The 72089-nt window shown below is 48.0% G+C and overlaps 3 protein-coding genes across 7 annotated transcripts; 1 reads left to right on the forward strand and 2 right to left on the reverse strand.

Moving 5' to 3' along the window:
• Positions 1 to 1208: 1208 nt before the first annotated feature.
• LOC146073719 (aldo-keto reductase family 1 member C23-like) lies at positions 1209 to 22135 on the reverse strand. Of its 3 annotated transcripts, XM_083181116.1 has the most exons (10): positions 21922 to 22078; positions 12149 to 12283; positions 11516 to 11683; positions 9078 to 9194; positions 8697 to 8774; positions 7003 to 7125; positions 6460 to 6572; positions 3669 to 3834; positions 1868 to 1950; positions 1209 to 1458 (listed from the first exon to the last, which is right to left on the reverse strand). In XM_083181116.1, the coding sequence occupies exons 2-10, from the start codon at positions 12227 to 12229 to the stop codon at positions 1416 to 1418; spliced, it is 972 nt and encodes a 323-aa protein (XP_083037242.1). In that variant the 5' UTR covers positions 12230 to 12283; positions 21922 to 22078; the 3' UTR covers positions 1209 to 1415. The 3 variants fall into 3 exon arrangements, with proteins under 3 accessions (XP_083037242.1, XP_083037243.1, XP_083037241.1); XM_083181117.1 differs by lacking the exon at positions 12149 to 12283 and having other exon boundaries at positions 3742 to 3834; positions 21922 to 22135; XM_083181115.1 differs by lacking the exon at positions 12149 to 12283 and having other exon boundaries at positions 21922 to 22134.
• Positions 22136 to 22218: 83 nt separating this feature from the next.
• LOC146073722 (aldo-keto reductase family 1 member B1-like) lies at positions 22219 to 36264 on the forward strand. The gene is made up of 10 exons (XM_083181119.1): positions 22219 to 22378; positions 30867 to 31034; positions 31323 to 31439; positions 32392 to 32469; positions 32738 to 32860; positions 33018 to 33124; positions 33603 to 33684; positions 33973 to 34056; positions 34201 to 34283; positions 35847 to 36264. Exons 1-10 carry the CDS (start codon positions 22307 to 22309, stop codon positions 35887 to 35889), a joined length of 957 nt encoding a protein of 318 aa, XP_083037245.1. The 5' UTR covers positions 22219 to 22306; the 3' UTR covers positions 35890 to 36264.
• Positions 36265 to 42307: 6043 nt separating this feature from the next.
• PRDM4 (PR/SET domain 4) lies at positions 42308 to 58703 on the reverse strand. Of its 3 annotated transcripts, none has more exons than XM_083181120.1 (12): positions 58397 to 58703; positions 57521 to 57665; positions 56367 to 56500; positions 55994 to 56179; positions 54391 to 55143; positions 53119 to 53268; positions 51602 to 51720; positions 50168 to 50253; positions 49719 to 49846; positions 45119 to 45442; positions 44555 to 44723; positions 42308 to 42833 (listed from the first exon to the last, which is right to left on the reverse strand). In XM_083181120.1, exons 1-12 carry the CDS (start codon positions 58686 to 58688, stop codon positions 42542 to 42544), a joined length of 2778 nt encoding a protein of 925 aa, XP_083037246.1. In that variant the 5' UTR covers positions 58689 to 58703; the 3' UTR covers positions 42308 to 42541. The 3 variants fall into 3 exon arrangements, with proteins under 3 accessions (XP_083037246.1, XP_083037249.1, XP_083037248.1); XM_083181123.1 differs by having other exon boundaries at positions 57541 to 57665; positions 58393 to 58497; XM_083181122.1 differs by having other exon boundaries at positions 58393 to 58497.
• Between the last annotated feature and the right edge of the window lie 13386 nt (positions 58704 to 72089).

Consider the following 72089-nt stretch of genomic DNA (forward strand, 5'->3'; position numbering starts at 1 on the left):
ACACAGGACTTGGAAGTGTATGTAATCTGGATGGTAATAGCAATATGCACTGCAGCTATTGGTTCCCCAGGATGTGACCTTTGATCCCACCCTGATTGCTGGTTTAGAACTTAACTGATATTTTAAATATTAACAATGTCTATAGGGTAAATGCCGCCGACACCTTAGTAAATACATAAGCCTTTACAATAGTAGGAATGTGCCGATGCTATCCTGGGCTACACAGTACATTATATGCATTCTGAGTAATGACAGTTGTTTTCAGAGTTGGTGAACCTGAGCTGCCCCTAGTGGCCAAGGCCGGAACAGCATTAGCTTATTCACCACAGTATATTGAGTATGGGTCATTAGCTCGACCCATATTACAGTACATAGGTCTGCATTGGGTAAACAACTGAAAGTCGACATGGCTAAAGTCAACAGGTTATGGAAGTTTGACACAGTCATTAGGTCAACAATGGCACCGTGGACAGTCAAAAGTTTTGATACATCTCCCCTACGATGCGGTGACATCGGTATATGTGATCATGTAAAAGACTGAATCCGGACTGTTAAATGCCTGACAGTCAAGATCCCGACTGACAGGGGCGATTCTCTACGACCCCCGCGGTGGTAGAATAGAACCTGTGATGAGCGCAGCTTCATAACGCTTCGGCTCCGCCCCCCCAGCAGTCGGGATTCCGGTGTCGGACTAGTGACTGATGTAATCCCGACCGTCTAAGCGTCACAGCACACCCATAAGTCTGATGAAGGACCATGTTGCACACGCTCCCTCTATAAGGCTGACTGTAAAACCTAGCGGATCTATATCAACCCTGCCGTCGCGCTAATGCTGGCGTCTACCTTCCGTTACTGACCATCTAGACGCAGTTGACTATATTTCGGTGTCTAACTAGACGGTTTGACTAAACACGGTCGACCATAATATGGTCAGTCTAGACATCGTAGTTCCGTCGCCCGGATACCCTTTTTTATTCCCTAGGGTAACGGTTGTTGGGGCTTAGGTATCCTCAATATATTAGTGCTCTCCTTTTGTTAGCAACGGGGCAGCATTGCCTTAATTATTAACAAAGAATAATACGCAGTTTTTTTCAGTCAGCTCCACTACTTGGCCATGCACTGAATAGAACATTATACCGATGGCAACATTTAGCAAATATATTGCAATAATATTATAAATGTTTCTATGACAGACAATTATCACATACTAATGGATAATGCAGCTTTATCGTCAAAATATGGACAACGGAGACATTCTCTTGGTTGTTAGCACATCCCTCCATACCATTTAGCCCGACACATACATAAATAATATTACAAGCATGGCTTCTCGTCGGCCATCTTGTTCCCCCCATAACCTCAGGTTATCTCAAGGTGTATAGGGCGCATCGTATACAGAAAGTGCTCGTGTCACATTAGTACTCGTCATGAAAAGGGTACTTCGGATGGTCCTTCCACCTGTGAAAAAAACAAAAGATTAAAAAGTAAAAAAAAGAATCTGTAAAATGTCTGGCCAACAGGAAAAAAAAAAGTCAAATAAATTGAGACTACAGAATATGGATGACACCATTAATTATATCCGTATTTGCAGATATTCTGGCTGCCCCTCCATGAGGAACCAGCCAGCTCGGCATCGCGGGGGACGTATCGGAAGAAAGTGATGCTAGGTAGGGGCGGAGCCATCGTGGACTTGCAGCCCTACATAAAGCAGAGATTACACTGCTCAGAAAGGAGAACCTGTCATTTTTAAGTGAAAGAAAGTAAAAAAGGGATTTAGCGATTTTTGTGGCGAGAGCGCACTGGTGTAATTGCCCTGACCAATAAGTACCATCAGACATGTCAGTGAATTCTGCATCATCCTACTCACATCGGCATGCTGTCATAGCGCAGGTTTCTGTTCCGCCCATGCAGAGACCGCATGTCCTCCGCGGAGAGCTGGAAGTCCAGAGCCTGGAAGGAAGACACGTGCGCAGGAACCCACATTACAGAGGGGTTTGTCTGGGTGATTCCATGTCACTCATAGCTGTTGCCATCTGTCTTAGGCAGTAATGGGGTAGTTATGCTGTGGTAGGGGGTGGTTAGGGTTAGGCTGTGGTGGGGGGCTATAGGTTAGGCATTAGGGAATTGTTAGGCTGTGGGGGGGGGGTGGTTAGGGTTAGGCTGTGGTGGGGGGGTGTTATAGGTTAGGCATTAGGGAATTGTTTACTCTGTGGGGGGGGGCGGTTAGGGTTAGGTTGTGGTGGGGGTGTTATAGGTTAGGAATTAGGTAATTGTTAGGCTGTGGGGGGGGGGCGGTTAGGGTTAGGCTGTGGGGGGGGGGCTATAGGTTAGGCATTAGGGAATTGTTAGGCTGTGGGGGGGGGGTGGTTAGGGTTAGGCTGTGGTGGGGGGGTGTTATAGGTTAGGCATTAGGGAATTGTTAGGCTGTGGGGGGGGCGGTTAGGGTTAGGTTGTGGTGGGGGTGTTATAGGTTAGGAATTAGGTAATTGTTAGGCTGTGGGGGGGGGCGGTTAGGGTTAGGCTGTGGGGGGTTATAGGTTAGGCTGTAGTGGGGGGTGTTATAGGTTAGGCATTAGGGAATTGTTAGGCTGTGGGGGGGGCGGTTAGGGTTAGGCTGTGGGGGGTTATAGGTTAGGCATTAGGGAATTGTTAGGCTGTGGGGGGAGGCGGTTAGGGTTAGGCTGTGGTGGGGGTGTTATAGGTTAGGAATTAGGTAATTGTTAGGCTGTGGGGGGGGCGGTTAGGGTTAGGCTGTGGGGGGGTTATAGGTTAGGCTGTAGTGGGGCGTGTTATAGGTTAGGAATTAGGGAATTGTTAGACTGTGGGGGGGGTTAGGCATTAGGGAATTGTTAGGCTGTGGGGGGGGGGCGGTTAGGGTTAGGCTGTGGGGGGGTTAAAGGTTAGGGAAGGGGTAGTCTGTGGAAGGGGACAGTTACGGTTAGGATGCAGGAGTGGGGGTTTAGGGTAAGACAAGGAGGGTTATGGTTAGGCTGTAGGGGGTTAGAGTTAGCCACTAGGGTGGGTTAGGGTTATGCTGTGGTTACGGTTAGACTGCAGGGGTGGAAGTTAGGGTTGGACTCTAGGAGAAGGGGGGAGGGGGGCGGGCAGCACTAGGCTGCAGGAGGGGAGGTTTAGGGATAGGCACTATAGAGGGTAAGGCTATGGAAGGGGACAGATAGGCTTAATTTGCATAGGGGGGGATGTAGGGTTAGGTTGGGGATTAGGGGTAGGGGGTTCTATAGGGATTTTGTTTTCATCTCTTTTAAACAATTGTAACACATTATAACACATAAATGTAACACAAGGCAGGGAGGAGCTGGGGGTCTTGGAGGGGTGCACACAGCCCTATGGTCACTTGTTGCCCCTCTCTGACATGGTAGGAGCGAGAGCTTGCATCGTTGAAGATGCTCAGTGTACACACTGGACGACATTGTGAACAACATCGTCTGTGGGCCTTTACTGCTGCGAAGGCATTTTTGGCTCCCCATATAATCAGCTGCCTGGTGAGTTGGCAGCTTGGGCCAGCACTGGCGGTCTGTGTGTTAGGAGGTACCCCATTTTAGCCTGAAATTATGGTACCCCAATCCCTAACCAAATCCCCAAATAATGGTCCAACGCGGTTCTCGCATCTCCAGCAGCAATGGGTCAGTTTAGGACCCTATAGTTACCTGTAGGTTCTGTTTAATCCTGGACGGGGTGAAGCTTTTGGCGAGTACCACTACCCCGCGCTGTAATAGATACCTCATTGCCACCTGCGCAGGCGTCCGACCAAGCTTCTCCGCTATGGCATTCAGAACCGGATCCTCCAGGAGTACAGGGAAGTCCTGGCCGATCCTGTATATAGATATATAGGGGACATCTTGTACAATATATGGAGCCGGGGTACTGAAACTATTGCTGAAGCCTAGCACTGTAATTACATTGCTAAGGATTCGCCCAATCGTACTGTCAATAACTCTGTGATTAGAGAGAAATAAAGTAGAGGAAGATAAAGTACTAGCCAATCAGCTTCTAACTGCTATGTTACAACCTGAGTTTTAAAAATGGCAGTTAGGAGCCAACTGGTTGCTACACTATCTCTCTCCAAGGCATAGTACACACGGCTTTGTAAAGGTGCATTACCACATGTTTAGTGCGATCGCAGCACATGTGTAGTCCGCCGATAATCACTTTGTTGCGTGGACATCAGCAAAACGTGCAAGCGTTAAGCCCTAAATAATCTTCTACACATTGTGCTAAATAATCTTCTACACATTGCGCTAAATAATCTTCTACACATTGCGCACGCTTTGCATCCATGCCAGCCCTCCGCTGCCAGCACGGCCACATGTACCCACTGCTGGGCTTTGTGTGCCAAGTGCTGCAGAGCTGTCATTAGCCTCTGGCCTCTAATCCTGTTAAACGAAAGCGTGTAAGTAAAGGATTACCAGTAATATACACGGATAGTAACACAGAGCACATATAAGTCCTATACATTACATTATACTCCCCAGAACACATTATCCCACACAGAGCCCCCAGTACACATTATACTCGGCAGAGCTCATAGTACACATTATACCACACAGAGCCCCCAGTACACATTAAACCACACAGAGCCCCCACTACACATTATACTCGGCAGAGCTCATAGTACACATTATACCATACAGAGCCCCCAGTACACACTATACCACACAGAGGACCCAGTATGCATTATACCGTACAGAGCCCCCAGTATGCATTATACCACACAGAGGACCCAGTATGCATTATACCGTACAGAGCCCCCAGTATGCATTATACCACACAGAGCCCACAGAACACATTATACCACACAGAGCCCCCAGTACACATTATACCGCACAGAGCCCACAAAACACATTATACCACACAGAGCCCCCAGTACACATTATACCGCACAGAGCCCACAAAACACATTATACCACACAGAGCCCCCAGTACACATTATACTTGGCAGAGCTATGACAGTACACATTATACCATACAGAGCCCCCAGTACACACTATACCACACAGAGCACCCAGTATGCATTATACCACACAGAGCCCACAGAACACATTACACCACACAGAGCCCCTTAGTACACATTATACTCGGCAGAGCTCATAGTACACATTATACCATACAGAGCCCCCAGTACACACTATACCACGCAGAGCACCCAGGATGCATTATACCACACAGAGCCCACAGAACACATTATACCACACAGAGCCCACAGAACACATTATACCACACAGAGCCCCCAGTACACATTATACCACACAGAGCCCCCAGAACACATTATACCACACAGCGCCCCCAGAACACATGATACCATGCAGAGCCTCCAGAACACATTATACCACACAGAGCCCCCAGAACACATTATACCACACAGAGCCCCCAGTACACATTATACTATACAGAGCCCCCAGTACACACTATACCACATAGAGCACCCAGTATGCATTATACCGCACAGAGACCCCCGTACACATTATACCGCACAGAGACCCCCGTACACATTATACCGCACAGAGACCCCCGTACACATTATACCACACAGAGCACCCAGAACACATTATACCGCACAGAGAACCCAGTATACATTATACCGCACAGAGCCTCCAGTACAGATTATACCGCACAGCGCCCCAGAAGACATGATACCATGCAGAGCCTCCAGAACACATTATACCACACAGAGCCCCCAGTACACATTATACCATACAGAGCCCCCAGTACACACTATACCACATAGAGCACCCATTATGCATTATACCGCACAGAGACTCCCGTACACATTATACCGCACAGAGACCCCCGTACACATTATACCGCACAGAGACCCCCGTACACATTATACCGCACAGAGACCCCCGTACACATTATACCGCACAGAGCACCCAGAACACATTATACCGCACAGAGCCCCCAGAACACATGATACCATGCAGAGCCTCCAGAACACATTATACCACACAGAGAACCCAGTATACATTATACCGCACAGAGCCTCCAGTACAGATTATACCGCACAGCGCCCCAGAAGACATGATACCATGCAGAGCCCCTAAAACAAATTATACCACACAGCGCCCCCAGAACACATGATACCACGCAGAGGCCCCAGTTTAAAGAACTGGCGCTGTATTGATCAAAACTCTATAGAAGTTTTATAGTAGCCCATCTCAAAAGCATTTGGGCCCACTCCCACCAATCCACGCGGACGAGAAACATTTATAAATGATAAATGCCTCCATACAGTGAATGGCTGTCAGCAGTCTGATTGGTTGATAGCACCAGCCATTCACCAATCAACAAGGCTAACAGACATTAACCGCCAGACAGCAGCCTCCCAAGAAGCTCCGGAGGTACCAGCCTACCCCCTGCTCGAAGGCCCCTAGAATCGTTGATCCTTGGGCAACTGTCCAGGTTGCCTATATGATAAGAAGTCCCTGGTTTTAAATCTACCCGTAAGTCTCATCACGGCTGGATCCCAGGACGCTGTACCCCACCATCACTATGTCGTGTGATTTGCAGAACTCCAGCATCTTGCTCTGGTTCAGGTATATATGGCATTCCACCTATGCAGGAAAGGGGTAAATGACATTAGATGCGTCACAAAATGCAGCATGCAAAACAGCCCCCGCCCCCCCCCCCCCCATGCCCCATCACAACTACACCTCCCCCTCTAATCCCCCTCTTCGCCCACCGCGATTCTGACCTGGGGTCAGGTGGGCTAATCCCAGGCAATAATGCTGCATCACCACAATAAATACCAGGCAGAGAGTTTATAGCGGGTTGTTTCCAAGAGATTACGTGTTCTCTAGCTGAGATACAGACGTATGTAATGAGATTCCATGATCTATTCTACACCATAGCATTGTACAGCCAGGTACATTAGTAATTACGGTCTGGGGTATAAGGTGGTAGGGGCTCATACTGCCCTGGTCTTGTGCGCAGCGTCGGCCAATGTCAGCGGGTGCAGAGTGTGGGGGGCCACCGGCCACCTACCTGATTGCACACCGGCCTGTGCTTCAAGTCCGGCTTATTCAGAATCAGCTCCAGCTGCCGGCGGTTAAAGTTGGAAACGCCAATTGATTTGACAAGACCGGCGTCTTTACACTTCTCCATGGCCTGAAACGATATATAAGTTAAATAAGATATCTGAGTGTACGTATTGTGGGGGTTATTCAGCACGGCTCAGTAAGCAGAGTAAATTTGCTGCTTACCGAGCGAAGAAACGCCGCCCGCCGTGCGACGGGAATGGTTTTGTAGGCGTTCGTAAATAAAAATCAATTTAGACTGTCTTTTTTTTAAATCGTAAATGACCCGCCCCATGCAGGCTTTGATCCACCTATGTTCGTATGGGGACGCCCAGCGTTTTTGTGGGCACACCCAGGAAATGCTTTTTCACCGTTCCCCTCTACTTATAACTTAGGGGACCATTTATAAATGAGTGACAAGACTCACTGTGAATGAATAAACTAGTTGCATATGATAAATGGTGCGCCAGCCAATCAGCCCCCAACTGTAATTTTTCAAGCACATGAGATACATGGTGCTCCAACCAGTCAGCTCCCAAATGCCACATGTTAAGCTCCAAACTGCCACATGTTTGGAAAAATGGCCGTTGGGTGCTGATTGGAGCTCTATTTGTCATAGGCAGGGAAGGTACTTGTGTATTATCTGGGCGCCCGATTTTTTCATTGCATGCCACTACTTAAGGCTCTACAATTAAAAATCGGGTCTTTACAATGAAAAATCACATTGCATGAATTGTATGCCACTATATTGCATGCGATGCGATGAAATACAATGATATTACACAAGCACCGCAGGGAATTTTTATCATTCACAATGAGTTTTATCACTCACTGAAAAATTAACCACTCTGAATTTAATATGGGGGTGATTCTTGTCTCGTGGTTAGCCGAAGTTGTGTGTACTGTGGGGGTGATTCATGTCTGGTGGTTAGCCGAAGTTGTGTGTACTGTGGGGGTGATTCATGTCTGGTGGTTAGCCGAAGTTGTGTGTACTGTGGGGGTGATTCATGTCTGGTGGTTAGCTGAAGTTGTGTGTGTGTGTGTACCGTGGGGGTGATTCATGTCTGGTGGTTAGCGGAATTTGTGTCTGTAACATGGGGGTGATTCATGTCTCGTGGTTCGGACCAATACTGCACATGTGCATCACCGGTCATAGACAGTCTGCATTTTGGTGTGGGGATATGTCGGCTGGGTGTGTCTGTGTTTAGTGGGAGTGGCAAGGCCAGGGTATCCATCTCCTTGTGCAGTGAAGAAGCTGAGGCCTCCGCTTTACATATCCTCGAGGGTTACTCAGCCGGCCAACGGTGTTGCAGGTGATTCGGCACTGCTTTCCTACTGATTCAGTGATTAAGGGGGGTATTCAATGTCTGGCGCTATTTCCAACAGGGGAAATAGGGCCTGCCGCTTATTCAGTGCTGCCGTTTTCGACCGCATTGAAGGCGGATTTTGACAAAACAGATCTGACTTGTGTTGGAAATGGCAGTGGATTGTTGAATTTATGGCCGTTTCTTGACAATCCACGGCCGTTTTCGCCAACACGCCCACTTTTCTACACTCGACAGGTGGAACATTGAATCCCACCGGTCGAGTCTCTGACTGTCGGAATCTAAGATTGAATACCCCCTAATTCTCCAAATGCCAGAAATACATATAGACACTCACTTCCCAGGTATCCCGGATATCTGTGTTGTTGTAGAGATATTTTCCGTTTTCGTCCACCGGAACCAAGTCTTTTCCCGGCTTCAAAATATAATACAAAAGTAAAGATCACAACTGAGGGCCAGGGGCAGCCTCCGTATGGTACACCACTTGTGTGAATGGTATAAGACATCAAACACATACTTTATGAAGCGCAGTGTTAATGTACCCAAAGACTGCGACATACTGGATGTGGGTATTGTTTTTAAGTAGCACAAAACAAAACGGTGGACCAACATCAGATCAAAATATTCTCATTTCTCATTAAGGACTAGTGGAAGATGTATCATGTATGGAGGCTTTAGGCTTCATAAGGACAAAAAGCTTTTTCTTGTCCAGGATTACCTTAAATTCTACAGGAATGTGAATGATGAAAAGGTCCAAATAATCCATCTGAAGGTCTTTCAAGGACTTTTCCAGAGCTGGGCGCACCAATTCCGGGGACTGGAAGGTGGCCCAGAGCTGAAAGACATAAACGTTGTAATGGTTGAGATTGGCATCTGAGGATGTAGCACAATGTTCTTTGTGTTTAATCCCAATGTTTGGCACCAGCCTACCTACCCATGACTATACCAGCCTACTTTTCATGGCTTTATTAACCTATCTTCTCCTGCCTATACCAGCCTGCCTTCTCATGGCAATACCAGCGTGTCTTCTCATGGCAATACCAGCGTGTCTTCTCATGGCAATAACAGCTTATCTTCTCATGGCTACACCAGCCTACCTTCTCATGGCTATACCAGCGTCTCTTCTCATCACTATACCAGCCTACCTTCTCATGCTATACCAGCCTCTCTTCTCCTTGACTAGACCAGCCTACCTTCTCATGACTAGACCAGCCTACCTTCTCATGACAAGACCAGCCTACCTTCTCATGACAAGACCAGTCTATCTTCTCATGACTATACCAGCCTATCTTCTCATGACTAGACCAGCATACCTTCCCATGACTATACCAGCTTATCTCCTCATGACTATACCAGCTTATCTTCCCATGACTAGACCAGCCTACATTCTCATGACAAGACCAGTCTATCTTCTCATGACTATACCAGCCTCTGTTCTCATGACTATACCAGCCTATCTTCTCATGACTATACCAGCCTACCTTCCCATGACTATACCAGCTTATCTTCTCATGACTATACCAGCTTATCTTCCCATGACTAGACCAGCCTACCTTCTCATGACAAGACCAGTCTATCTTCTCATGACTATACCAGCCTCTGTTCTCATGACTAGACCAGCCTACCTTCCCATGACTATACCAGCTTATCTTCTCATGACTATACCAGCTTATCTTCCCATGACTAGACCAGCCTACCTTCTCATGACTATATCAGCCTACCTTCTCATGACAAGACCAGCCTATCTTCTCATGACTATACCAGCCTATCTTCTCATGACTATACCAGCCTCTGTTCTCATGACTATACCAGCCTATCTTCTCATGACTATACCAGCCTACCTTCCCATGATTATATCAGCTTATCTTCTCATGACTAGACCAGCATACCTTCTCATGACTATAGGTGCAGCCAATGAAATGTCAGCTCCTGCTAAGTGTGGGGTCTTGCAAGATGGACTAAATAAGTTTTACCAATAACACTTAAACCTTGGGCCAGGTTGCGAGGACAGATCAAAGACGTATAGTACACCAGACCTGATCTAGTGTTGCGTTTGAAGATAAATGCGTATTGCTGTCTGTATTTGGAGTTGGCCTTATTGCCCCCATCCATCTATCCATCCAACAACATCATTATTAGTGTACATTTGCACCGGCCCCTATCGTTTGTGCAAGAGGTCTGATGACGGTCCTCTGCATTCATTCCCCCCTTGAACAGGGCTGCCACTAGGAATTTTGGGGCCCGGGACTGATTTCCAATCCGGTCCCCCACCCTCATCTCCCTTCACTTACAGCCCGACTCCTGCTCCCTCATCCCATCCGGTGTAAGGTAAGCGTGACGCCATCTGGAACTTTTACCTTACATGTTAACGCTCCCCTTGCCACCCAGTAACATCCACCACTTGTTGATGGGATTGCAATATTCAAGGACAGGGGAGTTCTGTGGGTACAGCTGTCCCGGTTCCCGGCCTCTGAAAGGGCCCGGGCAGTTCATTTTGCCCACCGCAACCCTCCGCTGTGCTGCCTGCACTGCGCTCGGTGCACTGAACAAAGCGCAGGCTTCTTCAATACAGGATGCCGGTGGCCAATTAAAATGCAGCACCGGCTGGTGAGCCAATCAGACCTTGTGTACCGGCAGCCCCTCTGATTGGTTAATGGTACACAAGCTCTGATTGGCTCAAAAGCCGGTGCAGCATTTTAATTTGCCTTCCGGAAGCCTGTGCTTCGTTCAGTGCAGCAAGTGCAGTGCAGGCAGCACAACGGAGGGTTGCGATGGGCAAATTGAGCTGCCGGTACACGGTACAGCTGCCTTCCAGAGGCCGGGGCCCGGGACAGCTGTACCCACAGCACCCCCCTGTCGGCGGCCCTGCCCTTGAATATTGCAATCCCATCAACAAGCGGTGGATGTTACTGGGTGACATGGGGAGCGTTAACATGTAAGGTAAGGGTTTCAGGTGGTGTCACTCTTACCTTACATGTTTATGCCCCTCGCCCCCAGTAACATCCACCTCTATAATGACTGCATAGCAATTAGTTCAGGATTCACATCGGGAACTGCATGGGGCAAAAAATGCAACATGTGTAGGTGAAATGCGTTATTTTTGGTAAAAGAAACGCGTCAGCTCTCTTTTCATGGTGCAGAAGCTATAATTATTACCTTTCCAGTACAGAACAAGTCCTCTCGCCTTATAGTTCCATCTGTAATCTTCTCCTTGATGGCCCGACCCACCTCCACCTCATTACCGTACATGTAGGCACCATCGATGTGGCGGTACCCAACTTCAATGGCCACCTTTGTCCCCTCTTCTGCCAGGCTTTTTGGGAACTGTGAAAATATAAGGACAGCATATGGTTTATACTGTAGGTAAAATAACTTGTTCTTGTAATATTGGGGAGTGGATGTTCTCTATGGTGCCCTGATTATACAACCCTCCTACTGCTGTCCAGGTACCACTTCAACAAGAGTCCGAGGGGGGAGATGTATCAAACATTCCAAAGGGGAAATGTTACCTATAACTGGTTTCGACTGTTTAGACTGTCAACCAAAAACACACATATAAAGTGGGGACCTTTTGTTGTATCGACCATTTCCACGTCAGACTTTTGACAATGATGACTGTTTATACCTGTTGACCTATCCTCTCACTGTTGACCTACCAACCCTGTTGACTTAAGCTGGCCTTACACCGGCGTTATGGCTGGATAGGGTAACCTCCCCGCCAGACAGACACACACACACCTATGTGTGTCGTTGAATGAATAAGGAAAGAGCAGGGAGCGTCGCACTCACCTTTTCAGGTGCATAGGTCCCAAATCCGACAACTGGAATTCTGTGTCCATCGCACAGGACGGCGTAGGGTTCCACGGCCATGATGGTGCCTCTGCGTTAGGCTCAGCGTGGCCTAGTGTTCGGAGCCCTGTCTGCCTGTACACAAAGTGGAGTTTCACCCCTCAGTAATGATGACACAGAGATCAATACTGTAAGATACACTGAGACGGCGCTGACAGGGCTGTGCTTATGGAGATAGCAGCTGAGTACATTATCTCCCCCCTCTTCCGCTACAGAGCCCCAGAGGCTCTGCATTTCGCTGCCAACATTCCAACTCTGGGATGAGGAACGGATGGTAATCAGAACCATTGTTTGTTCATATAGCGCCACCAGTTATGTAATGAATATGTGACGTTCCCATCAGGAGTGTTACTGACTTATACAGGGCCGCAATGCTGTACATTCGTGCAACTGCGCACCCAGGAAAATTCCACAGGGCAGGTGCACACACGAAGGCGCTATTGCGACCGATCGCCTGCACCCTCAGATAACAGAGACCCCACTTCTGCCCTATGTTGATTCTTTATCATTTAGTGTCATATAATCGCCTTCACAGACCCCATATATATTGTATGTGTTTCTTATTTGCAATGTTTATCTCCTGAGCTGGATTTAATGCAGGCCGTGCGGGAGGCTGGCCAAAGTCGGGCATTTTTTAAAGGGGCAATCCCTTATACAGAATGGTTTTGCCTTGTATATGTACTCAGATGTTCACATTGACAGCAAAAAAACGTGAAAAACTCATGTCGACCTTTTCATGTGTCAACCTTTTTCGTGTCGTCCTGGTGCATACCGACCTTTTGTCAATGTTGACCAAATGCATGTTCCACACCCCTAACTCTAGGGGGTGAATTTACTAAGATGGGATTTCTAACGAAGGTCCTAATTCAGAGTTGATCAAAAAACACATTTTTTTTCTCTAATGGACAAAGCATTGCTGCACTGCAGGTGGGGCAGATGTAACAGGTGCAGAGAGAGATTTGGGGGGGGGGGCTGTTCAAACTGAAATCTAAATTGCAGTGTAAAAAAGAAAGCAGCCAGTATTTACCCTGCACAGAAAGAAAAAAAAAACTCCCACAAATCTAACTCATACTTACCTACTTTTCATCTCTCCTCCCCCCCGGAATAAACCTGGAGAGGAGACTCTCAGAGGGACTTCTGAGGGGGCGGAGTTTAATGCCATTAAGCCTCGCCGTACGGGGAGGAACCGGTGGACATGTCCGATAATCGGGTGGGCACTGATGTCGTGATGTTCGCCCCCTTCCCGGGCAGGCTTCGCCACGCCTGCATTTGCATGGAGAACCTGGGGTTTTTCTGGGCGCTCCCATCATTCTTGTGGGCATGGCCAGAAATCACTGGGCATCCCTGTCCTCCCCCTGTCCACCCCGATGTCTGCAAACGCCTCGACGACCGATGTCTGCAAACGCCTCGACGACTGATGTCTGCAAACGCCTCGACGACCGATGTCTGCAAACGCCTCAACGACCGAAGGCATTGCCACAGGGGAGCTACACATTCACATAATACCATCAGAACGGGGCCAAATACGCTTTAATGCGAACGAACGTGAATCACCCCAGAATCTGATTGGTTGCTGTGGGCAACATCCTATCTTCAACAGAACTCTCATCTTAATTTATTTAACCCTAGATGACCACCTTACGGGGGGTCATACAGGCCTGATCATTGGGCTGTGATTCTTCGGCACCCAGCGATCAGGTAAATGCTGCCCGCCACGTTCTCTCCCCATCCCTGTGCACGGCTGCGAACGATGGGAGTGCCAGCGCTTTCTTGGCACTCCGATAAAACGGTGGCGTGCCTCCCCAAATGCCCAGCGCCTGTTGTTCAAGTTGTCATCGCCGGCTGTGATCACATGGAGGTTGTCCGATAAGCGATCAGGCTACGAATTCGAAGCTGAGCGATATGGTCTGAATGACCCCCAATGTTTCTAGTGTTAGAGTAGGTTTGGATTTATTCACCTCTGTACAATACATAGAGCATACTTGTGACCTATACACAATACAGAGAACATGAAAGAATTCAGCTGTTGGGTAATGTTAATACAGCCCAATCTGAGGGATTATGTGGAGCCCAGTTATGTAATGCTTAATACGTCACAAAGTGGAAGGTTTGGAAGTAACGAGCATTTCATGCACTATTTATACTTCAAGGGAATAACGCCCGATTATACGGAATTATAGGGGGATCTATGGTCCCACCGTCATGTGAACGTTGCAATGAGAATTTCAATGTGTCTATATAGAGAAGCTGGCGAGTGAGGCGGAATATTTAGGATTGTGCGTGTCATTTACATCATGTACTGCGCAGGAACACAGCGGAATAAAACTTTTCTTGGCTCAATACCAAATGATCAGATTCCGCTTGCCGGCTTCTCAGTCAGAGGGGGGAAATGGACTAAGAATACGGATATGATTTTTCGTATTCTTAATATGATTGCATTCGGCTGTTATAGCTGTGTGCAAATTCGTATTCCGGAGGGGAATTTACGAAGCAGTCAAATACGACTGCTTTGTATTTATAAATTAATAAAAACAGTCCTGGTTTAAAAAAATCCGGAAACAATTTGAGTAGGGGTTCCCTGTATTTTTTAAAACCAGCACCAGGCCCAAGGGCCGGTCCTCAGGGACGTGCGGTGAGGTTAATGGATGAGAAGTCCCTGGCAAGTACCAGAGCCAGATTTGCACACAATATATGAGCCCTGGGGTACATGCCGGCATTATACACATGTGCAGCAGTATATACTGCTGGAGAGTCGCTGAGTTTTGATAAGAGATGTGCAGAAAAGATAGCCAGGTGAGGCACTGCAGGTGAGGCACTGTAGGTGAGGCACTGCAGGTGAGGCACTGCCTCACCTGCCATAGACTTTTTACTCCAGAGTTTTGCATATAACAATTATTAGAATAATAAAAATACGATTTTTAAAATATATTCTTTGTATTTTTACATACTTTATAAATTCAAAACTCTGCCATATATGTTATGCACTATCCAGACCATGCCCATCCAATGCCCCCTGTCATTGCTCAGACTTTGGTAAAATTTTCCAGAATGCGACCGCAGGTTGATCCTTCACACAAGCGTAGAATAGTGAAAATCCCCCAATAGTGACTCATCGCCTATTAAACAACTCTTGCTGAATCGCCCCATAAGTTGATGAAAGATAATAATGTATTGGTCTATTTCCCATTTACAAAACTTCATTAAAGCCTAGAATTGATTTCATTTTCCTACAAACAAATAAAGAGAGTTTATTACATACTTGCTAACTTTTTTTTTTCTCGAGGAGACAGCAGCATGTCAGGGGAGGCGGGGCGGGCAAGCGTCATCAAGCCCGCCCCCATGACAGTCAAATAACGTAAATTGCGGGTCCACAAATTGGGGGAGGGGCTAAAATGACGGGAAATGACACGATTTGCATCATATTAGCCCCGCCCCTCCCCGCGGACCCACGAAAACCGGTAATTTTGTGCAGCAGGGAAGGGGTGTGCGGGGACTGCCTGCCCAATGTGGGAGGATTGCCCACCTTCCCGGGGGGCCGGGAGGGGGACCCTATTTTCGGTAGCCTCCTGGCAATTCCTGGAGGATAGGCAAGCCTGGTTTCTCGGTTGTTGACTGCAAGACTGAATTTCAGGTTTTAATCAGCCACAGAACTAGCAAAGTTCATGTCTGTCCCGGTTTCACAGTAGATGTGTAGAAAATGCAGCAACTGATTGGCCTGCAATGAAAAAAACATTGACTCAGGCTCAACAGCCCTAGCGCTAGACTAGCGCTAGGGCTGTTGAGCCTGAGTCTTATTTTATAGTGGCTCGCCATTGGATCTTCTACTAGCGCCGCTAGTAGCAGATCCAATGGCAAGCCACTATAAAATAAAAACATTAACATCGTTTAACATTCAGTGTAGACTATTTCTGAATAAACAACAAATAAAAATGACAATTATTTTTAACAAGGGTTAAATATACGCTAATGTTTCTTTCTCATATCAATTATATATTGTCATACGTGCATGGTAACCACCCGTTTTCTGGGAGAGCCAGGGAAAACGCAGCCGTGTCGTTGCGATTGGATTTGCAGCTAATCGTCGATCCAGTTAATTTTCACGAGCCGTGCTACACAATCCGCAGGCCAGCAGGGGGCGGCACTTCACTCTGAAGAGGCGGCGGATACATGATCATTGGGCTCAACAATTCAGCAGAACAGCGATCACATGTGAATAACCTATTAAATCAGTTTTATTATTGGTCATGGGTGGGGGGGGGGGCACCAATATTTATTTTGCCTTCGGGCAACTGTGACGAAGTTACGCCAGTGATACTGTGGAAAAGTGGGTAATTGTCCTCATTATTGGTGTCAGATGCTGATATTCTAAAGCAGAACAAAATGATTTTACCCGGTACTAAACTTGTGACTTCTAAGATTTACTGTGCCCAATGCAGCTGCCACGCCTGCCTACCCGTGATCTGGGCACTTCGCACTGTTCCCAATTCAGACCTGATGGGGCCTAATTTAGACCAAATTCCCAGGCCGGGCGAATGTCGATAGATTGCACATAGTAAGGATGTGCACGCCATCCTGCGATAGATGCCTGCTACTTTTTAATCAGGGCGGGATTTCACTCTGGCTGGGCGGCGTACAGGGCTCCATAGATTAGCAGCGGTGCGATCATTCCTGAATCAGGCCCACGGGACAGATGCCAGCGAGCTCAGAATACGTTAGCTGCCAAGCTCTGTACATGAATAGAGAACTGTTCCGCTGCCAAGCCGGCTGTCCTGATTGGGAGGGACAAGACACATGCTTGTTTAAAATTAAAACAGATTCAATTGAAGGATTTGATAAACGTAGCTGAGATTTTACACAGTTTAAACACAATTAACGTAGCGTAAAGAACATTAAGACAGTGATTGACAAGTCTCAGCTGATAACAGAATGAACATAATGTGGCAGGCCGCTTGTATCTGTAGTGGAGATGATGGATGGAATAACAATGTTGGCATGCAACAATGTTCACTCTGAAAGGAGCCCATCTTTGCTATGTGTTCAGTATGGTGGCGGGGCCCCTGTGCATGCACTGCCCTTCATACCTCTCATGTTTTGGAGGTCAGGCATCTAGACACACGGCTGGAAAGGGGCAAGGCCTCAGATGGAGGAGGCGGAGCATTGGGTGGCGGGGTGTGGCCTTGCGGCACGACACCCACAATTGCCATTTTGGGGGCCTGCTCAGCACTCTCTGAGCTGCCTGGCAGCCCTTGGTTCCCCCTGACCCATATTTATTCTGTGATCACCTGCTGCTTTATATGGGATGTTACTATCGGCACCCAATCAAAATTTACTTATTTATTTAGAACCTTCTAGAAGATCATAGATAATACCTAAGTGCCTAAGGGGCCCATTTATCAAGCAATATTTGCGGCTAAATCCCCGAAAACATCCGCACTGCCCGAGCGGTCATCGGGGTCGTGGGGGGGCAGCGCATAACCGCGCATGCACAGACCCCCCGTCTTCTGGCTCCAGGCATCGCAGGGACGCGCTCTTTTCGGAGCCCTGTCCTTGCCCCTGGCAGGTCATACATTCGGGTGAAATGATCGCATTTTACAATGCGATCCTGGGGGGTAATATTCCGCCCAGATCGCATTGTAAATGAGATCAATGATAAATGGGGGCCTAAGTCCAGATCCCAGGGACAGCAGGGATGTAACCTAATATAGGGAGAGTTTAATGCTATTTTGTAATAGGGTCTGTGAGAGGGGTGTTGTAGGCGGTGTGGTGCGGTGCCTGCTGCGGTGCAGGTGTATCCTGACCACCTACCTGGCGCAGCACCCTCTCACCTTCAGGCCGTGATGAACCACGGTCCTGGAAAACTCAGACACCCGGACACGATGACCCAGGTGGAAGGAGAACAGGTGAGTGCTGTTCTTCCTGGATGAAGAACAAAGCGCCCTCCATCCCGCAACACCTTTACGTAAGCAGTCTTTGGGCTCTGGGAAACATCATCATCGGCGGGCGGCCTCCGAGCCCGGAGTGTCAGCTATTGGCACTCCCGCACCTAGGTGAAGCCTTGACATTGCACGGGGGTGTGAGGTCCAGGTACACCCTGAATCGAGGAAGGAATGGAGTTAGGCAGAGACAAACACACACTCACAGATGGACAGACAAGGTGACACTGCACCCCACAGTTCTCCTCACAGGCGCCTGTAAGGAGACAAGAACACCAGACACGTGCAGAGCCTAACTCAACCTAAATGTGGCACAACTATTATAACTGCAACACCGAGCCCTAGAACTGACTAAGTGTCTGTGTGGTGCAACACAACTATAAACAACAGGCTAAGCAACTTCGCTCTGCACGAACACCCATACATGCAATACAGTCAGGGCCGCCACTAATAATGTTGGGGGCCGGGACTGACCTTCAGCCTGGGCCCCCAGCAGAACCCCCCCTCACGCCGGAACACCCCCCCCTCGCACGCCGGCACACTTACTATTACTTACCAGCAGTGGCGGCGGCGCAGCATCTTCTCCCTCCAGGACTCGGGGCTTGGAGCACTCAATGCACAGTGTATCCTTGGCCCGGCGCTTTGAATGCTCCACTGTGTATTGTGCGCGCCAGACCGCCGGGTGGGGGATATGTGCGGGGGGGGGGGTGTGGTGGTGCTGTACCACTGTGGGCAGCTGCCCTGGCCCATCCAGAGGCCGGGGCCTGGAACAACTGTACCCCTGGCACCCCCCTGTCGGCGGCCCTGCCCACAGGCCAAGAGGGCCTGATCATGCCTGGTGCCCGATCACCCAGTGGTCTGTGGGAAAGGTGGCCCAAGGGCTGCCTACCTGCCATTGGGAGAGGCCGCGGGGGGGAGGGGGGGGGGGCTTTCTTAGCTCTTTTGCTTGCCACCCCTGCTGGCCTCTCCAGGAGCCCCCTTTTTATTTTCTTCTGCCGCTGGCCCGTCCAGGCCAGCGGCGGTGCCGCTTCTTCTCCTCCTGCAGAAGGCGCCGGAGATCTTCTTTCATGATCCTGGCATCTTCTGCACGCTTCCGCGGCCCCTGGAACTCTTGTCTCCATCGCTGTGGTCTCCTGGTCTTCAGGAGCGTTCCTGCGCTCCCTCTCCGAAGTCGCACCTTCTTCTCACTGCAGCTCCTCCCGGTTCCTGTCTGGCTCACCACCCGGCTCCAGTCCGCCGCATGGCTCCCGCTCTCCTCACCGCCACCACTGGTTAGGGCACACTACAGGATGCCAGATTTTGGGGGAGAGGGGGGATTACAGTTTGTCAATACATTGATAAAATCAATACCAGGTATCACGGGAATCCTGGGATTGAGCGTTTTTTAATCCCTAAACACGATCAGTGATCCATTCTCAATTCAATCGTACATTTGCACTGGGCGGGGTTTCTTTCTGTCTGAGCAGCTGCTATGTGCTCACAGTCATATGCAACCTATAGATTGTAAGCGTGAGAGCAGGGCCCTCCTACCTCTATGGGTCTGTCACTGCCCAGTTTGTTGTATCACTGTTTCCAATTGTAAAGCGAAATGGAATTTGCTGCGCTATATAAGAAACTGTGAATAAATAAATAACTTTGCAGATCAGCGATGAGGTCTAATTCAGGCACGTGGAGTGCAAGAGGAACAAGGAGACGTTTGCAGGAAACCTGCCATTTAATGCAGAAGTCACTACACTTGTGTTTCCTATTTTAATGTAAGTTCTATGCTGGAAACTGTCAGCCGCGTCTATGTCTTCCAACAACCACTAAAAAACCCTGAGTCGTCCCAGCGTCAGAGTTACTCAGCAGATTTGCTCTGTTTAACCGTCGCCCTTCAGCCGTCAGAGTCCTTGAGAAAGTCCAGATCCCGGTGTGTGATAAGAGACTCAGAGTGAGATTTAATAGGATGAGAGATTCAGAAAGTGAGAGATTTGGTGAGAAATCTCCAGGGTTTTTTTAAAGCGGCAATCATTTACACTTCAAAATCAAACTGACCTTGGGCTCTCTCTAGCAGCCGCTGGCAAGCGCCTGAGCACGGATGCAATTCTGTCTCAGTGCTGCTGCTGGCTTGCTGGAGCCAGTAGTACCACGTCCTGTGTTCTCCCACAGAGCCGCGTCAGAGGGGTGCCTGTGTGCACTTCCTCGCTCAGGTCCACTTTGGTCCTGAGGAAGCTTTTTTGCGAAAGCGTACGCTCGACTTAACTACACACCTAGTGTGTCTAATACCCCACTCTCCCCTCCCCACTTATAAATTGTATTTTTTTTGATCTGTTGGCTGCGTTGGGGTTACCGTTGGACACGGTCCCCTAAAACATACACTGATACGGTATCTGGCGTCAGAACCGTTAGTGTTCCTGTTTGTTCTTAACCCACCTGAGCGAGGAAGTGCACACAGGCACCCCTCTGACGCGGCTCTGTGGGAGAACACAGGACGTGGTACTACTGGCTCCAGCAAGCCAGCAGCAGCACTGAGACGGAATTGCATCCGTGCTCAGGCGCTTGCCAGCGGCTGCTAGAGAGAGCCCAGGGTCATTTGAAACATTGTATATACTACAGCATTAACCCTGATCCACGTTATAATTAAATGGTAATATAACCACAACTTTGAGCCATACAATTAAAATCGATTGGGATAATAGGCAGTGGGGTTTCCACTAGGTGTAAGGATTTTTATCCTTTTTTACATCACTATATGTAGTCTCATGTCTTGTCATACTTTCTTTTATATTCGCAACTATTTTAATGAATTAAATAAAAGTGACGTTTTATTAAATATTTTTCTCTCTAGGTGCACCATAAAAAGACACTCTTTTCTTTCCTGATAAATATGTCCTTTTTGTGTCCATGGTAGCACACCCTCGTACCCATTACAAATTGATTGTTGATAATACACAAGGAGGGTCCACCCTTGCATAAAAACCCATCTATTACTGTGCGACTGACTAAACCTCTTTCAAGTTCCCTATCAAAATCAAACTGGTTTAGCAGTGTAAATGATTGCAGCTTTAAAAAACCTGGAGATTTCTTACCAAATCTCTCACTTTCTAAATCTCTCATCCTATTAAATCTCACCCTCACTCTTACATAAGACAACGCGATGGCAGGAGGGAATCACCCAGGTCTGTACATGCCCAGCGCACGGCGAGGCGCCATTCATTCTGCTCTATAGCTAATAGTGTAAAATAACACAACCTACGTTACATTGCTCAGAGACTCAGGGCCGCATTTATCATATAATATTTGCGGCTAACAGCAAATATTAAGTATCCCCTAATGTATCACAGGGGACCGCAGCAGTAATCGCCGATCCCTGCTACAATCCCCCCCCTGCAGCGCCGCCGGCTGCATCCCCCATAGGTTTCTGTGGGGGATGCAAAGCTGGCCGATGTTGATACAAATACAGGTTGATTGAAAATGTAAAAGTGGCCTGACGGGTACGCTCTACTCTAATTGGGGATTCTTGTGCTTAGGTGTCAACATTCACACCAAAAAACCATGTAAGTTGACCAATTCCACGTTGACCTTGTGCATGTCGACCCAAAACGACGACATACGTTTCTGTAATGTATTTAATTTGTATGTGTCAACATGGCTGAGCTAAATTGGTAGAAAACCATGTACCCTCACCACACTGGGCAATCGTAGTCCATGTACAGTATATGGAAAATGATAAAAGTTTATTTAAAAAAAATAATGTCGACTTTATTAACCTGTCGACCTTTTGCATGTCGACCTACTTACTTTGTGGTGTAGGATGAGGTTGTGGCAAGACCAGGGCTGGCCATTGGAGCTTACACCATCGATGGTTCCCTTACACTTGGCTCCATCCATCGAGGTTCTCCATCGGGGTTATACGTGGATGATGCCCGTCGATGTATTGTATAGTCTCCGATAACTGACACCTGCAGTGCTAGCCCCGCCCCCCGCTCTCTCTGTGGCGGGCCGCGGGCGGCACCAGCCCGAGTTGTCATCATGACACGGACTCTAGTGAGGTAACGCCTCCTCGTATCATCCACCAATCAGCGCACGGTTGCCACGCCCCCGCCCCGCCCGCCCCCTGTTCCCGCCTGTATGCTGCGCACGCTGGAGCTGGCTGCCGCCTGTCAGTCACCGAGCAGCTGCAGACATGAAGGGACCTGTGTACGCCGAGCTCAATACCGGGGCCAAGATGCCGATCCTGGGCCTGGGGACGTGGAAGGTGAGACCGGGACCTGTCTTCCTGTAGTGCTACATCAGGCGGGCGGATTACTCTATATAACCTCATATGTTCCCCTATATACCGTGCATATATCCCCTATACTATACATGAACTCATATACTTCTCTATATCCCCTGTACACCACGCATGTCACCCCTATATCCCCTGTACACCGTGCATGTCACCCCTATATCACCCTATACCCTGTATGTGTCACCTGTATATCCCTCTATACACCACGCAAGTCACCCCTATATCCCATGTCACCCCTATATCACCCTATACCCTGTATGTGTCACCTGTATATCCCTCTATACACCACGCAAGTCACCCCTATATCACCCTATACCCTGTGCGTGTCACCCGTATATCCCCTATACACCGTGCATGTCACCCCTATATCCCCTGTACACCGCGCATGTCACCCCTATATCACCCTATACCCTGTGCGTGTCACCTGTATATCCCCTATACACCGTGCATGTCACCCCTATATCCCATGTCACCCCTATATCACCCTATACCCTGTGCGTGTCACCTGTATATCCCCTATACACCGTGCATGTCACCCCTATATCCCATGTCACCCCTATATCACCCTATACCCTGTGCGTGTCACCTGTATATCCCTCTATACACCACGCAAGTCACCCCTATATCCCATGTCACCCCTATATCACCCTATACCCTGTGCGTGTCACCTGTATATCCCCTATACACCGTGCCTGTCACCCGTATATCCCCTATACACCGTGCCTGTCACCCGTATATCCCCTGTACACTGCGCATGTCACCCCTATATCACCCTATACCCTGTGCCTGTCACCCGTATATATCCCCAATACGCCGTGCCTGTCACCCATATATAACCCCTACAGCCCGGGCCTGTCACCCGTATATAACCCCTACAGCCCGGGCCTGTCACCCGTATATAACCCCTACAGCCCGGGCCTGTCACCTCTGTAGCCCATGCCTGTCACTTATGTCCCTTATACACCGTGCCTCCTTTTTGCTATATATTACCTCCTATATCCCCTATATGCCATGCATATATATCTCCTATACTATACATTACCTCCATACATCCCCTATACACCGTGCATACCCCCTGTGTTCCTTATACACTACATTACCTCACATACTCCACTATAGCCCATATACAATGTGTAACCCTACATCCCAGCACGTCCTGTTACAGTTTATCATGCTCTAACAGTCAATCTGTAGCCGGGCATGCTGAGACATATAGTGCCCCAGCACCTGTTCACCGCATGGTGTGACACATCAGCTATACCAGCCCTTTAGCAGTGCACTTCTCAGCCTGTTACTATAGATGCTCCCAGTGTATATAGTGCTATGGGCAGGAATCACTGCCTTGCCCTTACTTATAATGGATCCCATGCTCCCATCTAAGCTTGCAGCCTGTCAGGGCAAGGGGAGTCCGCAGCCTCCTATCTACAGTCCCCAGGCACAGGCTCCACCCCCAACCCCCTGTGGTGCCTGTATGTCTGTTCTTGCACTCTGCCCTGTGGGACTTTCTCTATTGTATTTATTGTCTGTATAGTATTCATCGCACCCTACGGGCAGGGGCGAATTTAGGGGTCAGGCCGCCACTAGGCACAACATTTTTGTGCCCCCCCCCCCCCCCCCCCCCCACTATTTTAATGTAATCATATATGTATATACATTGTTATTTATATATTTCATTAAAATGTAACTGTAGCCCACCTTAATATTTTTTTAAGCACTCTGGACTGCTCACTGTACGGAGGACCCGGAGGGAGGCACTTATTAGTACAGTGATTAGCACAGTGTCTCCGTCAGTCTCTCCCCGGCTCACACACTGTGACTGACTGAGCGCAGGGAGGATCTGTGCGCCGCTCAGCTGCTGGATACACAGCAGCCAATAGACTGTGTGTGTGTAGAGTAGCCAATGGGCGGGAGCCGGCAGCAGTGAGCCTGAGCCATTTCTGGACGCGCAGGGGGACCATCGGACCCAGCCACTAAGCAGTGATGTAATGTGCCTGGCAGAGTGGGTGGGCAGTGGCAGGTGACGAGCGACGCTGCCGCCGACATATGATAATTCATGTCTGCGGTGGCGGCGCTCGTCACTCGCCGCTACCCACTCTCTCTGCCATGCTGCTATTTAACAGAATTTTAGCCTGCCTGCTGCCCTTAATTGGTGCCGCCCTGAGGCCGGTGCCTCACGGGCCTAGGCACAAATCCGGCCCTGCCTACGGGCGCTCTTCACACCTGCGCCCCCTTAATTTGTGAACGTTTGTATTGTAAGAAATATGGTTAGAATTGTATGAAAGATGCCCTGTATTGCAGCTTCTGCCAGTGGGTGAGGGTCCAGCGTGGCAGCACAGGATTACAGGACGGTGGCCCTGAGTCAGTGTCTCCTCCCACTGGGAGGGAGTGAGCCTGCATGAGAGCAGGAGGCTGTATAATAGTGGGATGTGGGCAAGACATTGATAAAAGTTCTGGCGCTGGTGCAGAGGGCAGTGGGGAAACCTGCAGTGCGGCAGCCAGGGCCGGATTTCCCACCTAGGGGCGGCACCTGCTTGTGGCGGTACAGGATCCCCCATTGTCACAGGGGTGCGGGAGCCGGGTCGCGGCGGTCTGCTGGGGGGTGGAATTGGTGGAAGGGGGTCAGGGGGGTCTGCAAATTGCGGGAGGGGGGGGGGGTGTGCGGGGATCTGCGATTAGCGGGAGGGGGCGGGGGTCCGCAAATCGTGGGAGGGGGGGCTTGAATGGTGGGAAGGGGGCACCGCAAATTGCGGGAGGGGGGTTGTCGGGGTTAGTGAATTGCGGGAGGGGGGGTTATGGAGGTCCGTGAATTGCGGGGGGTGCCGTGAATCAAGGGAGGGGGGGGGTGGCGCTGGGGGGTGGTGCGGGGGTCCGTGAATCGCAGGAGGGGTCATGAATCGCAGGAGGGGGGGTGTGTGGGGTGCCGTGAATTGCATGAGGGGGCGTGAATCAAGGGAGGGGGGCGCAAGGGGGTGGTGCAGGGGTCCCGCGAATCGCGGGAGGGAGGGGGGTCGCGGGGGTCCTGGCAGAGGGTACGGGTGTGCGGGAGTAATGGTAGATGGTGGGCATGTACTGTAGCCCTGGCTGGGCGGGGGGAGGTGATGTCAAGGGGGTGGAACGTTATACACATGAAAATGTTCTACACAGGGGATGAGTGACAGATCTGGCTAAATATATAAGAGATGTGTTATTAGGATGCTGCACTGACGGTTTGTGTGTTCAAGGCACTGGGAACTTTCTTCTAGTGCTGCCAATTATTGTGTGCCGTTTGTATGGCGCACATCAAGTATTTACACCGGTTTCCTATTGCACAACTGGCTTGGAGGACAGACCATCTATTGTGAGAACGGAACCTAAAGCTGTAATTCTGGAACCCATAATAACCTGTGACTAAGGGCCTTATTCTAGTTCACTCTTTCTGACAAAATCCTTCTTAGATGGACAGATGTAAAATGTGCAGAGAGAATTAGATTTGGGTGAGTTATTTTGTTTCTGTGCAGGGTAAATACTGACTGCTTTATTTTTACACTGCAATATAGATCTCACTTTGAAGTAAAACCCCACCCAAATCTAATTCTCTCTGCACAAGTTACATCTGCCCCCCCTGCAGTGCACATGGTTTTGTCCATCTAAGAAGAAATTTGTCAGAAAGAGTGAACCAAAATAAGGCCCTAAGTGACATAAATGAGACCACTATTAATATCGGCCAGTGAGCCGGCTGCAGGTTACCTGTGGTGCTGTAGGGGTATCCTGGATTTCGTGTCTCCTCATACGTGGGCAGCCATGCTTGTGTGGCTCCTTCCGAACACTAGCCACATCCAAATCCTTGTATATATGGATGGTTATTGTAAGCTTGCGAGCAGGGCCCTCCTACCTTTTCACTGTCTGTAAATACTCTGTTGTATCACTGTCTCCTTTGTAAAGCCCAACGGAATCTACTGCGCTATATAAGAAACTGTTAATAAATAAATGGTTAGTCTGATAGATATCTGGTTAGTCTGGTTAGTCTGATAGATATCTATGCTTAAATGAAAAAGCACCGCCTAAAATGTAGTCGATCTACAAACCAAAACCCCGCTGCAGATTAATAACCTGCCACCTCTACTTTTGGCTCTTTTTGGGCCCTACTGTTTTTTTTTTTTCCTCTTACCCAAAATGGGGGTGTTAATCACCAGCAAGTTGCACGTGGACGTTGCCTGGCTACGCTCGACACACTATTTTGTTCTCTGACCATAGTCCTTATTGGATGATAGGGCAGTGATTTTCAACCTTTTTACCTTGCGGCACACTAAGAATTTAAAATTGCCAAGGCACACCACAGGGCAAAACACATTTGTTCCCACAGGAAAAAAAAAAAAAACACTACAGTATTGGCCCCCCATATAATAAAAAAAATCACACTGGTCCCCACAGGTAACAAAAATAAAACACATCGGCCCTTTACATGAAAAGAAGAGACCAGTAAATAACAGTTGAACTGGTGGTGGCTGTAAACTGGTTTTGGCATCTCTAGATCTGGGGGCACACATGAGAACAGCTGAAGGCACACTAGTGTGCCACGGTACAGTGGTTGAAAAACACTGTGATAGGGTATTAAATACCACCTGTCGGCACATGTCGGCTCAAAAAGACAGTAAAAAACCCCATGTCGACCTAAAATCATGTCGACCTACTTGGTGTTTATGCCCTTCCTGTTCCTATGGTTGATGATGATGGATCCTAGTCTACATCCCCATCTGGGACTGGGTTTCCCTTTATCAGGGGCTGTCTGTAGACTTCTGCTAACTTGTGAGGCTCAAAAATGTCCGCAAAAGCATTACACACGGTGGGTGGTCTGTGTATAGGGGAGTGTCCAGGATGCAGATTATATTACACAATAGAAGCAGTGTGCGCGTAATTAAGTTGGTGTTCATTCTAGCACCCGACGTCTTTGAAAACCCATGCAGTTCCTCTTCCCTGCCTGGGGTGTCTCTGTCTGCTGTAGTGCTTCTAGCACAGGTCTGGTTTGCATATGAGTGCTGATAGACAGACCACACTGTGCTAGAAGCACTACAGCAGACAGCGACACCCCAGGCAGGGAAGAGGAACTGCATGGGTTTTCAAAGATGGCGGGTGCTAGAATGAATGACCTAGAAAACGTGAACTGTGTGGGGGTCTTAAGGACCGAGGTTAAGAACCACTGCACTAGTGGATGGTAGGGCATAAAATGCCACCTGTTGGCTCAAAAAAAGTGAAAAACCCCATGTCGACCTTGCCCACCGAATGCTTGTCAACATAAATCCATGTTGACCTTTTCAGGTGTCAACCTTGGCCCGTGTCGACCTAATTATTCTATACCCCAGTGGCTGCCGCGTTTCCGACAGCAGCCGGGTCCCCATAGGTTTCTGCAAGCCTTACAAAACAGTCACTTACCCCTTAGCGAGATGACCTCGTGTGGCGTCATTTCCCGCTAGATTGGAAGTCGTCTGGGAGAATGCTGATGGGATAATGCAGACATGTTTGTAATGTTATGTAAAGCATAGGAAATGTGTGTGCATTAATAAACATTATGCATTACGCACTAGGGTATAGTGAGCTCACTGAAAATGCTTTACATAACTTTCAGCTGTATCTGCGTTGTCCCTGTGATGTAGAATGGAATGGCACAACTTGTGTATTCTATGGAGAGGGGTGCGATGATCACACCCCCTCCCCTCCCTGTGTACAATGGAATGACTTACTGAATCCGCGTCTTGATACACTGATCTGTCACAGATAACCAATATGATTCTATACCCTACGAAACCCTTTGAAGCTTCTGATTCAGTTACAGACCTGTGTCCCCTCCTTCTGGCCGCTCGCAGTTTGTGTAAGTAATGACTGTAAATTTTCTGCACGCTGTAATCGAGTTTATCCAGTGACTTTGGTATAATAGGCTCTCAGTGAAGATCTCGAAGGTTTCAGTAATTATTTACTTTACGTGTTATCTGGTAACTCTGGAAGTCAGCCTGAGGGAACACTGGGCCCTTCTTCCAGCGCCAGAACCATTGCGGGCAGGCTTTTCACCCCTCTATGTATGTTTAAAATAAATGTTGTTCTACGTTAATTCTGATTGGCCAGTAAGTGTACACACAGTTTAAGGGGCATATCGAGGGACGCGGTACACTACTCGGTCGTCCGTGTGCTTACGTGTCAACATTGCACCTGGGAAATTCATGCCGACTTTTTCATGTGTCAATCTTTTGTCATTGTGAACCGATTGACCGCCTGTCTAGACACTGTTTTCTTCCATAAGCCTTCCAAAGCACTCTAGACATTTCTATTCTTGACATTATTTTAAGATAATAATAAAAACTAAATCATGCGCAACCAATTAAATTAATTACTTAAAACTATGCAAAATGATCGCTCTAGTTAATACAGGCCTGGCCAACCTGTGGCTCTCCAGATGTTGTCAAACTACAAATCCCATCATGCATTGGCACAGTTTTGCTATAAGGGAGTGTTAAAACTGTGGCAAGGCATGCTGGGATTTGTAGTTTCACAACATCTGGAGAGCCACAAGTTGGCTTGTCCTGCGTCTAGTAGCTAGCTATATGTGCTGCTCCCAGAAGTTACTGGAATCCTCCGTTAATTAATATACAATTAAATGTATATTGATTAACTCATTATGTTTCCAGCTGCTGTGTACAGGAATGTATGTTACACGCTCCCTTTCAGCGTGTTTTGTATATGTTAGAAATCATCGGAGGTGCTCAGTCTATCCTGCAGATGGGTAACAGCCACTGACTCTCCAGCTGTTGCTGAACTACAAATCCCAGCATGCCCTGCCATCTATTCTGGGAAGGATGAGGGTGCTGGTAACTATTGCCCTCACATTACTAGCTGCTTGTCGCCCCTTTATGAGTGTACACAGCTAATGGGTGCGTGGCGTGTCTCACCTGGCACCTGCTCTTAGCATGTAACTGTCTTGTGTCTGCTTTATACGTGCCGGCAATGTTAATGTAAGTTAGTCCCAGTTGGTCTGGCGTGTGGCTCAGACGGTGACACAGGGACTATTATTACCATGATGTGTAATGGGTACGCACTGGCACGAGTGTGACAGGACTGAATGGTGCTGTGTGGGTGTATCAGAGGAGTGTGCCAGGGATGCCCAAAGGAATAACCTGCAGGGTATAGTTGTAACTTGCTAAACATGAGTGGCAGCTGTCAGGGTGTAGGTGCGGCCTCTTGTCACAGGATCACTGTGGTTACCGGGTGCAACTCCTCATTGCATCGTGTACTCCTGGGAACGGGCTTCTCAGTCATCTCATAGGTATTGTTAAGGTGCGTACACACGGGGGCGATTATTGCAAATATCGCTGGAAATATGGTCGCTGAGCGACCATATTGCCTGCGATGGGAGTGTGCACCGGCGATATATCGCTGGGTGCGCGCTCCCGTTTTTTCCCCCGTAGTGATCGCTGGTCACAGGAACATGCTCCTGCGACCAGCTGATTACCACTGGCTATAACTGTTCTTTATTTGTGAACGCATTTGAACACTTTTTATAGTACACGATAACTCCGTTTACCCTCTATATAACACTATTCACTTTTCAACGTTGTCACCACCCCTTTCCACGCATGTGTGCCAACGCTTGACAAGTTGGGCACGCACGTCGGGAGAAAGCTTGTCGACACCAGGACCGAACGGCAGCTTTCACCTCATCGTCAGAGTGGAAGTGTTGACCCTTAACCTTTTGCAGTCCAATTTTGTATTTTATTTTTGCGATTCAAACAGCCTTGTTTAAATTAATTGTAGTTATTATTATTATTATTTTTTTAATCAAGAATGGTCTACATTGAATGTTGAACAATGTTAATGTGCTTATTGTAAAGTGGCTCACCGCTGGATCCGCTACTAGCGCTAGGGCTGTTGAGCCTGAATAGACGTTGGACTTTAGGGTTAAGGTGCTCTTTCATCTTTGGGAAGAGGGTTGCAGCACCTGCAGTTCAAGGAGGTTCTGCCTCACCCGTCGTACAGCGACATTTCACCTTGAGCACCTTAAGTCGTCACTTCAACGTCGAGGTGAAAGCTGCCGTTCGGTCCTGGTGTTGCCAACAGCAACCACCAGCTTTCACCACCCTTAAACCACACCCCCAATCTTTCTCTTGTTGTAGAACTGAGAACTGCACTCCATATAGATGGCGGAGCTCTTTAAACTATGCAGATTTCTACTACGGTAGTTTCCAGAGAACTCAAAACTATTTCTGGAATCTAGGAAAGTCCCGGTGGTTGTCAGTGCTGTTAGTAACTCTGGTGTATATGTACATCTTCATGTTGGTGTCCTCGGTATTGTGGTTCTCCGGTGTTTCTTTAGTAGTCTTTATGCAACCTATGCAATGTTTTATTCTCTATACCTTTTATTTATATGGAGTAGCCAATACATCTATATATTGTACCGCTCTCTAAATAACACCGTGTTCTATTGTCTCAGTCGGAGCCGGGCAAAGTGACGGCGGCGGTGGCGAAAGCTTTAGATGTGGGCTACAGGAATCTGGACTGTGCCTTTGTGTATCAGAATGAGACCGAGGTTGGGGATGGAATTCAGCAGAAGATCAAAGAAGGCTTGGTGAAGAGAGAGGACATATTCGTCACTAGCAAGGTAAGGCATGGGGGCTGCAGAGGTCCAAAATAAGCGGTTGGGATGTTCCCCATTTCATCCCTATAGCATGTGGTGTGTACACGGCCCCCGCTGCTGAATTATCACTGCAACTCAAACAATGTAGCACCAAAAAAAAATCTATTTACTGCCATCAAAGACAGCGTGCCACATCCAGCCGGTGTATTGAGGGTGCGCTGCATAGGAGACTATAGATTTGGGAAGGGGGTCCTCCTAGAAGAAGAACCAGGCCAGTACAGTTGGTGACTTCATGCTTTGTGATTTGTTCAGCTGTGGTCAACCTTCCATAAGAAGTCCTTGGTGAGAGGAGCCTGCCAGAAGTCACTGGATGCTCTGAAACTGGATTACCTGGATCTCTACCTGATCCACTGGCCCGCAGGATTTAAGGTAATCCCGTAGTGATACAGCTGTCTGATTGCTACCATTAATGCTGACTTTTTATTGTGTGCGTGGACCATTTGCAGTAATCTGAGCAGTTAACGACTGTAATGTCTTATTAACCTTTAATGTAATGTAAAGAACAATGTGTATTTTTTTGGACAATCATTAGCTATAAGTGAGATTGTAGCGTTGTTATAGTTAATCATTGTCAGAAGGGGGAGCGGCCCCAGTTTTGCTTATAGACTGTAAAGGGGAATTACCAGGGAGGGTGAAAATTAAATCTCTGCCCAGTACTGGTGTTAAAGTTGCGTCCGCATGGGTTTCCCAGTCAGGCAGAACTGGGTAACTGGGAATTAAGCTTCTGCAATGGCCTGAAAACCCATTTGCGGGCCTACAAGATCTGGTTTGGTAGTTTGACATGTTAAAATATGGTTGTGATTTCAACATTAAAAATATCAACATATTAATTGGCCATGTCCACGCTGATAATTCCACATTATTAAAGTGTCATCATACGGTTTGTCATGGTGCTGACATCTGCACATCAGCTGTCAATATGGTGACTGTACCCCTCCTAATCTTATTACTAGCAAACCGTACCTGGGGTGGTCAGAATGTATGGAGATTGGGTTTAGTGAAGGAAATGCTTAACAAACTGCTTGTGAGAATATTTTTGTTGCTGGCAACCGCTCCAGAGTCCAGAACATAAGACCGCCATTACTCGGTGACTGAGGTGGTAATGCCAGATTTTGTCCATCATTAAACTGGTTTAAGTGAGCGAAAGGTAAAATGTATGAACTTGTCCGTCACACCTGTCTTAGCGCCAGTTCTGAGTTTGGATCTTTAATAAATATCTCCCAGAATACGGTCTATGATAAAGTATAAATGTATTACTGTTTTTTTTTCTCCTGTTACTCCAACTACGGGGGGGAATTAATCTTCTGGTTGTACGTTGCAGGCTGGAGATTCCTTTTTCCCCACTGATGAGCAAGGGTTGGTGATACCAAGTGACACTCACTTCTTGGAAGCATGGGAGGTATGTACATTAGTGGCATCAGGCTGTTCCCCCTTCTCCGGGCACAGGTGACTACAGACTGTGGTAAATATAGGCATCTTCTAAGCTTGATCACGGCATAGTGATACAGGTGTAACATTACACTCTGCATGTTTACTTGGGCTTACAGCGCGTACTTAATAGCTCATCAATTCAAACTAAGAGTTCCCCAATTACATATTATGTGTGTGTATGTATATTATGGATGTGAATGCATAGTAATCTAGTCCTACCTCCCCATTGATATCAGGGCATGGAAGAACTTGTTGATGCCGGATTGGTAAAAGCCATCGGAGTCTCTAACTTTAACCACTGCCAGATTGAGGAACTTCTCAACAAGCCGGGTCTGAAGTACAAACCTGCGGTCAATCAGGTGAGTAGTGGCCTTCTCTGATGTCTAACTGACGGTTGAGGGGAAAATGATTTGAAACTATAAAATCTTTGGCATGGAATTATGAAGCGTTGGCGAATCAGGGCTGTTTGAGGAATGAAATCTGCTTATGGTGGTTTACTTCTTATTCCAATTACAGATCGAGTGTCATCCTTACTTGACTCAGAAAAAACTAATTGATTATTGCCAGTCAAAGGGCATCGTGGTGACCGCCTACAGTCCCCTGGGATCCCCAGATCGGCCTTGGTGAGTCTGAAATACAGGAACATCTTTATAACTAGAGCTAGGCAAAGATTTCTATAGCTTCTGTTGCTGTATAGCTCAATGGTACCTCTGTCTCTGAACAGCGCCCCTAGTGGTCATCCCATTTATGAATTGTGTAAGTGGTAGGCTGCATCCATCCCGGCTCTTTATTTTTCAGACCTGTTTGATGCAGCCCTTCTTATGCAGTAGACATGAAGGGAGACTGTAACAGGTGTTACCCTGTTAACGCCTCTCCTTTTGTTAGCCGTGGCCCCCATCTGTGGACGCAGGTCTCTCACTTCTGCCTCCAGTGGCATCAGCCAGCTTTGTCTGTCGCTGCAGATACGTTTGCCGTTATCTCTGGGCCCTTCCTCCTACTCTATGGTGTCCGGGCCTTTTTTTAGAAGAAGAAAAAATCTGCAGATCTATAGATGTAATTTTACCTTTCTAAAATCTTTGTCTTTATTTCCATGTCTATTAGGGCGAAGCCAGAAGATCCCTCCCTTCTAGAGGAAGGGAAAATCAAAGCCATCGCTGCCAAACACAACAAGAAGGCCGCCCAGGTGGGTGAGATCTGGGAAACTGACATCGCCGCTGTAGAAATAGCAAAATCCTGGGACCAGCCGATGTGTTGCCGGTATCCCAGCTAGCGCGAGCCATATGTCCAGCATCTGGCGTAGTCCCCTGTATAAGGGGCGTGGCTTTTGGGCTGATCTCCCGTATCTCTGCGCTTCAGCCTAAATCAGCAGTTTTGGGTAGCCATTGAACTAATCTGTATAAATAAAGAAATGTTGGGGTGTCCTTTCACAGATATGGGGTGCTTAGTACGCTTTTGTCATATACCGCTACAGGTCCTGATCCGCTACCACATCCAGAGGAACAGCGTGGTCATCCCAAAATCTGTGACCCCCGAGCGCATTGAAGAGAACTTCCAGGTAGAGTAGAACGATGGTGCCTTATACCGCAGGGTATACGCCTGCGGGGTGTGCCGGCTGCACTGACGCGGATATCTTATTGTCCCGTCGTCTCTATCGCTGAATAAGCCTTCGTTCACTTTCTGTATTGTCTCTGGCATCCAGGTGTTCGACTTCGAGCTCTCCCCAGAAGAAATTAAAGAGATTGATAGTTTTGACAGGGGCTGGCGGGTCTGTGCATTATCCTCGTAAGTATACAATTGGGGCTGGTTACCGCTGAGCAGATTCTATGGTGTTACAAATACAATGGCCTGAGAGCTGTGTATTGTATGTGCGTGCCTGAACACTTTGCCATTAATACAAAGTTTATTTAAATGAACTTAAATACACAGACCATTTTTTTTTTTTTTTTTTTAAACAATATGCAGGACAACATATCGTTACAACCTATTAGTGTTACTTGTGCAGTGTGTACTCGCTATATCGGTAACTCTGCCCGCTCCCTCGGGTCATTAGCGATGACGTCTGTACAGGCAGATCCATCTGAGGATTATTAACGACCGCTGTACTCCTGGATGTAGCCACCGACTGTATTGTTTTACCCTTTGAGTGCCAACATCTCTGAGATGCCCAAAATATCCGGGGGGGGAGGGAGGGGGGAGAGAGAGAGAGAGAGGGGGGGAAATGCCAGCGTTGCTCACATTTGTTATATAAATTTCAAATTAAAAAAATAAATATTTCCTATATAAGGTAACATTACAGGTCCTTATGACGGATATAAATGCTCGCTTGCCAATTTTCACACCTAATTTGACAAATTTCCTTGGCACTCGAAGGGTTAAAGCATTTAGTGGATGAACTATGTCGTTTGTCCAGGAGTTAAAGGGAAATCGTTGCCAACTTTACATCATTTGTATTGTACTGTAATGTGCGCCCAACTTTAATGAAATCTAATAGATGAGGGCTTCTGACCTATTCAGTGCTGGCTGGATGGATTGATGCAGTAGCTGCTGATCCACCTGCTTTTGACGGAAATATAGCCAAAGCCGATAGGTTATGGCTGTGTTTCCGTCAATCTCAATCTGTCAAAAAAATAAATGCCGGATTGGACAGGGAGGACTGAGCTTACACTGCACCGTCCTCCTGTCCGCCGCCTCCCGTACCCACATGCCGGGGGGCAGGGTGAAAGCAGCTCACCTGGGCCCATCACCGGCTGGGTGAGTATCAATCCGCTGCCAAATCAGGTGTTGGGATTTGAATAATGGATGTCGTATCAATTCTAATTTCTGAATGTATCCAGCTTTTATTGAATATATACCTGTGACTCTGGTATATATTGTAGTATTAGGATACAGCAAAGGGCCCGACTAAGGGGGGAAAAACAGCCCCAGATCATTATTATTCCTTTTCTGCCACATCTTGCGGTTGGCAGTATGCAATTGGGCAGTAAGCATTCTTGCACTTGCCAAACCCAAGGTTTTTACACCAGCTCCGCTGACATTTGCCCCCATTGCACATAATTCTTTCGAAACGTTAATGCAGCCGTGGAAACCCAGTCCTTGTAACTGTCTGTCCTGTGATGAGGGAAAGGGGGCAGCCAGTGATTGAGCTATGTTGTGCTCTACATTCTACTGCTCATGTCTGCCTGCGGAGCTTAAGTAGTTTGCATTTAAGACTTAAATTGTACTGGGGAAACTGATAACTATTTACCCTGAATCCTACCCAGGCATTGTTACTTGCGGTGGTATTCATCGCTCTGATAGTCCAGGTTAGGATGACCTGACCAATCTAAAATGTCTTTCTTTCTGCAGAGCCAAAAAGCACAAGGATTATCCATTCAACGTGGAGTTTTGAGCTGTTCCGTCACCTGTTTCAAGGCGTGTGTTCAGTGATTGTGTTGGATCGGTTTCTATTCAGTTTTTTTATGTTTTATACGTCCTCTAAATCTGGTTCAGTTTCAGACAGTTAAGCAGCGAGTACACAACCCCTGGCAGATGGCTTACCGGTTACCGCAGGATGACTGCTTGTAAGCCACTCCATCCCTTCCTCTGCGTCCTACAGCCGCGGTACAGACTCTGCCCGCAATGCAAGGGTTATTTCTGTACTGTAATATTGTAGATGCCCCGGGCAATGCCATCTGCCAGTGAAGCACTTACAGTAATTCTCCTGCCCAAGTGTTGTCTGTTTTTTTGCCTTTCTATGTCCAGGGAATAAACCAGTTTTGAAATGCATGTGTGTGTATATTCTTGGGTGCGCCCACTGGGTGTAGAGAGGAGCGGCGAAGCTTGCCCCATGGGGCCAGATTGTATACGGTGCTGTACAGCACACATTCGGGAGAACTGTGGCTGCTCGACGTTGTACAGTGAATTCTGAAACCCCCAAAATGAATTTCAGTAATTTTATAAATGGTGCAAACTAAGTAACAGTAATTGTGCTGCTACTCGGCAGAGGAAGGTCCAATGTCGGTACTCCAGCTTCCGTGTGACTACACATCCCAGTATGTCCTAACGGCAAAACTAAGGCAGGCCATGCTGAGATGTATAGTTACAGAACACAGTGTTCCCATAGCTGAGGCACACAGCAGGGTGTGCGGTGATGGCACATTAGGGAATTGGAGGGTCACCAAATTATTTACCCTGTGATCTAGGGCCTGATTCAGTTGTACAGTGCAAAATAGCAACTGCTGGCAGAGGTGTTCCCTGCTCGCCAGGTCTCCCCGCATAAGTGCTTTGCAACAGAGCAAACGCTAACATCCGCTCCCTCCATGTTTTGGATCGCATCGGCTGCCTGTGATGTCATGCAGCGGGTCTTCACCAGCGCGGGTTTTTATGTTTTTTGGCTGCTCCCAAAGAACACTGTGTTCTGTCCCCCGTCCTCTGTCAGAACCTAAACTGTAATCACTATTTAAGCGTTCACACACTGATACACATGCAGATGTGAGGGTACTTATGAGTTATCTGGGCGCCCGATTTTTTGATTGTATGCCTTAAGTTAAGGCATACAATCAGATGCGATATCGCATCGCATGCGATGACCCGATTTTTCCATAGGAATCAATGTTAAAATGGACTGAGTCCATTTTAACATGGAATTCAATGGGGAAAAAGGGGTCCTTTTCATACCCCTACTATCCAAGTGGGCATGGAGTTGGATATAAACCTGTGGCGAGCGTAGCGAGCCACCGAGCCCCGCGAGGGGACGGTATTCTGTGTCCCCTCGCGGGGCTCGCCACGCTTCGGGCTCGGTGGCTCGCTACGCTCGCCACAGGTTTATATCCAACTCCATGCCCACTTGGATAGTAGGGGTATGAAAAGGACCCCTTTTTCCCATTGAATTCCATGTTAAAATGGACTCAGTCCATTTTAACATTGATTCCTATGGAAAAATCGGGTCATCGCATCCGATGGTCGCATGCGATGCGATGCGCCCGATTCGACCCGATTTAGAAATCGGGCGCCCGGATAACTCATAAGTACCGATGTCTGAATCCGGGCCCTTTATCCCTACAGTGCCCTCAGCATCCCTCTATTGTACATAAGGCAGTGATTGCATGGTCTGGTCTCACACTGCCCATCTGATAACGCTCACACTCTGATCCCAACTGAGGCTGATTTCACACTCTCCGGTATTGACCAGTTGTCAAAAAGCCAAACGGACGGTTTATATATATATATATATATATTTTCGGATTTTTTTTTTTTTTTTTTTTGAGGATAACAGTGGCTTTCACGTGCACCAGTTTTTAGCTGGATTTAATGATGTGCTTATAATAAATGTATAAAATTAAATACCTACATCTATTTCTGCCATGTTTTTCACATTCGTTCTGGGGATGGGTTTTAATGTGATTAGTGGGGGGGAGAGCGGCACAAGTACACCAAAAATTGTGTTTGTGTGAGATCTCATCTCTCCCTGTGCACACACGGACCGGTTAGGAGGATGGGGTGGCTGTGGCCTGGCACTGTCCTTTTCAGTGGATAAATCTGGCTACTACCCAGCCCGTATGAATGGACCTGTAAACTGTCGGCATTTCCCGTCCGGTCGAAACCGTGTGTGTGTGAAATAGCCCCAAGGGTTATTGCACATGCTGCGGTTCCTGCCGGACGGGTAAAAGCTGCGCCAGACTTCTAAATAAACATAGGATGGTAAGCAGTCATTCACATAGCCACTGAAGAGGACTGCTACCCCGTCCTAACAGGTGCACAGGGATACCAGATTTTGGGGTGCAGGTTCAACTCTCCCAGCCTTCAATTCGACATCAGTAATAACACCCCCTCCCCCCCCCCCCCCCAGAATTAATGTGACAACTATGGTAGAAACAGATGTGGATACAATATGAAAATATTTCAAATATTTAATTTTATAAGCACACCACTAAACGGCTGAATACCGGTGCGCGTGAAGGGATCTGTTGTGCGGCCAAAAGACAATTTCTCCTGTTTTTTTTATGGTCCAGCCAAAACCAGAGTGTGCAAAAAAGCCCTTAAGGTAAAAAGCCCACAAGGGTGTGATCACATCGCATCTAGTTCAAAGCACATGCAATTCATTAATCAGCATGGTCTGAACTAGATGCGATCTAGTTAAAAAAAAGAAAAAGTACCTGCAGCACCTACTTCTTGGGATGTGGGAGGGCGGACATCGCCTCGCAAAGCAGGATGGCTCTGTGTATGGGCACCTTCAGGACCAGTACACAAGGACTCATTCATAAACACAAGTGTTCTATATGAGGAAGTGCACACAGCAGTGGCAGGATGGTTTAGCTTCCTGGTGCCAATGCCCCCGGGTGATAGTGTAATTTCTCTGTAGAATGCACACAAACAGGTGAGTGCATCTAGTAATACAGCTGTAGTATAACCTCCATCATCCCTCATCTGCTGTGGTATAACCTCCATCATCCCTCCTCTGCAATGACAAAAATAACTCGAAACCTTTCTGGGCAGCTACTAACCTGCTCTGTACCAGTGTACACTCAGCCCCTGCACTTCCTGACCTCTCCAATGGATGTGCAGCAGTGGCCACACCAGAACGCTCCCCCTGTACCAGGGACGGACTTTCACATCTATGAGCACGGAGCTGTCTGATTACAGAACATCATTCCTCTCGCCGTATTAGGTTAAGTCACCTGTTGCTGGATTAAGAATACACAGGCCACAGTAATGTAAGAAAGCTGCACACACCCATGTGGCAATACCATCCCGATTCAAAGCTCTCCCCCATCCTGCCTGGTGTTTGATTCGGCAGCTCCATCCACTCCTCTTAGTACCAAGCTAGTCTGGCTGTAATAGTCACCCATTCAATATTGTACCCCCTCCTTCCCAAATATTGCATCTATATAGTATCCGTGATCCATCGAATCCCTGCTCCCCAGCTGCTGTGACAGTACACACACCTCTTCCTCCCATGATGCCGCAGGTGTGTGACAGGCCCTGGGTCACAGACAGTGAAGGGAAATGGCTGCTGAGCTCGTCATAATAATCAATTGAGGCTTCTATACACCCAAGGAAACCATGATCAGTGCAGTAACTAGGAGATCAACAGCCATCCCTTGCGAGTACACAGGGCAGAGCAATTGGTTAACTTAATAATATTTATAAAGTGACATTGAATGTATCTTACCTACTACGCCCTCTGCTGGCCATGCTAGGAGCAGGCGGGAGGGGTTTACAGGGATCATACAAGGTAAAATATCACCTTGTATGAGGTGGGTTCAATTGTACAGGATTTACTTGTAGATTCAACAATTTAATCCTCATATGACCAGCACATATTGTGGACTACCAACCTGCAGCGTAATGGTGGAATGCTCCCATATGCCAACTTTCAGCTGAATAAAGACGTGTTTTATTCAGCTGAAAGTTACTCCGTTAAGATGCTGGATTCTTCCAACCCCGTTCTGGAGTTACGTAGCCCTGAACCCTCTTCATATTCTCCTGTCCTTACACCAAGGTTCCCAAAACTATGAAATGATTTCCAACATCATGTTTTCTGCCTCCTTCTATTCTCTCGCTTATTTAATGACATCAGGGAACTTGTGTATTATCACGGCGCCCATCGCATCGCATACCACTAATTAAGGTATGTGATGGCATGCAATGGACTCGATTTGAGGCTTTTCCCGGGATGAGTGTACAATTTAATATGGCATCTCGTCGCATTGCATGCCATTATAATGGCATGTGATGCGATTTCCATGTTAAATGCCCACCCAGACCCGTTTTTTAATTGTATCCCCACCCTGATGGGTAATGACAATGTTAAATGCCCCCCCCCCCATTGTTAACGCCACCCCACTATCAACGCCAACCCGAAGCGTGGCGAGCCCACGAGGGGTGACTGTTCGCATCCTCTGACCTTTTCATACCCCCACTATCCACATTGGCGTGGAGTTGATTTTATATAGTGTGGCGAGCCCTGCGAGTATTACGCGTCCGCTCGCCACGCTTTATAAAATGAACTCCACGCCGACGTGGATAGTGGGGGTATGAAAATGTCGGAGGACGCGTACCGCCGCCCCTCGCAGGCTCGCCACGCTTCGGGTTGGCATTGATAGTGGGGTGGCGTTAACAATGGGGGGGCATTTGAACATAGTCATTACCCATCAGGGTGGGTGTATAATGTAAAATCGGGTCTGGGTGGGCATTTAACATAGGAATCAGGCATCTGGGTGCCTGTACAATTAAAAATCGGGTATAATCGCATGCGATGCGATTTTGTGGTTGTACAATGCCCTGCAATGGAAATTGGGGGCACCGTGATAATACACAAGTACCGACATCAGTTTCCTTTCATTCCTATACATTGTTACCACACAGCATCAAAAGAAAAACCATTTTGCCCCCAAGTGCTATGATTTAGGAGTAACTGCTGGCAGTGTCATAGTGTTTATGCTTCTCTGGCCCTCTCCTAGTATTCGCCATAATCTCTGCTCCTATTACACTTCTGCAAGACCTGTCAGACCGTAACCATAGTCCCTAAGGCCGGTTTCACACACTCCGGCTCCTGCCGGACGGCGAAATCCCACACGGCCAGGGAGCCGTGCCGCACACATTAGTTGTAAATGGACACTATTGTGTCCATTCACACGGGCTGGCCACAGCCGGATCCCGCCACTGGAAGGGACAGCTGTGGCCATCCCCTTCATGATAAACTACTGTGTGCGGCACGGCTCCCTGTTCGTGCGGGATTTCACCGTCCGGCAGGAGCCGGAGTGTGTGATACCGGCCTTCGGAAGCCCAACAGTCCAGGTATTAAGGATATTCACTCCTGAGCAGAAATAGGTGAAAATACAGGGCTAGCTGTATTATACACGGATGGATCATGTGGGTATATATCTTCCTGGAAGCCGTACTGCCGAAATGTAGGAGCATCCAGCAATTACCAGGAACAACGCCTGGTTCTCCCCCCCGGCCGGCTTACCGACCATGTGCAAGATCTCACTATTATAGATAGATCTCTCACGTACAGCCCAGAGCCGGCAGCCAGGGACAGAGCTGGACCTATGACAAGTCAGTGCATCCACCATTCATACACCACCCCCACACACTGGCGCACTTACAGTATATAGAGCACATCACCAGATTCATAGGGGGGGTTTACTAAGATGGGAGATCTAGTTCAGATGGATGTCTATGGAGATGGACTACCACTCATACTATATCATCTTGGAGAACAGTGGTTCTCAACCTCGGCCCTCAGGACCCCACACAGTGCACAGTTTCCAGATCTCCCCACAGAATCACAGGTGAAGTAATTGGCCCCACCTGTGGATCTTTTATAATGTGTCAGTGAGTAATAAGCGCACCTTCAGTGGTGACCTGGAAAATGATAACTGTTGGGGGGTCCCATGGACCGAGGTTGAGAACCCCTGTTCTAAAAGGTTGTAAATAAATAAGAAGTAGATTCCGATTGGTTGCCTACAGCAACAGCCCATGTGAAATATACCTCCCATCTTAGTAAATACATGGGGGAGAATCGTTATCAGCCCACTCACATCTACCCCTCAGCCACTTGTGCTCGTGGGTCTATAAAGCCTAAACTCATAGACTACCTTGAGGACAGAGTCTGATGAATGTTCTAGCCTGATTGGCCAGCAGTTAATCCAACCTTGAAAATTCCAATGCTCCAATTGGCTAAGAGCTGTCCAGCTGTGCAAACCTATCACTGCTTCCATTGGCCCCCTGGGGTAGAGGTTTCCCTGCCCATACTCTAAAGCACTAAGTTGGTTCCATCATTACAATAGAGGACGCAGAGAAAACCACCAGTACCCGCCTGGTAACAGGTCCTTAGCTCTCCAAAAGAAAGCCCAAGATTTGACATGGTCTTTATTTACACAGTCCGCTCAGTATGTACACAGGCTTAGACACCTGCAGCCCCTATAGAAAAAAGATGGAGCCCGGTGTTACAGAAGTCCATAGTTGTCCTATTCCGCATATCAAGAGCTAGATCCGGTTTTGGTTTTGACAGTCGCACGCAATAAATAGAATAAATAGTGCCGGCACCTACGGCGTCACGTGTGCGATGACAGCTGTCCGTCTGTGCCGAACACATGGCAGTCTGCGCTGAGTAACTCCTCCTCCTCTTCAGACTCCTCCTCTTCCTCATCCTGGTCTGTGAGGGGCGCAGTGCTGGGCCCTTTGCAGATCTTCAGGTGCCGGGTGAGGTGGTACTTGGTGAGGAACGCCTTGGAGCACTTCTCGCACACAAAGTCTCTCTTTCCTTCGTGCGAGTTGAGGTGTTTTTTGAGGTGGTTGGTTCTGCAGAAGTGTTTGTCGCATTTTGGGCACTTTATCTGTCGCTCGCTGTGGGGGTGGAGGGATAGAATGTGCTTAATACATGGAACAGAATGCAGGAGGACAATGAGCATGAAAACAGGTGGCGTTTCTATACTTTTACCTTTCTGTCATCACTAATTACCAGAGAGCAACAGCTTACACCCCAGGCCCGGCTACATCTATCCGGTAACGGGACACAATGGACTGGGAGCGTGTTTAGGCAAAGTCAGGGGTGGCCAAACCTGTTTACCAACAGATCATGTTTATCAGACCACCTGTGGATCTGCAGCAGGTTTGATGACAGTAATGACTACACCTGTGCACCAGCTGGGTGATTTGGAAACCATGGACCGGTTTGGCCAGCCCTGGGCTAAGTGATTAAATACCCCTGCCATCAAAGCTACAGGAATACCCCTTTATATATTATATTGCCAGGTCACACAGGGGATTGTGTAGACCCTTCTACCCGGGTGCAACCCAGATAAGACCACTTTCAGTTTAATGGTAGGACACCTGAGCAGTGTCGGTACTTGGAGGTAAGATCATCGTACATTTCGTATGTTGTAAACAGATCCAGTTTACACTAAGCCTTACACGGGTCCTTCCAGGGCTGGATCCCTGGTCACTGGACCGGGCATGAGCCATTACCCCTGACAAAAGTCCCCGCTTCACACGCAATAAACCAGGATTTTCTTTGGTCTTACAAGGGGTAAATGTGTCCCCTACTGTGAGACTATATTATCTTCTGTATCTACTGTAAGATAATAGAAAGCAACTCTGGGTTACATTACATATAAAAAGCACAATGGTGTATACAGTCTGACTATCAATGTCGGTACAGAAATATCAGTTCGTGTTCTGCCCTCTAGTGGTGAAAGCTATTAACTGCAATTGGCTCAACTATCTTTGACCTATTAAACTAACCTGATGCTTCTGACATTTAAAAGGGTAATGATTTTACTAGATGTGTTTTGCTAGTAAGATTGATGCTTTTTTAAATTCCGGCCATAAACACAAGTGTCAGCCTGTAGGCATAGACACCAGCCCTGTATATTAGTTTATACTCTGTAGTTGGGATCACACGCGCCTGTAGGTAAGCAGATATTGGTGCGGCATGATCACATGATCACATTCTGAGCAGTACGGTACAAGCCAAAGGCCATTGATGTTGGTGGTGTAAATCCCCCATACACTAGTCCGACTTGTCCTAAGTGGCCCCCGGAGGGTCACTTACGATGGGTGCCATTTTTACATGCGATAAATCACATGCAATTTATTGCATGTAAAACTACCGGGGAGCTGCAGCAGCGGCGGGGGGCAGGAGAGCCGGGCAGCGTTGAGCGGGAAGTAGCAGCAGAATAAAAAAAAAACACGTCAAAAGACTGGCTGGCCGTTGACTTGATGAAAGCACTCTCATCCAATCAGTGGCCAGACAGTCTATTGAAAAAGTGTTTTTTAAATTTGGACCCAATACATCGTTGGTGCTAATAAGCACCCATGATGTACCACTGATGGGTCCGATCCGATAAATCTTTAGTGCAGCAGGTTCAATCTGTAGAGGTCGACCCTAATTGCATGGGACAGTTTGGTAAAATTTATCGACCCGATCCGTCGGAATCGGGTAAAATCAGACCAAATCGCAGTAGGGGCCTTTATAAGTAAAGTCACTGGTGAATCGGCCCAGCAGACCTGACATTAGTCCGTGCGCTCGCTCTCACCACCGACCAACCAGACGTGTGGTTACTCACCGCGTGTGCGTTAGTATGTGCTGCTTCAGATCCTGCCTCCTCATGAACATCTTCTCGCAGAAGTCACATTTTAAGTTCTTCTCGCCGGTGTGGATGACCATGTGGGAGGCCAGGTGCGCTTTCTGGGTGAAGGACTTGTCGCAGAGTCCACAGCGGTGATTCTTCTGCCCTGTGATAGGGGGAGAGAGGTCACGTGAGCAGCATGAAAGGACCACTCACAATTTGCAGCATCGGAGTATCAACGGGATATGGTCATTTGGTCGACCCCATTAAAAAGTCGACAGGGCTGTGGAAGGTCTACACAAGCATTAAGTCCACAGTCAAAGGGTTGACATTTGTTTAAAAAATATATATATTTGTTTCATGCTTCGTTGTCTTAGGAACTCATCCTCTTAAAGATGGGAGTAATCCTGTTTTATTTAATGAGAAACATATTTTAAAACAAAGTCATTGGCCGTCACTGTCACATAACCCAGAGAGACACCACTGCCCTTACGTTATACAAAACACTGGACTGAATGTATAGAGAGCAGACGTGCTGGAGGCGCAGAGGGCGGGGCTTACCTGTGTGTATCCGGAGGTGAGTGCGCAGGTTGCTGGGGTCGCTGAACGCTTTGCTGCAGAACTCACATTTGTGGGGCTTCATGCCCATGTGTCCCATGTAGTGGACATTGAGCTTGGAGGAGGAGGAGAAGCAGCGGGAGCATACGGTGCATTTCCACTTGCGCTCCTTGCTGGGGGTCAGCCCGGGGCTGGTGTCCTCGCTGCTCAGGGACTCGCTGGGGAGGTGGCTGTTCATGTGGCTGCTCAGGTGAGACTTGAACTCCACGTAGGACGAGCATTCCTTTCCGCAGTGACACAGCAGCAGCTCCGGCTGCTCAGGCAACCCTGCGGAGACCGGAGTAATTGGGGAACATGAGATACTTTGTGTACCCTGATACTATAACACCTGTGCCCGCCTCTCTGTTGTGTAACAGGTACACACTGCTACACAACAGAGAGGCGGGCACAGATGTTATAGTAACAGGTACACACAGGATACACTGCTACACAACAGAGAGGCGGGCACAGATGTTATGGTAACAGGTACACACAGGATACACTGCTACACAACAGAGAGGCGGGTACAGATGTTATGGTAACAGGTACACACAGGATACACTGCTACACAACAGAAAGGGGGGCACAGATGTTATGGTAACAGGTACACACAGGATACACTGCTACACAACAGAGAGGCGGGCACAGATGTTATGGTAACAGGTACACACCGGATACACTGCTACACAACAGAGAGGCGGGCACAGATGTTATAGTAACAGGTACACACAGGATACACTGCTACACAACAGAAAGGGGGGCACAGATGTTATAGTAACAGGTACACACAGGATACACTGCTACACAACAGAGAGGCGGGCACAGATGTTATAGTAACAGGTACACACAGGATACACTGCTACACAACAGAAAGGCGGGCACAGATGTTATAGTAACAGGTACACACAGGATACACTGCTACACAACAGAGAGGCGGGCACAGATGTTATGGTAACAGGTACACACAGGATACACTGCTACACAACAGAGAGGCGGGCACAGATGTTATAGTAACAGGTACACACAGGATACACTGCTACACAACAGAGAGGCGGGCACAGATGTTATAGTAACAGGTACACACAGGATACACTGCTACACAACAGAAAGGGGGGCACAGATGTTATGGTAACAGGTACACACAGGATACACTGCTACACAACAGAGAGGCGGGCACAGATGTTATGGTAACAGGTTCACACAGGATACACTGCTACACAACAGAGAGGCGGGTACAGATGTTATGGTAACAGGTACACACAGGATACACTGCTACACAACAGAGAGGCGGGCACAGATGTTATAGTAACAGGTACACACAGGATACACTGCTACACAACAGAGAGGCGGGCACAGATGTTATAGTAACAGGTACACACAGGATACACTGCTACACAACAGAAAGGGGGGCACAGATGTTATGGTAACAGGTACACACAGGATACACTGCTACACAACAGAGAGGCGGGCACAGATGTTATAGTAACAGGTACACACAGGATACACTGCTACACAACAGAGAGGCGGGCACAGATGTTATAGTAACAGGTACACACAGGATACACTGCTACACAACAGAGAGACGGGCACAGATGTTATAGTAACAGGTACACACAGGATACACTGCTACACAACAGAGAGGCGGGCACAGATGTTATAGTAACAGGTACACACAGGATACACTGCTACACAACAGAGAGGCGGGCACAGATGTTATAGTAACAGGTACACACAGGATACACTGCTACACAACAGAGAGGCGGGCACAGATGTTATAGTAACAGGTACACACAGGATACACTGCTACACAACAGAGAGGCGGGCACAGATGTTATAGTAACAGGTACACACAGGATACACTGCTACACAACAGAGAGGCGGGCACAGATGTTATAGTAACAGGTACACACAGGATACACTGCTACACAACAGAGAGGCGGGCACAGATGTTATAGTAACAGGTACACACAGGATACACTGCTACACAACAGAGAGGCGGGCACAGATGTTATAGTAACAGGTACACACAGGATACACTGCTACACAACAGAGAGGCGGGCACAGATGTTATAGTAACAGGTACACACAGGATACACTGCTACACAACAGAGAGGCGGGCACAGATGTTATGGTAACAGGTACACACAGGATACACTGCTACACAACAGAGAGGCGGGCACAGATGTTATAGTAACAGGTACACACAGGATACACTGCTACACAACAGAGAGGCGGGCACAGATGTTATAGTAACAGGTACACACAGGATACACTGCTACACAACAGAAAGGGGGGCACAGATGTTATGGTAACAGGTACACACAGGATACACTGCTACACAACAGAGAGGCGGGCACAGATGTTATGGTAACAGGTTCACACAGGATACACTGCTACACAACAGAGAGGCGGGTACAGATGTTATGGTAACAGGTACACACAGGATACACTGCTACACAACAGAGAGGCGGGCACAGATGTTATAGTAACAGGTACACACAGGATACACTGCTACACAACAGAGAGGCGGGCACAGATGTTATAGTAACAGGTACACACAGGATACACTGCTACACAACAGAAAGGGGGGCACAGATGTTATGGTAACAGGTACACACAGGATACACTGCTACACAACAGAGAGGCGGGCACAGATGTTATAGTAACAGGTACACACAGGATACACTGCTACACAACAGAGAGGCGGGCACAGATGTTATAGTAACAGGTACACACAGGATACACTGCTACACAACAGAGAGACGGGCACAGATGTTATAGTAACAGGTACACACAGGATACACTGCTACACAACAGAGAGGCGGGCACAGATGTTATAGTAACAGGTACACACAGGATACACTGCTACACAACAGAGAGGCGGGCACAGATGTTATAGTAACAGGTACACACAGGATACACTGCTACACAACAGAGAGGCGGGCACAGATGTTATAGTAACAGGTACACACAGGATACACTGCTCCACAACAGAGAGGGGGGCACAGATGTTATAGTAACAGGTACACACAGGATACACTGCTCCACAACAGAGAGGCGGGCACAGATGTTATAGTAACAGGTACACACAGGATACACTGCTACACAACAGAGAGGCGGGCACAGATGTTATAGTAACAGGTACACACAGGATACACTGCTACACAACAGAGAGGCGGGCACAGATGTTATAGTAACAGGTACACACAGGATACACTGCTACACAACAGAGAGGCGGGCACAGATGTTATAGTAACAGGTACACACAGGATACACTGCTACACAACAGAGAGGCGGGCACAGATGTTATAGTAACAGGTACACACAGGATACACTGCTACACAACAGAGAGGCGGGCACAGATGTTATAGTAACAGGTACACACAGGATACACTGCTACACAACAGAGAGGCGGGCACAGATGTTATAGTAACAGGTACACACAGGATACACTGCTACACAACAGAGAGGCGGGCACAGATGTTATGGTAACAGGTACACACAGGATACACTGCTACACAACAGAGAGGCGGGCACAGATGATATGGTAACAGGTACACACAGGATACCCTGCTACACAACAGAAGGGCAGGCAGGTAAGCTAGACACACAGGGCTCTCTAAATGTTGTTATCCCACACCCTCCGCGTGATTCTGTCCTATTGACCGAAAAACTTGCACTGATTAAACGGGCAAATAAAAAAAAAAAAAAAAGAGAAAAATAAATAAAACCCTAAACTAAACACTTAACCCTGCGTGTGCCTGAAATTACACCTGTGAGTGTGCACGTACACAATCGCTACACTATGGGCCTGATTCAGACCTGTCAGCAAGCCTGCAATTTTTGCATATGGACAAAACCATGCTGCCCTGCAGGTGGGGCAGATGTAACAGGTGCAGAGAGTTAGATTTGGGTGGGGTGTGTTCACAGTGAAATCTAAATGGCAGTGTAAGAATAAAGCAGCCAGTATTTTCCCTGCACAGAAACAAAATAACTCACCAAAATCTAACTCCCTCTGCACCTGTTACATCTGCCGCACCTGCAGTACAGCATGGTTTTGCTCATCTGCAAAAATTGCAGCTTTGCGAACAGTGTAGAACAGTGTAGGCCCCATGTCCGACCTCAGCAATACGTCCACCTGAGAATCAGGCTGAGGCGCAGTACAACTTGATAGGGAAATACCTGTATGTGTCTGTGAGGTATTGCACTGGCAGCGTGTGCAGCGTAAAAGATCCCAGTGCAAGCAGATAAGGGTGTGAATTATTAGACAGTGTCTACATAGGCAGGCAATAGGTCGACATTGATTTTCACATTTTTTTGGGTGTCAATGTCAACACCTGTCGACATGGACCCCCAATTATTGTAATGCTTTGGGCCTGGTGCCCCACTTGACCATTCTCATGGACTACAATTGAGAACGGTAAAGTATGAAAAAGTCCCAAAATATTTTTAAAAAATTATAAAAACAAAACCTCTAGTTGACCATTTGTGGTAGACCTGTTGACCGTCTCTGTATTCGCTGCAGATCTATCACCTGGAACCAACCAGATAAAGTGTTTATTACCCATCTGCACTGCATAGTCCCGGCTGTAGTAGAACAGCAGCTCTTCCTGTGCCGGAACGTCCTGCGTGGTGTAGAAATAAATCTTCCCGTCGTGAGGGTACGCCACCAGGTTCTGCTCCTCCGGGTTCCTAGGACACATAACAAAGGGTCATACACAGCGGGGTCACTGGACTATAAACACTAGTGCAAAGGTGCTGTTGCCCATAGCAACCAAAGGTCTGCTTTCATCATTGAAACTGGCAAATAAAAATGAGCGTAACAAACATTAGTTGCTATTAGCAACGTTTCAGAAATGTCCTGAATGAGCGAATCTGTTTACTTTATTTTAATACAACAGCAAAGGTCCCGACACCCCAATCCCCCAAATGTGATCGGCCCCTTCCAATACTCAGAAATCAAAACCTAAAACCGTCTAATGAATGGTTCCGCTTCCTGTGATATCGTCCTACCTCGCCTTCCGGACAAACATCATCCAGTTACATTCGTTCTCGTCCGTCGTTATGATGCAGAATTCCATCACGTTGTTGTTGTAAATCTGGAAGGGTCACAAAAAGTAATTAATACCCCTCCCAACCCCATACAGCATCCGGGGGGCCTCTTATATCAGGTAGCAAGTCCTTATTAACCCTTTATTAGGCTTGTTTGTTTATTGCAGTATACTACATAGACTCCTTTATATAACAAATGACTATGTAAGACAGGCATGTCCAAACTATGGCCCTCCAGCTGTTGTGAAACTACATGTCCCATCATGCCTTGCTACAGTTTTGCTATTAGGGAATGCTAAAACTATGGCAAAGCATGCTGGGATGTGTAGTTTCACAACAGCTGGAGGGCCATAGTTTGGACCTGCCTGATGTAAGGCATGATAAACTACCATACATCAATTGTACAATGCTTATGATACAGTAATGTTACAGACACAGAGATCCGGGCATCTCCCACCTCCACAGATATAGAGCTTCATTTAATCCTTATCGCAGGGCACATTTTGTTTGCAGATGGACCAAAACAATGCTGCGCTGCAGGTGGGGCAGATGTAACATTCGCAAAGAGAGAGTGGGGTGCGTTTAAACTGAAATATAAATTGCAGTGCAAGTATAAGGCAGCCAGTATTTACCCTGCACAGAAACAAAATAACTCCCCCAAATGTAAATCTCTCTGCACCTGTTACATCTGCCCCACCTGCAGTGCATGGTTTTGTCCATTTGCAAACAAAATGTGCCCTGCGATGAGGTCTGAATAAGGCCTGTAGTCCGTAGGTTGCAGACAGTAATTAGTGTTCATTCTAGCACCATGCACCTTTCAAAAATCCTGCAGTACCCCGTTCCTGCCTAGGTGGTCACTCTGCCATGGTGGTACTAACACAGTTTGGTCTGTATCTCTCTGCTAAAATACAGGTCAGACATGTGCTAGAACCACACAGCAGATAGTAGCAACCCAGGCAGGAAAGGTGCAGGGTGCTAGAAGGACCAGTGTGCAATGACATCACTGTTGTCCAGTGCGACTGCAAGAACTGGAATACTACAACCATGTAAGGAAGGATTGTCAGAGACATTTGGGGGAGAGTTGGTGTAAGTACCGCTGAATATACAAGGAAAATGCTGACTATCAATGTGTCTGGTAAATAAAGTAATGCAATAACCTACAAAGAGTGTGAGGTGACGAGGGACAGGTACAAAGCATTCCTATACCATTCCTGCAAGCGGTCTGTGGGGGATGGGCTGCCTGTGGGAAGTAGGGATGTAAAGCAATCACTTGTACTCCAATGGGATCAACAGGAACTGCACTAGTCTGGAGAATATATTGTACTCTACAGAACACCGCTCACATTGGCTCCAATACCACAATGGGCAGGCCGAGCGCTGTGTAGCAGGACGCACCTTCCAGATGTGATTGGCAGATTTGTCCGTCCAACCAGCAACCTCCAGGGTTTGACTCTCTTGTCCTATTAATGGCCCAAAGCAGGTCCTGACGCCAATATCTTCCTGGGCGCACACACCTGAAATAATGAAACAGGTGGGGGATCACCAACACCTCCATCCACCCGCACCTCTCCTCTACGTTCTCCGACACCTCCATCCACCCGCACCTATCCTCTACAGTCTCCGACCCCTCCTCTACAGTCTACTACCCCTCCATCCACCCGCACCTCTCCTCTACGGTCTCCGACCCTTCCATCCACCCGCACCTATCCTCTACGGTCTCTGACCCCTCCATCCACCCACACCTATCCTCTACGGTCTCTGACCCCTCCATCCACCCACACCTATCCTCTACGGTCTCTGACCCCTCCATCCACCCACACCTCTCCTCTACGGTCTCTGACCCCTCCATCCACCCGCACCTCTCCTCTACGGTCTCTGACCCCTCCATCCACCCGCACCTCTCCTCTACGGTCTCTGACCCCTCCATCCACCCGCACCTCTCCCCTTTGGTCTCTGACCCCTCCACCGACCTGCACCTCTCCTCTACGTTCTCCGACCCCTCCATCCACCCATACCTCTCCTCTACAGTCTCCGACCTCTCCATCCACCCGCACCTCTCCTCTACAGTCTCCGACCTCTCCATCCACCCGCACCTCTCCTCTATGGTCCCCGACCCCTTCATCCACCTGCACCTCTCTTCTACGGTCCCACCCGCATCTCTCCTCTACAGTCTTTGACACCTCCATCCACCCGCATCTATCATCTACAGTCCCCTACCCCTCCATCCACCTGCACCTTTCCACTATGGTCACTGACACCTTCATCCACCCGCACCTCTCCTCTATGGTCCCCGACCCCTTCATCCACCTGCACCTCTCTTCTACGGTCTCTGACCCCTTCATCCACCCGCACCTCTCCTCTATGGTCCCCGACCCCTTCATCCACCTGCACCTCTCTTCTACGGTCTCTGACCCCTTCATCCACCCGCACCTCTCCTCTACGGTCTCCGACCCCTCCATCCACCGGCACCTCTCCTCTACGGTCTCTGACCCCTTCATCCACCCGCACCTCTCCTCTATGGTCCCCGACCCCTTCATCCACCTGCACCTCTCTTCTATGGTCCCACCCGCATCTCTCCTCTACAGTCTTTGACACCTCCATCCACCCGCATCTATCATCTACAGTCCCCTACCCCTCCATCCACCTGCACCTTTCCACTACGGTCACTGACACCTTCATCCACCCCCACCTCTCCTCTATGGCCCGACACCGCCATTTCTTCCCATAATGCCTTCTAATTACATTTGGTGAAGTCATTAAATGAAAGTATTTTGCTAGAATCAATCGGTCCCAAGAATGAACACACGTCACAGACTGACTCTTATTACTACTAGACATTAGTGGACATTTGGGGAGTCACAAGAAAGCCAGGAAGAGTCTGGGTCAGTAGAAGCAGACGCTCATTATCTTACCCACATCAGCCCCGGTCACAGACTGCCGCAGAACCAGCTGCTTGGGAAGGGACAGGCGGGCCCTGCTCTCGATGGGTCTGTCTGGGATGAAGGTAACGGGCCCGTGTTCTGGGCAGTCAGATGGGTACGCCTGGTTACACAGTGTGCACCCTGCAAGTAAGGAGGCGACAATGTTACACAGTCAGATACTAGAGACTCTACACAATCATTGATCCTGCTAGACGGACAAATATTTCTGACCACATTAAATGACAGACAGATGTCTGTGTCCTACAGTCACTTGTATATGAGATATGGTAACAGCTGTTCACTCAGGTGCTTGCTGCACACTTCCATATTTCTAAGCTACATCTCTTGTCCATTTGTACACTCAGCAGTCAGAAGTGAGAGCTGCTGAAGCAGAAAGTGTCCTGGTATTTCCTGGACAGGACTGCAGAACTGATGCATGCCAGTATAAACTGCCAAAGAGGTGCCACCTGCAGCCACCAAACCACCAGCCTAACGTGTAAACATCCGTTAAAAGCAGCAATCATTCTGCAGGACCGCTAAGCGGCTGCTTAGGTAGTGCCAGCCCCAGACGCACCGTATCACTAATTGTTGGCATGTGTTTCCCCAATCCTTCCCACTCATACGCTATTTATGCATACATCGTCCGGGGTTAGCGCATGCACTGCTGGAAGTCTAAAGACAATGAAAGATTCTACACTGGCCAGCAAATGGGATTATAGAACACAATAATAAATCGGTGTTTAAAAATCAATGGGCGCAAGCAGAAGCGCCCACAGCAGTGTCAACTAGCAGTCACCTATCATAGTCACTCCTTCAAAATCCATCCCTTGTGTACATTTAAATATACAAAGACTGAGGCTTGTTGGCTTTAGTACACTTCGTAATACCGATTAGTGCAAACGTATGCACTCCAATCATTTGCAGCAGGGAAAGAGAAGTTGTGCACTGGTGCTCGCGCAAGACGCACCACCTCCGTGTCTGCACTACTAACCACCTCCCCGCCAGTTTCCAGCCTCCACCCATCATTTTGCAAGAACATTTCTGTCTCGGCCCGTCCCAATCGCTACAGCGCATTTGAGCAAACACTCTTTAACGCAAGCGCTGAATGAGTGAGTTTTTAGACATTTTTGCACCTGTACAATTGCAAAGAAAATCACGCACGGGTCAGACTCCGGCCCAGTATTATTATCCCAGTTATTTATGTCGGGAACGCAGCACAACAATCTTAACCAAGATCAGCAGGTACAAGGGAAACGCACTCACAGATTGTAAATAGAGTGGCCATGTTTTCCTTATCGGAGTTGGAGTCTATCTGCAGCGAGGACGGGACGAAGGTCAGACTCCCATCGTCCACGTGCCCGCCTCCCAGCGTTACCTCCTGCGTTATGGAAGACACCGTGACTGGCTCCAGGCTGATCCCGGCGCCGTGCAGGGATACGGAGGTCAACGACGAGAGCTGGTGGGAGGTAGAGAGCGCCACGCTAACGGGGTTACTGCTCAAAGCCACCGTGTGGATGGCATCGCTGAGGGAGGTCTCCGAGATGCCGGAGCGGGCGCCCAGGTGGTGATCCGTTTCCATGACAACAGGAAGCTCCAGTGATCCGCTGTGCAGGGGAAGGCCCACAGCGTCGGGAGGTAGGTTGGCGTCCACTGTCAGGGACTCGTGGGAACGTGAAACACTGGAGATCTGAGCATGTTCCCCCGTCACCCCTTCTATAGTCAGCTCCTCTGTAATGTGGTCAGTTGTTATAGGGCTGTTCACCCGGGAAACGTTATCCATGCTAAGCACCACTTCATGGCCGTCGCTGGGATGCAAACGCTGCCCAGCATGTCCGCCTACTGACCCGGAGTCCAGGGACACTATTCCCGTCTCCAGTCCCACCGAGCCCCCTGACTGGTAATGGTCCAGAGACGGGTTATTGCTGGAAACAGGAAGCCCGCCAGTAGCATCTACATTCAGAGAACTGGGGTGTATGTACTGTGGGGGCGGCCGGTCCGCTAAATAGGATAGGATTCCTGGAACAAAGTAAGAAACAGGAGATGATCAGTCACCGCACAGTATGGACCATTACACTGCAGCCTGAAGAGGGTACGTTTACTAACAGTGAAAAGTGGTGCAACCAATCAGAAGCGATCATTTGCCAAGATACAATAAAGGATCGATAGCTGGTATCTGATTGGTCCCTGAGGGCAACAGCGACCCTTTTTCTTTTTAGATGCTGTAATACATCTACCCAGTTATGTGGGTTGAATGACAATTGTCACGTGTAAGGCCCAAAATAGCACACAATAATAAATAAGGCTGCAAAATGGCTAGATAGGTAAAAAGAGGTGTGGTATGCACAATCGACATTCAGAATGTCGGCACGTATGTTATGTGGACTGAAAAATGCAGACATGTTCAAAATGTCGACTCCAGAATGAGAACATCAGTTGTTTTGCTTCTTTTAGCCTAACCTTAAATCAAAAATGTACGGTGGACATTCTGGTGTCGACATTCAGACCATGTTGACTTAACATACTTGTCAACATTCTGACTAAAACTTGTTCAAAGGTAACAAAAACAGGTACTTGTTTCCTAGCACGGCGCCCGTCGTGGGTAATCGCATACCTTAACTTAAGGTATGCAATGGACACGACCGACACAATTTTTTGGGTATTTTTAGCCTTTTCCCCACTTCAAAATGTTAAATGTATGCGATATAAACCACTTGCTGGCCACAAGACACGCCTACTGTGAACCTGACCGGGAGCCAATGATTCAAGCTCTAACAAACTGGGCGGAGTCTTTGTTGCAAGCTGTAACTCCATTCAAAACATGAAAGCAAATAAACAACGGTAAGTCCCCTCAGTAAGCATACCGTACCAGGAAGTATGTGCCGGAAGTAGCTACTCTCCAGGTGCGGGTACGGTGGCGGTGGCAGAGAGTAATTCCTCTCCGGTAGGCCGCACATTACACCCCGATCCCCAATTCCCATTGGAAGCATGACGGAGAGGGCAGAAGGCAGCGAACTCAAAGACGGTCCGAGGTTTGGAATAGCCACAGGTAGACCTATGGAAATGGAGGGGTGATAATACAGTGCGTGAGATTTAATGACAAAGCTTGATGTCGAGTTCCCTTCTATAATGGTGATTATTCCGGCTTAGCCGGTTCCCTGTAATCAGCTCCAACAAGTCTGAACAGAGACGACTGGTGTTTATGTAGCAAAGTCTACACATATACACCAGGTAATGCTTACCTGGCGCGGTGAGGGAATTGTGGGGAGGGGACGCCGTTAGTCCAAGGTGACTCGCCGAGACTGGCAGAGAGTTGGCAACGGTGGAAGCAGTCAGCTGGTCCATACCCACAGCGCTAAGATTCAACTCATTCATCCTGCAAGACGGATATAAGCAAATACATCTGTGCCCAAGGACAAGCTCACACACAGTAATCAGGAAGGGGCCTGTAATGGCTAACAGTATGTTACCTGCTCGTATCTGTATTATAGGGAATATCACCTCCTTGTTAGTACATAATTATACATCGTACACCCACCTGCGACTGAATCCCTCCATAAAGTGTTGAGAATATCGGTTTACAATAACTAATTGCAAAAACAAATGGTCTCAAGATTTAAGCACTCAATCCAATTTAAGATTCCATTTTTCATTTGAGCAAGCTAAGAGGGTGTTTCTGATTGGTTTGCAAAGAGATTTAGATTTGGGGGAGTTTATTTCTATGCAGGTTAACTACTGTCTGCTTGACTTTTACAATGCAATTTAGAGTTCAATTTGTACACATGTACCCAAATGTAACGCTCTCTGCACCTGTTACATCTGCCCCACCTGCAGTGAGGCATGGTTTTGTCCACTATAGGTTTGCTTTTGCAAACCAACCAGAATCACCCCGTAAGTCAGTTTATAGTAATCTGTCCATTTTCTTTACAAATATGGGCCTGATTCAGCCCTGCGTATATTTGCTGAATAGCGAGCCCTGCCGAATGCGCCTCCCAACTGCGAGCAGCACGCCCATGAAACGCCAGGTGACACTCCCTGTCAATCCATTAAACGATAATAGATCCTATTAATAAAATAACACTTCAATGTATATTGATTATTAAGCGCAGATTCTGCACTTATCCCATAGCCGCAATGTAATCAACGTGCTGGGTGCAAACCAAGGGAAAACGTGATATAGCAGCATTCTACTGATGGCCTGCGTCATGGTGAATTATATAGGATAATGCTGCCAATTTCAGATTTTCCGGAACATTCGTTAATATTCTATCTTGCCAGATTGTTGGACAAATCTATATATACTTTGTTGAAATAAAGAGCAATTTTGGGCTGCAGATGAAGCAGGTTTGGGCCCAGTAACGTAGACGAAGTTCTCATCTCTGGGGGGTTTATTTACCTGTAACCACAGAAAGGTACCTGCGTCACTTTGTTGTCACTGCCGGTTTCATTCTTAGATAACCCTTGCTCCGGAGCAGGCAGACTGACCCTGCAGACGACAAGCCTCCATTCCTGTGGGGAAGGGATTGGTGACAGCGCAGCTGCTGCAAGATAAAGATCACCTCTCAGACATACATTATAGAATAAGGCAGTATATAATGTGTAGGGGACTGAGGTGACAGCAGTAGCAGCGTCTCCCATTGTCAGAGTACCCACATTGCCTGGCCTGGGTATAGAGCTATCACCTGTCAGTCATACAGGAGGGGGGTATAGAATTAGGTAGTATATAATGTATAGGGGACAGAGGTGTCAGCAGTAGCAGCGTCTCCCATTGTCAGAGTACCCATATTGCCAGGCCTGGGTATAGAGCTAACCCTCACATAAAGATGGAAGTATCACCTGTCAGTTATACAGGAGGGGGGTATAGAATTAGGCAGTATATAATGTATAGGGGACAGAGGTGACAGCAGTAGTGGCAGTGACTACCAGTGTCGGAGTACCCACATTGCCTGGCCTGGGTATAGAGCTAACCCTCACATAAAGATGGAGGTATCACCGGTCAGTCATACAGGAGGGGGTATAGAATTAGGCAGTATATAATGTGTAGGGGACAGAGGTGACAGCAGTAGCAGTGACTCCCATTGTCAGAGTACCCATATTGCCTGACCTGGGTATAGAGCTATCCCTCATGAGCATGGGCAGTATATAATGTGGAGATGCCAGTAACAGCAGGTACTCCCAGTGTCAGAGTACCCACATTGCCTGGCCTGGGTATAGCTCTCATCTACCCCTCACACACAGAGCCTGGGCACAACACACACAGCCACTTACTTACTTCTCACTGATCTGCCACAGGCAAGGAATGCTGGGACTTGTAGTGCTAGGGGAGCCGTGGCGCCGCACCCACAGCCCAGGGGCTCCCAGTGAGGCGCACACACGGGCGGGGAGCCATGGCTGCGGGCACGGACTCTCTCGCTCACACCCCTCTCCCAAAACAGGGCCGCCGCTGCTCTCTCCGCCTCCACTCCCAAGATGGCGCACACGGAAGCGACGTCACGCCGAGGAAACCGGACCAATCGCGTCGCGTCCAGCGGGTCAGGGGTCACGGCCATTCCTGGCGTTACCATGGTGACAAGAGGCCGCTGCTGCTCTCACTTACAGCAGGTCCTCGGGTTCATCCTCTGTAGCTCCGCCGACCGGTCCCTTGTCCGCCGCCCGGTCCCTTGTCTGTGCTTCTCTGTCTCCCCATGCGTGCCTCTTTTCTCACCCCTGTGCCTCCACATGCGTGCCTCTTTTCTCACCCTTGTGTCTCCCGTCCCCATGCGTGCCTCTTTTCTCACCCCAGTACCTCTAGATGCGTGCCTCTTACCCCACCCCTGTGCCTCTGTCGCCCCATGCATGCCTCTTTTCCCACCCCTGTGCCTCCACATGTGTGCCTCTTTCTCCACCCCTGTGTCTCTGTCTAACCATGCGTGCTGCCTCTTTTTCTCACCTCTCTGTCTCCCCATGCGTGTCTCTTTTCCCACCCCTGTGTCTCTGTATGGGTATGGGTAAAATCCGGAATCGGATAAGACACCGGAATGCCGGACTGGACATCAAACTCTGCATTCCGGAGCTTGTAGTATCCGGTCCGTGGGGGGTCCTGTCCGGGGGTGCTCCATCTGATGAGGCTGCTCTCGCACCTGTCACCTGGGAGAGGAGAGGGGGGAGAATACAGCCTCACCGCATGGTCCGGGGGTGTAATAAAAACTGGAACGTTCCAGACCACACGGGGAGGCTGTAATCACCCCTTCCCCATGTCCCTGGTGTGAGCAATCACAGGCATCCCCCCGGACAAGACACCCCCCCGCATGGGACACCCCTCGGACCAGACACTATAAGCTCCGGAATGCAGAGTTTGATGTCTGGTCCGGTGTTCCGGTGTCTTATCCGGGTCCGGTTTTTACTTAGTCCCTCTCTGTATCCCCATATGTGCCTCTTCCCCCCACCTTTGCCTCTATCTCCCCATGAGTGTCTCTGCCCTCATCCCCTGTGTCTCTGTATCCCTGTATGTCCCTCTACACCCCCCCCCCACACGTCTCTGTATCCCCTGTGTGCTCCTGACCCCACCTGTGTCTCTGTATCCCCAGCATGCCTCTGCCCTCATCCCCTGTGTCTCTGTATCCCTGTGTGTCCCTCTACCCCCCACCCCCTGTGTCTCTGTATCCCCTGTGTGCTCCTGACCCCACCTGTGTCTCTGTATCCCCAGCATGCCTCTGCCCTCATCCCCTGTGTCTCTGTATCCCTGTGTGTGATTAAAATCAGTGTCAAGAAATTTGTTATACAGCCACAAATGTAACATGTGCAGAGAGAGTTAAGGGCCCTACCCACATAGCGATGCTGAAGCATTCTGATCGATGATGTGATGTGTCAGCGCTGTGTTCTGGGCGATCTGTCCGGTCCAGTGTTCGCTGATGAGGACACTGGACCTGACCTATTCATTTCCAGCATGCTGGATATTAATCACCGGGCGATATCTTCGTGTGAGGCTGTGCATCGCTGTAGCTATGGCCCCTACACACGGAGCCATGTAGCAGCATTTTCTAAGCGTTCTAGTGAGATCACTTATAAAATACCCTCAAGACTGGATAACCCCCTGTTTCTGGAGTGGCGTCAGAAGGGCATCTCAGCTATCTGCAATGTCTTTGATCCAGGAGGAACGATTCTTTCTTTCACAGATCTTGCGGATAAATTTCAACTACCTCGGTCCCAATTCTACATGTACCTACAAGCACGTCACTATGCTCAATCTTTACCTCCTCCTTTTGCCTCCACAATCACCTTAGACCCTATCCTAACATTGCTAGCCCCACATAATATTTTGGGATACAGGATTAGAAACCTATACCAGTCCTTGATAATGCTCCCAAGGGAAAAACTCCTTCAAGCATTGGACTCCAAATGGCAAATTGATATCCCTTCCCTCCCTCCGACCCAATCACTATTAAAGAAACTACCTGCTACTCTCAATCACCTACAATCTGCTACCCTTCAGGAGACCCACCTAAAATTCCTCAATAGAGCCTATGTATCACAGCAACAGAGGAGTCACTTTGTTCCTGGAGATCTAGGCCTGTGCCCAAAATGCAAAATAACTGGTGCCACTTCTTTCCATAATTTTTGGGAATGTGGTAAGATCAGGTCTTTTTGGAGGAAGGTGCTGGGTTTCCTGAATACCTAATTTTCCTTGCAGCTCACATACGATCCCCTCCCCGTACTTTTCCTCAACTTCAAGAATTGGAACCTTGGACCCCATAAAAAAAAGTTACTCTCACTTCTCACCTTGATACTGGTTCAGGCTAAAAAAATAATTTTGACCCATTGGATCCACAAGTCGACTCCGTCACTCATGGAGTTGAAAAACTCACTTCTTAAAATACTGTTTTATGAACGACAGGCATCACTCTGTGATATAGAAAAAGGTGTAATACGCTTCTATGCTAAGTGGGACTTCTACATTCAGTCGCTTGATCCCACACTACAGGCATCCATTCAAAAGATCTTCGAAAACACCACTTGGTTTATGCTACGCCAGATTACGTAGAATTAATATATTACTGACGGTATCTCCCAGTGATTGTTGTATTGTCCCCCCGTCTGTCATCTACCCCCTCCCACCTCCCCCCTTTTTCCTTTTGATGCTATTCTTTCATCTTTACTTTCCAAATATGTTTATTATTGTTTTTGCTGCATCGCTACAGTGGGAGTCAGAAAATGACAGACTTCTGCTGTGACCTAAGATCTTGAAGTGGGCTATTATACCAGATTTAGATATAATTCTCGCTACTCATTCTTCCCCCTTTACCCCATCTGCGATCGATCTCGATACCTCATAACTGGTGGGAACAGCATACCCCTGAGTTCCCTTTCTACTCAGGACCAGTGAGCTCAGGTCAAGAGAAACTGTCTCTGACGAATGTTATTTCATTTTTACCACCTTCTCTGATGTCATTGATTAGTAGCTATACTCAAATCCTATGTGGATATATACCTGTGATGTTTCAAACTGCGAAATGTATGATGGTCCAATTTAAGATTATGTTAAATGACTACAATTGACTCCTCTCTGTGCGATAATGTACTCTTTATTTGTTATGTTTGTTACATTATTGAAAATTTTTCAAATAAAATGTCTTTAAAAAAAAGAAAATACCCTCAAATTGTCCTGTGTGTAGGTCCCATAAGGATAATGTTAATCCATCATCATCTCTTATTGTGCACAGCCCAGCGGTCCCACCCTCACGTTCTCCGGAGGTGTCTCTGCCCCCAGGTATAGGGAGAGCTTTGTAACACAGCTTCCATCCAATAAAACCTTTCTCATTATCTCCTAAATTACTGCCCAGTTTTGCCTCATTTATGTCTTAATTAAAGAGAGTGAAGGGTTTTTGGGACTATATTATTTATTACGTGGTGATGGGGGTAATTCAGACCGAATTGCTGCTGAGCGAATGTGCAGCGGCCAGCGAACAAGTAGACACCGCCCCGCTACAGTGAAATCACGCCTTGTGAATTATTGTGCAGGATTTCTTAGATGGCAGACGTTGCACACGCACATTGAGGCCCATGCGCAGTGTATCGATAATCGGCTGATGTGTGAACTCGCACAGCAGTGATCAGGTCTGAATTGGGCCCAAAGTGTGTGGGGAGGGATTTCAGTTGGTTATTTTCCTGTGGATCTATATGAGGTGCTAGGATAAATTGGCAATCTTGATGCCAGTGAGGTGCAGGTGGAACCCTACGCTCCTTTGCGCAGACCGCGGCACCGATATGTTGCACGTTGGCTAAGGACCTCCGCTAAGTGTCCCCTCAGGTTCGTCTCCCCTGTCATGTCTTCCTACTGCTGCTAAACCCGCAGCCAATATGTTACCACACAAATTTGCGACGAGGCGACGGAATAACCTTGTCTGACTCAGCAGAAATCTGTGAGACAATTCGTTCTTATTTCCAAAACTGTCTCATCTGTTCATGTCACAAATCCTCCATCGTTTAACGCCGCTGTGAGGATTTGGCGCTGGCTTTATTTCTTGATAAACCTCCTTTGAATTTTCAGCCGCGCACACACCGGTCGGGATGAAGTTATTTGGGAAAAAGCGGATGTGTGTAATCCTTTAATGCACTAAAACCATATCTCAGACACCTTGTTCTGTAATGTGATCTGGCCCACCGCTAAGAGGGAGCTTTCAGCAGCTAAGACAGGGAATGGTGTGAAAACAGCACTGTCTGGTGGGGGCGGGCGCCATCGCTGCTGGGGTACAGGAGTGAGCTTCTGATGTACCCAGACCAAAATACCCACATGCACCGGTTCCTCACACGCCCGAGGCTACATAAGACTCATCTCTGAGGCTGTCAGCGTCTCATTCTCCATACAGGTCCAGAATACACGGGAGGGGATATTCCTCACAGCCACGAGGAGAGCAGCCGGAACACTGGGACGGAACTCCGGTGACTTCTCTGAGGTAAACCCACATCTATTCCTCAAGTATTGTGGTTATTTTTATTGTGTCAACATACATTTGGTCAACCACTAACGGTCAACAGGGCTTAGGATGAAATAGGTCAAGATGCCTAAGGTCAACCGGGTTGGAAGGTTGACAGAAGTATTAGGTTGGCAATGGGAAGGTCGAAAAGATTGACATGAGGTTTTCGACATGAGGTAAATCGACAAGGACACCGTATCATGCTAAGCTCAGCACACTCTAGAGCAGTGGTGTCAAACTCAAGGCCCTCCAGCTGTTGTGGAACTACATGTCCCTACATGCCCTGCCACAGATTTTATATAATGGATTGCTAAAACTGTGGCAGGGCATGCTGGAATGTGTAGTTCCACAACAACTGTAGGGCCATGAGTTTGACACCACTGCTCTAGAGGATGGTAGGGCATGAAATACCGCCTGTTGGCATAAAAAAACAATGTAAAAAAACTGTTGACCTTTTGACTTAACCTTCCCATTGTCAACCTAATGCTTGTGTCAACCTTCACAGTGTCTACCTAACTACCGTTTCCCCCAATACACACTATATAATGGCAGCCGCCGCCATTTAAGACAAGTACGGTAACCATGGGAACCAGTGGACGGTAAAAGCCCAGGTGCATTCATATACAATAGGTCACCGAAATCCAAGGGGGCCTCTAATACCATATACTGTAAGGGGCGAATTTACTAAAACTTCGAAAAAGTTTAAAAAAGTGCGGCTGTTGCCCATAGCAACCAATCAGTTTGTAGCTATCATTTCTCTTTCGCAGTCTAGAAAATGATGGACAGAATGTGATTGGTAGCTATGGGCAACATCACCACTTTTCACTTTGAGGGGCCCATTTACTATTGCATATTTGCGGCTAATTCTCCGGAACACCCGTATATTTATAAAACAAATTAAAATACTGTGAAAAAACCCACTTGTAACGGGTGTGGACCAGAGGCGACATGCACTTGGTCGGCATTGGCAAAAGGTGGACACAAGCAAAAGGTTGGCATGAGTTTTTCATGTTTTTTTGTGTTGACACCAGGGCAAGACCCTTCCCAATCAGGGAGCATGTGTGTCATAGAGCATGAAAAAGTCCCAAATATTCGGAATGGGACCGCCCATTTCCAACTACACATCCCAGCATGCCCTGCCGCAGTTTCAGCATTCTCTCATAGCAATCCTGTGTCAAGGCATGCTGGGAATTGTAGTCTCCCAATCAACTGAAGAGCCACATGTTGGCAAGACGTGCTCTATGACATCTCTTTGTGCATTCACTCATGTTACACTACAGCCCCATGAGTGTTTCCCATAGCAACCAACCAGCTAACATTATACAGACTGTAGAAATTGACAGCTGGAATCTGGTCTGAGCTCCGACAGTCAGGACGCATTCAAGTTTGTGTAGAGAACGTCCTACAATATAGCCGGTGACAACACTTGTAAGTGTTGTAGTTATACATAAAGGGAATAAGGACTTTATCATTGTACGGCTGTCATGTCTCACCCTCTGGAACGCAGCATCGAGAACCCAACAAACGCATAACCAGCGCCCATGGGTAGGAACTGGGCACCACATCCAAATGAATTATCATATCAGCGTAGAGGTAAACAATGCATGACCAAGCAAACATGTCATTGTATAAACTCTGAAGGCCCCCATATATTAGGACGACTCCTCCTCCCCCCCTTGAGCCGCCCAGGATACATCGCATGCGATTTCAGCCAAGCGATTGCTTGTGCTGCCAGTGTGACTCGCACCTGCGGTCATTCACCTGCAGTTTGGTCTCTTTTCCTGTGATTGGTCGCAGCAATATCAGGAAGTGAGGCCAAAATGCACCTCAATCACCCAGTGTATGGGAGGGGGGGGGGGGTTTGTCCGTAAGTGTTGTTACTGGGAGAGGTCACCCCGACTCATAGGGGTAAATTTACTAAGATGAAAGGTTGCCCATGGCCCCAGTGGAGCTTACAATCTATATTTCCTACCACATATGCACGCACACACAGACATTCAAGGGTTAATTTTTGTTGGGAGCCAATTAACCTACCTGTATATGTTTGGATTGTGGGAGGAAACCGGAGTACCCGGAGGAAACCCATGCAAGTAAGGGGAGAATATACAAACTCTGCACAGTTAGGGCCATGCTGGGTATTGAACCCATGACCTCAGTGCTGTGAGGCAGTAATGTAACCATTACACCATCCGTACTGCCCCGTATATATAACACATGGTGGGGATAGAACCCATGACCTCAGTGCTGTGAGGCAGTAATGCTAACCATTACACCATCCGTACTGCCCGGTATATATAACACATGGTGGGGATAGAACCCATGACCTCAGTGCTGTGAGGCAGTAATGTAACCATTACACCGTCCATACTGCCCTGTATATATAACACATGGTGGGGATAGAACCCATGACCTCAGCGCTGTGAGGCAGTAATGCTAACCATTACACCGTCCGTACTGCCCCGTATATATATAACACATGGTGGGGATAGAACCCATGACCTCAGTGCTGTGAGGCAGTAATGCTAACCATTACACCATCCGTACTGCCCCGTATACATAACACATGGTGGGAATAGAACCCATGTCCTCAGCGCTGTGAGGCAGTAATGCTAACCATTACACCATCCGTACTGCCCCGTATATATAACACATGGTGGGGATAGAACCCATGACCTCAGCACTGTGAGGCAGTAATGCTAACCATTACACCATCCGTACTGCCCCGTATATATAACACATGGTGGGGATAGAACCCATGACCTCAGTGCTCTGAGGCAGTAATGCTGACCATTGCACCATCCGTACTGCCCTGTATATATAACACATGGTGGTGATAGAACCCATGACCTCAGTGCTGTGAGGCAGTAATGCTATAACCATTACACCATCCGTACTGCCCCGTGTATATATAACACATGGTGGGGATCGAACCCATGACCTCAGTGCTGTGAGGCAGTAATGTAACCATTACACCGTCCGTACTGCCCCGTATATATAACACATGGTGGGGATAGAACCCATGACCTCAGTGCTGTGAGGCAGTAATGTAACCATTACACCGTCCGTACTGCCCCGTATATATAACACATGGTGGGAATAGAACCCATGACCTCAGCGCTGTGAGGCAGTAATGCTAACCATTACACCATCCGTACTGCCCCGTATATATAACACATGGTGGGGATAGAACCCATGACCTCAGCACTGTGAGGTAGTAATGCTAACCATTACACCATCCGTACTGCTGTGCTGTGAGGCAGTAATGTAACCATTACACCATCCGTACTGCCCCGTATATATAACACATGGTGGGGATAGAACCCATGACCTCAGTGCTGTGAGGCAGTAATGTAACCATTACACCATCCGTACTGCCCCGTATATATAACACATGGTGGGGATAGAACCCATGACCTCAGCGCTGTGAGGCAGTAATGTAACCATTACACCATCCGTACTGCCCCGTATATATAACACATGGTGGGGATAGAACCCATGACCTCAGTGCTGTGAGGCAGTAATGCTGACCATTACACCATCCGTACTGCCCTGTATATATAACACATGGTGGTGATAGAACCCATGACCTCAGTGCTGTGAGGCAGTAATGCTATAACCATTACACCATCCGTACTGCCCCGTGTATATATAACACATGGTGGGGATCGAACCCATGACCTCAGTGCTGTGAGGCAGTAATGTAACCATTACACCGTCCGTACTGCCCCGTATATATAACACATGGTGGGGATAGAACCCATGACCTCAGTGCTGTGAGGCAGTAATGTAACCATTACACCGTCCGTACTGCCCCGTATATATAACACATGGTGGGAATTGAACCCATGACCTCAGCGCTGTGAGGCAGTAATGCTAACCATTACACCATCCGTACTGCCCCGTATATATAACACATGGTGGGGATAGAACCCATGACCTCAGCACTGTGAGGTAGTAATGCTAACCATTACACCATCCGTACTGCTGTGCTGTGAGGCAGTAATGTAACCATTACACCATCCGTACTGCCCCGTATATATAACACATGGTGGGGATAGAACCCATGACCTCAGCGCTGTGAGGCAGTAATGCTGACCATTACACCATCCGTACTGCCCCGTATATATAACACATGGTGGGGATAGAACCCATGACCTCAGTGCTGTGAGGCAGTAATGTAACCATTACACCATCCGTACTGCCCCGTATATATAACACATGGTGGGGATAGAACCCATGACCTCAGTGCTGTGAGGCAGTAATGTTGACCATTACACCATCCGTACTGCCCCGTATATATAACACATGGTGGGAATAGAACCCATGACCTCAGCGCTGTGAGGCAGTAATGTAACCATTACACCATCCGTACTGCCCCGTATATATAACACATGGTGGGGATAGAACCCATGACCTCAGTGCTGTGAGGCAGTAATGCTAACAATTACACCATCCGTACTGCCCCGTATATATAACACATGGTGGGGATAGAACCCATGACCTCAGTGCTGTGAGGCAGTAATGTAACCCTTACACCATCCGTACTGCCCCGTATATATAACACATGGTGGGGATAGAACCCATGACCTCAGCACTGTGAGGCAGTAATGTAACCATTACACCATCCATACTGCCCCGTATATATAACACATGGTGGGGATAGAACCCATGACCTCAGCGCTGTGAGGCAGTAATGCTAACCATTACACCATCCGTACTGCCCTGTATATATAACACATGGTGGGGATAGAACCCATGACCTCAGTGCTGTGAGGCAGTAATGTAACCATTACACCATCCGTACTGCCCCGTATATATAACACATGGTGGGGATAGAACCCATGACCTCAGCGCTGTGAGGCAGTAATGTAACCATTACACCGTCCGTACTGCCCTGTATATATAACACATGGTGGGGATAGAACCCATGACATCAGCGCTGTGAGGCAGTAATGCTAACCACTACACCATCCGTGCTGCCCCAATATAAAGACATGGCTGCAAAAGGATCTGTATGATAGGTCGTCAATGTCTGGGTCGACACCAAAAGGTCAACAGAAGCAAAAGATCAACACATGGAAAGGTCTCTGTTTGCTTCCCAGTCCTAGTGGACCACGATTGGGACCAGTACAGTGTGCCCAGTGCAGCAGTAGCGATGCAAGGGTATGGGGTACACTAATTGGGGGTCCATGTAGACAGGGGTTGACATTGACAACAAAAAAAGTAAAAAACTCATGTGTTGACCTTATTCCTGGGGGATACGGTCATTAGGTCTACACTAACTCGGTCGACAAGCATTGGGTCGACACCACTAGGTCGACAGGCAGGAAGGTCAACATGGGCTTAGGTCGACATGGGTCAAGGTCGACAGGTCATTAGGTCGACACACGCTTTAGGTCGACATGGGCAAGGTCGACAGTGAAAAGGTCGACATCGGGTTTTCCACTGTTTTTCGAGCCGACATGTGCCGACAGGCGGTATTTCATACCCTACCATCCACAAGGGCGTGGTGGGAGAATATAATAGTGTGCCAAGCGCAGCGAGCTATGGGGGTCATTCACATTCATTCGGTCCCCCGTGCATCTGAGGCTGCGAATTCGCAGCCTTGTGAATGAACCAGAATAACCCCCTATGTGAGGGGACGGGGTACACTTAGATGGTGTCGATATTCTGGACAAAAAAACTCATGAAGACCTTTTTCACTGTCGACCTTCCCATTGTGGACCTCGTGGTTGTGTCAACCTTCCAAACCTGTTGGCTTGACTGTCAGTGATCGACCCAATGTATGTCAACCTTAATTGAGTCAACCCTATGACCCATACCCTTCCTAGTAACCTTTCACCAATGTCAACTTTTTCCATGTCGACTTTTTGTCAATGTCAACCATGTGTCTGTCGACACTTTGAGCCACCCGCTGTAAGGCACAGAAGATAGACCAATGCATCCTAGTCTAGATAATGATTGCAGAAGGGCACGAAGAAGCCGCCTGAAGGTGCAATACTCAAGAATTAAAAGAGGATTCTCATTTATTACGTTGATAAATAATTTCTTGCAAGCATGATTTATTATCTCAGGCCCTAATGACCAAATATAACAAATAGTAATATAAGATTAATAGAAGAGTAAATAATGAGACCAGACAGGAGTTGTGCCTGGGGCGTAGTTTGGACTTGGACACCACAACAGGCAGTTACTCCTCCAGTGAAAGGTTAAAGGAGGAAGATCTTTGATGTCTTTGAAGGTGCCGTGTTCTCCTTGATATGACGCTCTAACGGTGTAAATTACCGATCTTTCAGTGGGACCAACATCAAACACAGCTGCAGATTACAAAGAATTCTCAATCTGTTTATGTTTTTCTTTTTTTTCCAGCGTGTGGAGTTACAGGAACCATCTGAGAAGAGGAACCGCCCTCCCGTCTCCATTCTCCCCTCTCCCAATCTCTCCCTCTTCATCTCTACAAATGAAAAGATCACAGAGGCGACTCTCTTTAAGGGTGGATTAACAAGGCTACCAAGAAAGTCCTGGATAACCAAGATGTCTAGGGATTTCGTACGCAACTTGGGTGGCATCCAATAAGAAGTGGTGGAAAAGTCATTGGCGGATCTCCTCATCCATCCCTAGGTCCGCTCCTAGCCCACCTGCAGCTTCTCTTTCTGCATGACCCATCGAAGCACTAGTTTGTGGGGACAAAACAAAAAGATTGAGCATTACCGGAGATAGACATTGGCCGATTACGTTGGACTCATTGCTGGTCATTTAGGAAATGATGACCAACGGAAAACAAGACGTGTATTTTAATAGGACATCATTGCATCCTATGGCCATACCCTGGAGTTTTCGTTTAGACCACCACGAAGAGCCATTGAGAGAGCCATATGGCGTCTCGTTCCATTTTGAGTCTGCGTCGTGTTGCGACACCAGATTCTGCGCCCATTTCGCCTGCTTGCCTCTCCAAGGCCACCTGGGTCTTTGCGACTACTCTACGGAGCCGGCTTTTATCCGTAAGAGGAATGAAAGGGAGAGGCAGCGAGTGAGGTGCGTTAACGAGGGCTACGCCCGGCTCAGGGAGCACCTACCCCAGGATCTGGCAGAGAGGCGCCTCAGCAAAGTGGAGACCCTCCGAGCAGCTATTGGATACATCAAGCGCCTACAGGAATTACTGGAACTGGAGGCCCTAACATCTCCGCTAAAGCATATTTCAGATATTACTCCACATGGTACATCCCATCCGAAGAGGGAATGCGGAACCCCAGGACCCTGTGACAGCCCCCCACACTCTCTTTGCACAGAACATTTAACTCAAACTCCCTAAAAATGGTGCAAATTACCGGATATGTAAGAGCAGTGGCAGTAGGATGCCAGGGCTTGGGGAAGGGTGTGCAATATTACATTATGGGGAGATGTGATAATCCTCTGGAGAGAGGTAAAGTGGAGAGAGATAACGTAGCAACCAATCATATAGCTCCTAATTGCCATTTTCAAACACACCCTGGGACATGACAGTTGGGAGCTAATTGGCTGATACGTCATCTATATGTACTTTATCTCTCGGCAAGGCTTAGAAACACAATTAGGCGGAGCAGCAGACAGACAGAATGAATAGATACAAGAATGATTCAAATAAATAGTAATAAAATATAAATGAAAATGGCAATGTGGTCTGTGCAATGCTGTTGACAAAGTCATTGTAATATGGTAGTGTAATTCGGCGCACCTGTCTCTATATACAGTATAGACCAGTGTTCCAGCCAAACGAAATACCTTTTTTATTATTATTATTATTATTACCATTTAAATATGCCAAAGATGCTAATTAGGACATTTATCCCAAATATATGATCAGAACACTCAGTCAGAGGTGGATTCGGAACAAACTGATAGGGGGAAAGGGTGCATGTGCCTTGGCGCCACCCTTAATCCGCCACTGCTCACAGTCTTATACTCTGTCAGATACAGTACATCTGGTTCAGACACGATGGTGCTGATTTTGAGTTGGACGCAGAAACACCCGCACCAGCGTATATTGGCAGTCGCCCACCTGTTACTTTATACAGCTACAAAGGCAGTCTCTGGTGTACATCTGTGCAGCGAAATATGCAAATATGCAATATCCACACGCCCACTTCCAGAAACCCGTCCATGCTGTAATATTGACGTAACTGGTTGAGCCATCACCACGACACTCCCATAACACACCTACTGAACGGCATTTGTAGCCAACTACCAGCCCCAATGTCCATAACTCATTTTGGGCCACATTCTCTAAGCTTCAAAAGTGATAAAATGGAGAGTAATAAACAGCCAGCCAATCAGCTCCTACCTGCCATGTCACAGACTGTGTTTGAAAAATGTCAGACAGGAGCTGATTGGCTGGCTGTTTATCACTCTCCATTTTATCACTTTTGAAGCTTAGAGAATCTGGCCCTATGACTGAAGCACAGCAAAGGTTTTATCTGGAAAGTACTTGCAGCATCTCCCCCAGGAACGGTCCTCCTGTGTGTGACCTTAAGTGGCGATTTTGGGGTGGACGCCAACGTCATGCAGCCTGCATTCGCTAGGGCCCACCCAGAAATTCTAAGGGCGGGCACACCGTTTTTGTGGGCACACCCAGGAAACAACAGGCGTCCACCCTGGACCGCCACCTGCCTGTCAATCAGGCTGTGACTCCGAGCGCCTCAGCGAAGGAAGCATTTTGCCGAAGGTGCTCACACCTGAAATAAGTCGACGTGCTTTCGGTTGACACAAGCATTAGGTCGGCATGGAAAATATGAAAATGATAAAGGTCGACGTGCGTCTAATTTTTTTTCTGTCAGTGTTGACTTAGGTCGACATGGAGACTGTATAAGTGGGCCGCGTTATGCGTCACACTATCATTTCCCCGCTCTGTGGCCACTTGGATAGTAAAGTATGAAAAAAACACCTTTTAAAAAAAATGAATAACTCATGTCAACAGTTTTATGTTGACCTTTTCCATATCGACTTAATGCTTGTGTCGACATAATGGCCAAGGTG

Source organism: Crinia signifera, chromosome 4, assembly GCF_055691185.1.
Source record: "Crinia signifera chromosome 4, ASM5569118v1, whole genome shotgun sequence".
Taxonomy (NCBI): Eukaryota; Metazoa; Chordata; class Amphibia; order Anura; family Myobatrachidae; genus Crinia; species Crinia signifera.

Excerpts from the sequence above, each read along its gene's own strand:
- LOC146073722 (XM_083181119.1), top strand. The coding sequence starts at position 22,307 with ATGAAGGGACCTGTGTACGCCGAGCTCAATACCGGGGCCAAGATGCCG. Across the intron at positions 22,379-30,866 it reads TGGGCCTGGGGACGTGGAAG|TCGGAGCCGGGCAAAGTGAC; the intron begins GTGAGACCGGGA and ends CTATTGTCTCAG. Across the intron at positions 31,440-32,391 it reads ACTGGCCCGCAGGATTTAAG|GCTGGAGATTCCTTTTTCCC; the intron begins GTAATCCCGTAG and ends TGTACGTTGCAG.
- PRDM4 (XM_083181120.1), bottom strand. The coding sequence starts at position 58,688 with ATGGTAACGCCAGGAATGGCCGTGACCCCTGACCCGCTGGACGCGACG. Across the intron at positions 57,666-58,396 it reads CTGTGGCAGATCAGTGAGAA|CAGCTGCGCTGTCACCAATC; the intron begins GTAAGTAAGTGG and ends TTTATCTTGCAG. Across the intron at positions 56,501-57,520 it reads GTACCTTTCTGTGGTTACAG|GATGAATGAGTTGAATCTTA; the intron begins GTAAATAAACCC and ends TCCGTCTTGCAG.
- LOC146073719 (XM_083181115.1), bottom strand. The coding sequence starts at position 22,011 with ATGGATGGAGCCAAGTGTAAGGGAACCATCGATGGTGTAAGCTCCAAT. Across the intron at positions 7,126-8,696 it reads ATATCCGGGATACCTGGGAA|GCCATGGAGAAGTGTAAAGA; the intron begins GTGAGTGTCTAT and ends ATATCGTTTCAG. Across the intron at positions 1,459-1,867 it reads CGCTATGACAGCATGCCGAT|GTGGAAGGACCATCCGAAGT; the intron begins GTGAGTAGGATG and ends TTTTTTTCACAG.